Genomic DNA, 71,068 nt, shown 5'->3' with positions numbered 1-71,068 from the left:
CTGTAGCAGACACAACAAACAAGTGCAGTGTTTGATCACTGACTGGACCTTGGACGTAAAAGTAAGGCCCGAAGGACATGGCTGGGCAACTGCTGACAGCTGAGCAGGGACTGTTTATGAGAAATATTTTGGTGTTAACGTTAAGTTTCTTGAGTGTGTTACCAGAGTAGAGGTTTTGTAGGAGGACATCCTTGTTCCAAGGAGATGCCGAGGCATTTGGGGAGAGGTTATGATTCCGGTAACTGACTCCCCCATGGTTCAAAAGTGATGAGCACTGAGATACAGCACAGGCTGCAAGCTGTTTCCAACGGATGGAGTCAGGTGAAGCTGGATTCACCATTCTTTCTGGAGCTTTCCAAGTAAAAAGTCTGGGCACAGCTCCAGGTCCCCATCGATAACGGCAGGCACCTGGATCCAAACCTCTCCATTCAGATGATCCAGGAGAGCAACTGAACCACCCACATCCAGCCCAGAACGTGGCCAGGAGACAGGCTGCTGCCCGCCCGAAACTGACGTGAAGCAGACCCAGCCCGCAGAGCCCGCTCCAGAGCCTGCTGGTGCTGAGGGTCGGGCAGAGACCGGGTGGAAGGGAGGAGCAGGGAGCTGGGGCCAAGGACCTAGATGAAGTAACAGCAGAAGGAGGAAGTCCCACCCGCAGGGGAAAGTTCTGAGAGCAGGAGAGAGACCGGGTGGGTGGAGGCACGCGTACTGGGCAACTGAAAGGGGACAACGTGCGTGGGGCCAGAGGCGGCTGTCCTGGAAAGGCCCCGCTTCGGGGACGTGGCTCAGAAGTGGAGGTCCTTGGAGGCCTGGTGGTAAGTGGATAGGAGCAAGCAGCAAGGAAGGAAGTTCAAGGACCCACAGAAGCAAAGTGAGTGGTAAACACAGAAGATACATAATCGCTCCCAAGTCCTAAAGACACCAAGTAAGGCGACTGCACTTCTCTAAACCAGCAAAAGAGGGCACTCGTGAACTAAGAAACGTGATGTTACCCAAACCCCGACTCCCACCTACATTCACTTATTTTTCTTTCGAGGGGGAGGTAATTGGGTTTATTTATTTGCTTATTTTCTTACTGGAGGTACTGGGGACTGAACCAAAGACCTAGTGCATGCTAGGCATGCGCTCCACCACTGAGCTGTACCCTCCCCACTACATTCACTTATGACTACCAGTCCCAGCAAACCTAAAAAAGACATTTCTAAGTTCATAGAAGACAACAGACAATACTTATATGAAACCAATTTAAGGAACTGAGTCATTCTCTCCAAAAACTAATTTACATGGGAACAATGTAGCAACGCCCCCAACTTGAATTGCCCTCAGAAAACATTCAGATATTGAAAAAGAAAACAAACAAAACAAAAAACCTGAAGTACAAATCTGAAACCTCAGAGCAGAATGGACCAAAAATAGGCAAACACGAGACTAGAGTTTCCCAAACTCAGGAAAGCAAGTCAAAGACAAAATCAACTCAGAAATGAACACTAAATTAAAAGCTCTCTTAGGGAGAATAGATTTGACTGAAAATTTTGTAATGCTCATTGAGGAAATGAATGAAAACAACCTCAAAACAAAAGCAAAGTAAAGACAGTGGTAAAAAGAACCATAAAGTGACAGACACAAGACACAGGCAAAAGAAGATCTAGTATACAGACATACTATTGGAAGAAAAACAAAATAATTAACACTTAAAATTATTATCCAAGAAAAGCATCTAGCAATGAAAGAAGACTTGAACCTGCATATTCAAAGCACCCACCCATACCTGAGAAAATCGATCTCAAATGGTCAACTCCAAGACATTTCCCAGTAAAATGATTAGACTTTGAAGGTAAAGGGGAAAAAAAAAAAACCTTTGGAGTGCCAGGAAAAATGATCAGGTCACTTACAAAGGGAAGAAAACCATGTTTATTTCAGATTTCTTGTCAACAGCATGTAAGAAACACCACCCAGGGCAACATTTTAACAGATGCAAGGAGAGAAAGTGTAGGTCAGGATTTTATAACCAGCCAAGCTATCCTTGAAGTGTTGAGGGTACAGAAAACAAGTCCAACATGAAAGAAGTCAGGGAGCCCTTCCTGCAGAGCCCATCAGAAGCTAAGCTTTATCAAACCAAGAGATGCCTGGGGAAACTGGAAAAATATATATTAGCAAAAAGAACCCAGCACCATTGTGGTGGGCAGATTTTAGGGTGTCCAGGATCCCTCTGTCTCCTGGTGTTCATGCCCTTGAGTGTGGACGGAACCTTTGACTTTGCTCTAAACAACAGAATATAGCAAAGATCATGGGACACCACTCCGTGATTCCCTTGCATAACACTCCATCTCACACGTTTACTCTCGAGACTCTCTTTGCTGGCCTGATGGAGAAAGAGGCCATGCTGGGGAAGCCCATGTGGCAAAAACCACAGGTGGCCCTTAGGAACTGTACGTGGCCCAGAAGCCGAGGGCAGACTCCAGCCACCCGCCAACAAACACTTAAGCTCTCAGTCCTATAACCACAAAGAAATGAATCCTGCTAACAACCACGTGAGTGGAAAAGCGAATCCATTCCTAGCTGAGCCTCTAGATGAGGACCCAATCCTGCCCAACACCAGCAGGAACCCAGCTAAGCCATGCCTGGGCTTTAAATCCACAGAAATAGGCACTGTTTTAAGCCACTAAGTTTATGGTAACTTGTTACACAGCAACAGAGCAATAGGTAGCTAGTACAGTCATATCAAAATATATCATGCCCAAGCAGTTTCTATTTCAGGAATGCAAGGATGGCTTAATATTCATATTAAGAAATTTTATGTATTGTTGTTTGCCTCACCCTCATCTTGAACCTGATATTCAGACACCGATTAATACAATGCATCTTATTAACTGTGCTAAGGAGAAATATCATAATTACCTCCACAGATGCCTTCAATAAAAATCAACACCCATTCCTGATTTTAAAAAGCCACCCAATAAAACAGGAATTAATGAACACTTCCTTAAAAAATGTTATATGTGTATATACATACATATATATACATATATAATATACATCTCTCCTAAAGTCAGCATCTTTCTTAGTGTAAGAAGTTTTAGAGGCCTTTTAACTAAGGTCAGGAGCAAAATAAGGATGCCCATTATGTCCAGCGTTTAATACTGAGTTGGAGGTATTTAGCCAATTTAATTTGATAAGAGAAAGCAATTAGATGCATAAAAATCAGTAAAGAAGAAGTAAAACTATTTCAGTTTTCAGATGGCAGGATATCTGAATTATCTAAAAGAATTCATGATAAAACGAATAAAATAACTTTAGTGAGGTAGATAGATAGAAAACAGCATACACACAGATAATAACCAGTTACAAGATATAAAGGAAGAAAAAGCACTTACACTAGCAATAAACAAGGTAAAATACTCATGAATAAATCTGACAAGGAGTGTGAAGAAATCTTCGAAATGCTCCCCAAAAGTGGTCTTGACCAAATAAAAGATTAGTCTTGAACACAAAGAAGACACGCCTTGGTTTTGAATAAGATGACTCAACTTCATAAAAACATTCATTATCCTGAAGTTGTACAAATTTAATCTGATCCTAACAAAAGATACCAGGAACGTGCTGGAATGGCGAGGAAACCGCTGAAATCAAAAGCAGTGGAGGATCAGCCCTCCCAGACACCAAAACACAACAAAGGGGGTTGAGTTCAACCTCTCGCCTCTGTTGCAGCAGGTGTGGATACAGTCTTCCTTGCCATACATACACACACACACACACACACACACACACACACACACACACACACACACGATGCTGCCATGATTCCCACCATGTAAGACCAGCACGCGAAGAGACAGCCCAGAAGCAGGTCCAGCTGCATCTGGGTGTTCCATATGATACAGGTCATTTCAGGTCACTGGAGAGAAGATGGCCTTCTATTTTTTATTTTTAATGGAGGTCCTGGGGATGGAACCCAGGACCTTGGGCATGCCAAGCATGTGCTCTACCACTGAGCTACACCCTCCCCACCCAAGATGGCCTTTTAAATACACTGTTGGGGTAAAGAGACAGACATTTGGGAAAAGACTAAATTGGATCCATAAACTAAGTACAAAACCAAACAAGGATTAGAAGACATGGGTGAATTCCACCACAGCTGGGTGTGAGAAAAGCCTCAAGGATTCAAAGTCTAGAGGCAATAAATGAAAAGAGCAATTAAATTAACTGTCTAAAAATAGAAAGCTTTTAATGGCAAAACCCACCACAAACAAAGTAAAAAACCCTGATACACCTGGGAAACACATGTGCAATATGACAGAGATAAAGCACGAGTATCCTTAACATGTACTTTGAACAAACTTTCAAACTCAAGGGGAAAAAAATCCCCTCAAATCCAATAGGAAACGGACAAAATATATGGACAGGCAATTCGCAGAAGAGAATCAAATGACTCACAAACATATGAAAAGTCTAATTTCACTCAAAATAATAGAAATGTGAATTAAAATGCATTGAAATACTACTTCCTGGTTCTCAGATTCACAAGGCTGCAGGGGCCACAGACACTGTCATACGTTGCTGGTAGGGGAGCAGAATCTGGGGAGGGGAGTTTGGGAACAGTTAACAAAATAAATACTTATTTACTCGTCCTTCTTGGCATTAAAGATACGCCTTCACAAATGCAAGCAACCTATGCGCTAAGTTATCCATCACTCCATTATTTTTAATAATAGAGGCCTGGAAAATAACCAAACGTCCGTCCTTTAGACACAACTGAATAAGGACAGCAGAGCCGCAGACTGGAGTATTATGTGGCGGCACAAAAGGGTGAGGAAAATGTCTATGAACTGGTAAGGAGATTATTTTTAACTGAAAAAAGCAAAGGACAAAGGAGACGTACATGCTAACTTTTGCGATGATGCATAAATAGCTTGTTTTGCAAAAGAGACCCGGGGAGGATAAACCAGAGATGATTTCAAATGGTTACCCATGGGGCGGGAACACAGAGGAAGAGCCAGGGGTGGGACTGAGACTTCTGAGTATAGCTGTTTTTGTTTTTTCTTTTAGTTTTGACCTTTGAACCATGTGAAACCAATGTTTTACATGTTCAAAAAATAAAATTATATCATAAAGGCTAAAAAGAAAAAATCAAACTGTGTGCAAACAGAAATGGATGAAGCTAACAGTGCGTCGAGTAGACGACGTTCTCCCATACTGCTGAGGACCCAGCCAGAGAAACCCTGAGCACGACCTGGTGGGTTTCGGTTGGTAGTGATTTGGATGCAGTGATCCTGAAACTGTTTTGGGTGTATTCTAGGATTAAGCAAATTATTACATACATTGATGTTTTGGGAAACCAGGTTCTTACCGTGGGAGAAAGGAGACGGAAATCCTAACTTTTAGTTAAAAACAAAAAAAAGAGTTTTGGCTCAGTCCACTGAGGAGGCCTGGAGCCAATGATGTCCAGGTAGCAATGAGCGCATCTAATATACTCAGATACTGGTTTCTAAACCCCCCTCCCCTGCACCCCACTGAAAGTCACCGAGGCTTCCTGGAGAAGTGGTTGGCTCTAGGTCTGGGTCACAGTACAAGTGAGAGCTGGAATAATGCTCAGAGACTTACAGGAACATGTCAGAGATCACAGAGACCAACCTGAACACCAAGCGTCTCACCTCTGCAAACTCAGGGCATGTGCCCCTTCCCGAGCTGGACACAGGGATGTCTAAGAGCGGCAGTGCGGCACCCAGGAGGATGCAGGAGTGGGGCGGTGCTTGAGACCAAACCAGGCTCCCCTGTCCATCAAAGCTAACAAACCCCACACCTGCAGAAGACCCCGCCCTTCTCATGCCCCTGGCCCCACCAGGATGGCAGCCTCCACGTCTGACCATTGGCTCATCCTTGAAAGTCCCTGGTGGACTCCAGCAGCTTCCTCCCTGCTGCCTCTCCTGCCCTCTGCAGTCTCTCCACACCCCCCTCAGGGGCATCCCTTTCAATACTTAAACTCTAAACACTCCGGGGACTGTCAACTGCACCAAGAGGAAAACCCAAGCCCCCAGCTTCCCCTAACTGGCTCTGCTCCAGCCCCTCCCATCCACCACCTGTGGCTGCCTCAGGGGCCTTGCACCTGCTGCTCCCTCCTGATTTTTTTGTGGGCATCACACACACATCACACATCACAGCCAGTGGTCACTGCTCAGAGACACCCTCTCTGACTGGGCCAAGGCTCCCCTCAGTCCCGAGTCTCCAATCTAATCACCCTGTTTTGTTTTCTTCCTGGCACTTATCTTCTAGCCTGACCTTGGCTTTTCCTTTGATTACCTGTTCAGCTTCCCCCTCCCACACCTGCCTGTAAGCACTCACTGGGGCCAGGAGCAGACAGCAGCCATCAGTGGATGCTCCAGGTGAGTGAGCAGACAACCCCAGGCCGCCCCTGTTACCTGGCACAGTGGCTGGAATCTGGCTTTTGGAACCTGTCCTACCATGGCTGAAATCCTAGCTGTGCCACTTCGTAGTCCTGAGACCTTGAACAAGTCCTGTCACCCAAGCCTCAGCTTAAGATGGAGACACGGCACCTGCCACACAGGTGAGTCTTCCCAGGGCACTTCTCTGGCTCTTGAGTCAGAGCAGCACATCTGCCTCAGAGGCCCAGGAGGTAGGAGGGAGGGGGCTGGGACGAGACCCTCCACCACCCCAGGCTGCCTCCTCTGTCTTTTCCACACTGCTCCCCACGCTGAGCATGGGGCAGGGTGGGGGGCACCGCCTCGCCTCCTCCCCTCCTGGCCTCCCTTTCCCCACCTGAGCACAGAGAGGAGTGGACTACGGGTCCCCGGACCCTGCCCACCGTCACTGAGTGAGGGACACACGCAGAACCTGGAGCTGACCCCCACGGTCCCTGCAGGCGCTCTGATGGCAGCATCGCGCCTTTCCTCAATTCCATCGCAGCTTAAGAGATGACGACACCCTCTTTCCCCACGGACAAAGCCCTTTCCCTTCTTCACAAGCACTGGGAGGGCAGGCTCGCTGTTCCCATTTCACAGACCAGGAAACTGAGGTCTAGTGCGGAGGAGGCCTTGGGTCCGGGCTGGCTTCTCCTGCCCCCCCGAGCGGCTGAAGAAGCTTGCTCGTCGTGCGGAGTGGGGCGGCGGGGCGCGCGCGCCGGAGCCGGTCTCCCGCAACGGCGGCCGGGGGTGTGCCCTCCGCCGGTCCCCTCCCGGCCACCGCCCGGCGCCCGCCCCCGCGCGCCTCGCCGCACCCACCCCCGCCGCCCAGCCCCGCGCCCCGCGGGCCGGCCGGCCACGCGCGCTGTCATGCGCGCGCGCACCTGTGCCCCGGGTCAGGCCCGCGCGCCCCCGCGCCGCGGCCGGGACCTCCGCCGTCCCGCCGGTCTCGCCGCCCCGCACGTCTGCGTCGCGACCTCCGGCGCCCCGCCACCCCCGCAGCCCCTCCCCAGCACCCCTTACCCGCGGCGCCCCGAGTCCCGCCCGGCCGCGCCCCGACTCACCGGCTCCCGGCGCTCCCAGCCCCCGGGCCCGGCCCATGGGCAGCGCCCGCCGCGCCCGCTGCGAGCCGCGGCGCCGCCGACCCGGGCCGCCGCCCGCCGCCCGCCGCCCGCGCGGCTCCCGGGCGCAGCCCGCCGTGCGCTGGCGGCCGACCCCGGAGCTGCGCGGCGCGGCGCCCCCTTGCGCCCACACGGGGAAGCGCGGCGCGGGCGGGCGGGGCGCGGGTGGGGCTGCGGGAGCCCCTGCCTCACGGGCCCCCTACCCACGCCCTCGGCGGCCTCCGATACCCGCGACGTCTCTGCTCAGCGGGCCTCAGTGTCAAGGCCAGACGTCCAGCCCTGCGTTCAGGGCCTCCGCTGTGGCTCACTTCCCACCTCCGTGGAGGGGGACCCATTACAAGCGCCAGCTGATGCCAGCCCCTCAGAGCATGGCTACTGCCGGACTCTGCACGCAGAATGTCCCCCCGAATCCCTCACCTGAAAGCCCCTGGCACCCTAACACCTGGTTCACTCCCTTTCCTCAAGCCTGGGCCCTGGCCACTCCTCTGGGCCCCCTTGCTTCTGCGATGGCCACTGAACTGCAGTGGTTTGGCTGCGTGTGTCCCTGGCTGGTGGGCACAGGGTGGGTGTGACCGGGCGGGAAGACTGCTCTAAGCCGCCCCTGGAGGGGAGGGCGGCTGGGCGGATCACCGCTGTGAGGACACTGAGTGCTAGGGTGATGGTGCGCTGTGTCACTTTCAGCATGAGGCAGGGGTCTGGACACGATGGGCTGACCTTCCTCAGCCGGCTCCACCGGGACACTGGAAGTTTCATGGTTTGTCTCAGCGTAGAGGTCAGGACGTCTGTTCTCTGCTCCAGTCAGGGCCTGCCTGATGGGATGTGGCAGGTGACTCAACCCAACCAGTTTAAGCAAATAATACACTGGCTCATAAAGCTTTAAAGCCAAGGTCTCTGCTTGCAGGAATAGTCAGACCCAGGAGCTCAGACGTTACAAGTAGGAATCCGCCTCTCCGTCTGCCAGACCCTCCATGGCAGGATGGCCCCCAGCAGCCCTGGGCTGACACCCCCAGAAAGAGCATATCTTCCTGATGGTTCTGAGGGACCCCAGAGCTGCCGCACAGGCTCCAAGGAGCCCGGCTCCGGCCGCTTCCACAGACCAGGAGGATGAGGAATACAGGCTTAGGCGTCACCTCCCGGGAGCCGGGGTGACGTTGGCCGTGGTGCTAACCCTGCGGGTGGAGGAGGGCCCTGCGCCAGCACGCCCTGGTGCTGTTTCCAGATGACCGGTCAGATAAAAACAGCACAGTCCAGCATGTGTCTTGCACATTTGGGGAAACTGAGGCCTGGAGACAGCAGGCATATATCTACCTAGGGGGCGTAGATGTATTAGGGCCAGTGGGTTGAACAGGCTGGGCAGGGAGGCAGTAGAGCCCGGGGACAAGGCCAGGGCCAGAGGCTGGTCCCAGGGAGGGTGATGCCTGAGACCAAGGGCCAAGGGCCAGGTTGTGTTGAAGGGGAAGGGGAAACAGAGGCAGGAGGGGGGAGGCTTGCCCCCCACCTGCACACAGATCTGCCTCTGGCCTTAGGTGCTGTGGCCAGTCCTGAGGCCAGCACACCTTCTCCGATGCTCAGCCTGTGCTCCCAGCCCTCAGGTCAGGCCTGGTGCACCCCCCAGAGGCATGCTGGGGCTCTGGGGAGAGAGGGCTGCAGGAGAGGACTGGGGCGCTCTGGCCCACTCACTGTGACACGCCGGGACCCAGCAGCACTGCAGAGCCCGCTAGCTCTGTGTAGCTCAGAGGAGCAGGGCCAGCCTCTCTCCCACCACCGCCTCTGTGGGCAAGGGCCTGGGGACCGCTGAGGCACTACTGCCACGCTGGGTGCAGCAGGGGGCAGTGTTTGGCGGAGCAACTGAAACCCGAGGCTGGACTTGCTTGTGGCCACAGCACCTGTCCCAAGTGGTTGCGTGGGGCAGGGCTATGCCTGAGACAGGGAAGAAGGCTGTATCTCCTGAGGTCCCCTGTACCCTCTCCTGCTGCCCGGGAGGTCAGGTCTGTGTCGAGGGGACAGCACGTGCTGTAGTCAGCACCACCCGACAGCTTCTTGGGCCGAGCCTTGAGGCCAGCAGGGAGTTCTGCTCTGAACCGTCGCCAGCTTGGGTGACACTGGCTGCAGGTGCCATGGGTGGACCCTGGGAGAGGTCTGGCCCTATGAAGGCACCACATTTCCCCAGCCCTCTCCCCAGCCTAGCCGCGTCCATCAGGTCTCCTCAGCCTGCCCTGCCCCATCCCACCTCCCCACTCTAGGACACAGCCAGGGACACATCCCCAGAGTGTGCTGTGTTGGGACAGAGGGTGAGGTCTTGTTCCGCCTGCTCTGCCCCAGCCCTGCCCTGAGACACGCCTCTGGGGGATAGTTCCTGAGGGCCTAGGTGTGCCGTGCGCCATGCTGGGGGCTAGGATATCATGGTGAGCAGGGTGCGGGGTTCTTGCCACCTCAGAGCCCACAGCTGAGAGAGGGGAGACTGAAAACTAATTACACAAACAGAAGAGTAATAAAAAAAAAGTATCATTTCAGAGAATGCTACGTGCCATAAAGTCACCAAAACAGGGTGAGGTGGCTGAGTATGTTGGGGCTACTTTGGATGGGAGGACTCAGGAAAGGCCCTTCTGGACACATGGGGTTTGGGCTGAGACCCCAATGAGAAGCCAGCTCCACCAGGTCTGTGGGAAGACTGTCCTGGACAGAGAGGATAGCAGGAGCAAAGGCCCTGTGGCCAGCAAGGCACATCACATGTTGTGAGAAAGGAAACCGGTGTGCCTAGAGAGGAGGAGAGGGTGGGGAAAAGTGCAGAAGCCCAGGTGGAAGGGGCCAGGGCTGCGAGGGTGAGGTGCTGGGGCTCTGTCCTTTAGGGGTGGGCCAGGGCCAGGCTCTGCCTCAGCTCTGTCAGTGGCACCCCCGGCAGATAGACTGCTTGTGACACCCACGTGGCCTTTCCCAGCGCCTCCAGCCCCTGCCTTGGTTGCTCATGGCCCTGATGGCACCTCCCACCCACATGACTCTGGGAGCAACTGAGTTTGCTCCAACAGCCCAGCACTGGGATGGCAGGGCTGGAGTCCTCGTCCACTGAGGAGGCCACCCTGGAGCTGCTGCACGGAAGGTGCACATGAGGGAGGGCAGCAGGCAGGGGATGTCTGGAAAGCACAGAGCCTGGGCAGGGGCAGGGGCCAGGGGAGAAGATACAGCACTGGGGATGGGAGGACGAGGAGAACGTGTGAGGGGCGAGGGGCAGCACGGGCCCGGCCAGGATGGATGGGGGACTTTGCTGAGACTGTGGGGCAAAGGGGATATTTGGGGGCATTTGGAGATGGCTGGACTTGTGGGTACAGTCTGGTGTGGGCTCTCCTAGGTGAAGGAAGGAGCTCCTGGGGCCTAGCTGCTGTAGACACTCAGACAGTGGCCAGAGTGTGAGGCCCCTGCGGCATGTCTGCCCCGACTCTCAGCCCAGCTGGAGCAGGTGACCCAGGAGTGAGGCTGACACCACGTGCGCTGCCAAGCAGTGTCCCCAGTAAAATCAGAGAACAGTAAGGGAAGAACTTCGGCCTTTGGCCCGTGCATTTTGTGGGTGCAACCCATAACTCAGCCATTCTCGCGTCTGGTGAAAACTCTCCAAACTTACTGTCCCCAGGAGAGGGTGAGGCTCCAGGAGAGAGTCATCACGTGGCCAGTCACCGATGGGGTCACTGCTACGGATGGACAGAGCGTGTCCCACTGAAATGTGTGTGTTGACTGTGAGTCACTCTATTGCACACCTGTGACTTATACAATATTGTATATTAGTTATACTTCAGTAAAAAATCTACTGTGTATAAAATAAATAAGGAGATATTGTGTAGCACAGAGAACAAAGCCAACTCTTTATAATAATGGGTATAATCTATAAGAATTTTGAATCACTCTGCTGTATACATGAAACTAGTATTATAAATCAACTATACCTCAATTAAAAAAAATCATATGTTGAGCTCCCAAGCCCCAAGCTGATATTACCAGGAGGTGTGGGGCCTTCGGGATGGGGGGTGTGAACGGGCCATGAGGGTGGAGCCCTCATGACTGAGATTAGCGCCCTTATAAAAGGGACCCCAGAGAGCTCCCCTCCCCCTTCTGCAAGGCAAGGACACAGTGGAAGGCGGCCATCTGCGACCTGGAGGAGGGCTCTCCCCGGAGCCTGGTGCTGCTGGCGCCCGGACCCCGGACTCCCAGCCCCCAGAACTGTGGGAGAGAAGCTCCTGAGAATCAGCAGCCCCCTGCTCTGGGGTAACTGGACAGCAGCCTGAATGAACAGCCACATTCAATGGCTGTTTATAGACCAGGGCCCTGACTGCCCACTGAGTCTGGGCAGGGGTCGGGGAGGAGAGACAGTGAGTGCAGGCGTGTGCTTGTGCGTGTGTAACATGTGAGTTGGTGCGGCATGAGCGTGCACGGGATGTGCGGTGCATGTGTGTGGGAGGTGAGTGGGGGCCTGGTCCCACATCAGAAAGCTGCAGGCTGGGCTGGCCTGAGGACAAAGGCAGGCATTACAGACGGGGCCCCTGGGAGCAGAGCCTGAGATGAGGTGCAGGTGGTTTTTGCGGGATGGGGCCCCAGGGGGCCGAGGAGAAGCAGGGAGGGTGCAATAGGCAAGGGGGACTGCCCACCAAGGGCGCGCCATTCGGATGGTGACCGTCAAGGCTAACGAAAGCCTAGACGTTTACGGAGCTGCACAGGGCGCGTGTCAGTGCTCCCCTGCTGGCTGGAGATTTACCCACGTCCCCTGCACTTCCGGGCTGCGCCTATCTGCAGGCTGAGTGCGCTTCCACATCTCAGGCAGAAGCCCTGAGACAGAAAAGCCTGAGCTTGGGGTGGGCCACTCCGGCACGCGCCCAGAGCCGTCCACCCAGCTGTGCTGAACGCAGGGGGCTGAGATGGCGGCTCAGAGGGCAAAACGTGCCTGCCAGTCCCCCGCTTGGGACGCTCACACTCCCTCAGGTCACCCCTCCTTTGCCACCCCTCCTGGAGCCCCCTTGCTCGCAGGTGGCAAACCTGGGGGTGGCCACCCTGGCCAACTCCTTCCACTGCCTGCTGGTTCAGTGGCACGAGGAGCCCAGTGTGGCCCTAAGGAGAGGCAGGGGTTCAGAGGAGCCTGGGCCCGGGGGCAGCGTCCAGCAGAGCCTAAATCTGCAGGCTGGAAAAAGACCTCCTGAGGGTCCTCACAGCCCAGGCCCAGGGGACAGCTGTGGCATGATGGGCCCGCCAGGCTCCTGCGAGGTCTGGTGGCATCGACCTCCTCTCCCCCCCGAGTGCCCTCGGCCCCTGCCCCACTTATCCAGGCGGCCAGATCTCACCGTGCGTAGGAACCCCCTGGGGCGCCTGAGGAGAGGCAGCACCCCAGGACCCCACCAAGACTCAGGTTTGGGGGTCTGGGTGGCCCACACGCTGTGTTCGTAACAAGAGCCCCAGGTGATGCTAATGCAGGCAAAAGATGGGGCATACTTTGAGAAATGCTGATTAAAAGGGGTACAGGGTGATCCCTCCCATCTGCAGTGGGTGGAACCATGGCCCCCAGGATGCCCACATCCTCACCCCCAGACCCTGTGAATGTGCGACCTCACACGGGAAAAGGGACTGTGTGGGTATGACAGTTAGAACTCTGAGACAAGGCTACTACCTTGAATCTCCAGGGTGAGCCCCCTGGAATCAGTGTGGCTTAAAAGCAGAAGAGGGAGACAGAAGGAGTGTCAGGGAAAGCGACGTGAGGAGGGACGCAGGCCAGAGAGATGGCACTCTGCTGGTTTTGAAGACAGAGCAAGGGCCATGAGCCAAGGAATGTGATGGCCTCTGGAAGCTGGAAAAGGCAAGGAAACGAGTTCCCTGCCCGATCCTGTGGGAAGAACTGGTCCTGCCGACACTTGCGTTAAGCCCAGTGAGTCCCAGGTGGGACTCCTGAAGCACTGTAAGAAAATACACTTGCATTGCTTTGAGCCACTCAGTTGGTGGTAATTTGCAATGGCGGTTATGGGAAACTTGGATACCACTTCACAACAGGGGCTCAGAGAGGGCAAGTGGCCTGTGCACGTGGCACAGCAGAGCAGGGGCCCAAACCCCACGTACTTCCCATGGGCTGCCCTGCGTGGGGTGGAAGGCAGGGAGGTGGGGGTCAGGCTGCTGCCCTCTGCAGGGCCCACAGCTGAGCAGAGTGGACGCATATCGGGCCTTTCTTGGGAGCTCACGTGCAACACACATGCCCAAGACTCTGCCAGGACCTTGGACTCAGGGTCTGGGCAGGGCCTGGGAATTCGCATCTTCCAGCCGTGGTAACACCATCACAGTTTCAACATGGTTTACAGACCTTCAATTTTTTAGAATCCACCAGCCGAAAAGGCACAGGAGGTGGTTTTAGGACATCCAAATGTCCTACATGTGATGCTGGCAATGTTGATCACATAAAAGTAAAAGTGTGTGTGAGCAGTGTGGCAGTGGGAGCCCAGGTTTGAGAAACAGCCATGTCGTCCACTGGGACCCATGGAGGCTGCCGCAGAGACAGTGACATGTGGTCCCAGCTGCATCGCAGCAGGCTCGTTCCAGGTGGGAGGAAGGCCGGGTGGTGGCTGGACAAGGGCTGGAGCCCCTCTGGGCCATGACAGCCACGGCTGAACTACCTGCAGGATTGGAGCCTCCTTCACCCGGGCAACTTCTTGTCCTTAGTTGCCAACGCAGCTGGATTAAGTATTTGTGTCTTATTTATGGGACACAGGAGCTGCTCAGCCAGCCTTTGTTGAAAACAAAGGGACGGCATTTGGTTGCATGAGGGGAAGAGGGGACCACAGGAGGGGTCCTGGAAGTGGGAACCCTGGGGATACATCCCGGCCCAGCTGAGGAGTCAGACATAGTCCTGCAGAAGGATGCATTTCGACTTTGTGCAGAGGTGGAGGTGTGTCTGTGGGGAGTGGGGCTTTTGCCTCTGGCTAGGCTGCTAGACTGTTTCTAGACTTGAGGGGAGGGGGTTGATTGCAAGGAGCCTCGGTGGGCTTCCTGCCTGCACTCAGCAGGGCTCAGCCTCACTCCACCGCCCCGCAGCACTCAGGAGGCCCGCACCCTCACTGCCGCCACCGCCACCGCCACCGCCCTAGCTCCTCCTGGTCCCCTGGGTTGGCAGTGGCCCCAGCAGCTGTTGCACCTTGCGTTTCTCCGTTAGCTTGCCCACACCCGTTTGACATTTGCTGCATCCTGCTCTTCCCAGAATAAGCCCTGCCACCCCTCAAAGGAAGCTCTTTTCTGTTCAGTTTTCTGAGAGTTAAAACAAAACAAAAATAGGTTATTTTTGAAACAGTTGCATTGAGTCACCCTGGTATTCCGGAATAAACCATACAATCTTGGATTCAGTTGGCATCTATGAAAAGGGCATGGAATCTTGATCTGTTTTTATCCAATTTTGGAGTCAGGATTAATCCAGCCTCCCAAACTGAGTTGGGTGGCTTTGAAAATTTCAGGTAAGATAGCGTTTGTTTCTTGAAAATTAACTAAAACCTGACCAGTGAGATTCATGGTTCCTGGAGAGTATTTGGGGGTGTGGGGGATACCCCTTCATTACCATCTCACTTTCTCTGACGGTCACGGGTCCACTCAGGCTTCCCGGAGGCTGGCCAGAGTGCAGAACGGCTCACAGTGTGGGGCCCGGCCCTGGCGCCTCCAGCCTCAGACCCCGTCTCTGCAAACTCCAGCTCTGGGAACTTAGGTTTTCTCCTGGCCTCCGTTTCCCCCACTTCACAATGGAGACAACAGCGACCTCACAGAACTGCTGAGAAGGTTAAATAAGTTCCTATGTGTGATGTGCTCAGTATCCTCATTCTCCCTGACACAATTTCAAGTGTGTTTCTGCGGGAATTTACTCTTGTGGACGAATCGCTGGTCAGACTGCTGCAGATGATCTTTTGTGTCTACCACAACTTTCCTTTTTCACTTTGTATGTTACCTGCCTATTCTCTTTTTTTCCCCCTTGATCAGTATTGCCAGAGGTCGACCTTATTGATCTTTTGGTTCTCCCGATTTTTTCCTCATTTTTATTTTCTAGGTTCTCACCCCTGCCATCACGTTTACTATTCCTCCTTTTCTGTGTCCTCTGTTGCTCTTCTGTCCATCTCCTGAGTTGAATGTTGAACTCATTAAAAAAAAGAAAAAGAAAAGAAACAACTCTCTTGTTCTTGTTAAGCGCATTTAAGCCTTAGCTGGGTCCTGTATCTAACTTGGCTCGTGGTGTTCTCCTGAAGCCGTGCACTTTCAGGAATTTCTTAATTTTCCTTATGATTTCCTCTTTTACCCAGACTGCTTTCAGCATATTGTTTAGTTCCCAGATGTGTGAGATCTTTTCATACTTTGACTTGTATTGCATTATTATAGGAAAACAGTTGTGTGTTTTTGACTTTGGAATTTACTGAGGCGTCTTCTATGGCCTGGTAGCTGGTCAGTTTCAAGTGCTGTGTATGACCAGAAGGGGTCTGCCTGTCGGCCGTGACGTCCTCTGTGAGCCCACGCTGAGCAACTGTGGCATTCTAGTCTCCTAGATCTTTGCTCATTTTCCATCTGCTTGACCTGTCAGTTTCTGAGAGGACTGCATTCACATTTCCACTACATTTTTTGATTTATTCCTCCCCATGGTACTGTCAACCATTAAACACACATACACACACACACACACACACAGATTCTTTAGTAGGTTTCTCTGAAGTCATGTGGGCACATTTACCCACACGAATGCAACCTATTATAAACGCTACTAACACATTGGATGTTAAAAAAAATCTGGTTGCTGGCGAAAACAATCAATGGGGGGAAATCAGTGACTTTATGTCAGCATAAATGTGTGTATATAGGAACATATGCATCTATATATGCAGACGCACACACATGCATGGGTCCTGTGTGTGCGCAGATGGAGAAAGTTCAAGTCCATGTAGCAAAATGCTAACCTTTGGGGAGTTTGAGTGAGGAAAGGAATACAAGAAGCCTTTGGACTATTTTTGCAACTTTTCTGTCAGTCTGAGAAATATTTAAAAATAAAAAGTTAAAAACTTCAAGGAATCATCTTTAAGGAGATTTGCCCACAGTTATAGCAAGTTAAGTCTCAAAAAGAATGACTGGGAAGACTCAAAAGAAAAAGCCAGCCAGAGATATAAACCCTCCTGGGCTAGCATTTGAGGTAGGGGCTGCTGAAGGCAAGGAGCAGGTGTGGAGCCACCTGTGGCCGGAGCTCACCTCGGGGCCACCGAACAGCCCTGGCTGGTGCCAGGAAGCCCTCGGTGCCTGCAGGGTGCCAGTGAAGGACGGCAACTGATGGCTCAACTAATGAAATTAGTTCATGAAATTCCTGCTCCTGGCAAGGACTGTCACCTGGGGTCAACAGCACGGGACACGTGGTAGATGGGCTCCTCCCGCTCATGCGGATGACTTTCCAGTCATAAGAAAAAGGACTGTGGGGCAGAGGATTGGACTGGCATTACCAGAACCCAAAAGTCAATTTTAGCATTGTTGACAGTGGGTCAAAAAGATATGAAGTGTTTGTCCTCTGGTGTGAGTTCATATAAGGGACACAGTATCACTTAAATGTAGTATAACCAAAACATGGGGGTGAATCTGCCAACCTTTGGACGTGCCTTCCAGACCCAGGAAGGACCAGAGACAGGCAGCATGGTCAGCGCAGCCCCCTGGAAGCAGCTGCGCAGAGCCAGAGGATGCACATCCTGCAGGCAACCTGCCTGTCACCGTATGCTGGTGTCAGGGAAGATGAGAAGATGCTTCAGAACATGACAACCAGAAACCAGACACCAGGAATGCAAGGGCTTGGCTTCAACTGCATCCTGGCAGGACACACCAGTAAAGGGCTTTGGGGACACTGGGAAAATCCCAAGACCCTGGGTATTATATCAGGCGAAAACTTAAGGACATACACAGTTGGAGACCATTCACTGACAAATGTAGGTTATAAAAAGCATGTACAGTATGACCTCATTGGGGCAAAAAACCAAAACAAACAAACAAAAACCCCTAGATGTGTCTGTGCCTACAGAAAACTATCTGAAAGATGCCCAGGAAAGCTCCGACCTGGTCATCTCTGAGTGAGGAATACGACGTGTCTAGTTTCTCCTTCTCCGTTGTTCTCTAACTCATGTATATGTATGTTGCTTTTTTTAAAAGGGAGCAGATGGAGAAGAGGAGGTGGAGAGATGGAGGTGGTGGCTGTAGACTGCTCCTCATTTCTGCTGTGAAGGGGAGCGACTCAGGGGTGATGCTGGGTTAAGCAGCGTTTTCTTTTTAACAGGGGTGCCCTGAACGTAGGGAATGGCGGGACAGAGCGGGGAGAGTGACAACACAGGAGAGAGGGGACTGTAGGAGGGAAGTTCCTGAAAGGGGCAGAGGGTGACTCCCCAGTCGGATGGGAGCAGGGAGGCTGGGGGAGGGGGGAGGAGGCAGGTCAGCACTCGTTGCCTTCTATTCCTCTATGAAGTACAGTTATGAAGCCATCTCTGAAAATACCTGAGAATAAACACAGCTGAGTGCTGCTGCTCAAATAGGTATTTTTTTTTTGGAGGGAGGTAATTAGGTTTACCTATTTCTTTACTTATTTATTTTTAGAGGAGGTACTGGGGATTGAGCCCAGGACCTCGTGCATGCTAAGCATGCACTCTATCACTGAAATAGTCTTAACAGCATCCTTACTATGCTAACTTGTGGCTTAAAAACACTCAAGAGATCAACTTTGACCTGGGGAGCTGTGCAAACTTAACTATTAGTGAAATTCTGCATGGAACGTTAGCCCAGATTAAAATCAAATAAGAACAAAGTAGCATGACTGCTATTAGCTGAAAAAAGGCAAGCTATGCTCAGGACGCTAAACCTCTGACGTCACGCCCAGCTCGCGCCGGCTCGGCCAGATGGACACAATTCTGTAATTAGCAGGCCACCAGAGGGCAGCCTGGCGTTAGGTCCCACGGCCCCTGTGGAATCACAGTCACGTAGACTTCAAAACACATCATTTTATTCACGCAGAAACAAAATAAGGCGGTCACGTGTTCCTGCCCTGCTCCCTTGCCCTGTCACTGACCTGTGGACACTGGCACAGCACCTGGTCACATTGCTAAGTGGCCACAGGATGTCAAAAGTGTAGCCATGGGATGGGGAGCTGGGGCTCACCATCTGCTCCTCCCAAGAGAAGGTAAAAGAGTGAAATCTGAGAACACGGAGTGCACGGAGCCATACTCACTTCTCGTCCTGAAACGTGACTGGTAAGTAGACTGGACACTGCTGCTACGTGTCTTCATGATTTCTACGAGGTGTCCATCAAGACCCTCTGTTTCTGACCTCCTGGCCAGATAATACTCCACATGGGCTGAATGACGGAGCTGTGGAGCTGGGAGTCCCACTGAGGAGGCTGGGGCTGCCTTAAGGCTCCGTCCTGACACTCAGGGCTGTGACTCGCCTCGTGGGTGAATTTTCAGAAGGCACGCTCATGCTCATAAAACTGACGAACATCACGAGCTGGCAGAGAGAATGCTTGTGAAGGGCAACAGGATCGGGATTAATTGTGACATCACAAAGCCCAGGAACTCTGGTGGACCACATGCTCCAAGTGTGACATGGGTGTTACAGCTAAGGCCATCTGAGGCCGTGTTAATCAGCAGGGCCTGGTTTGGAGGGCGCACTGCTCAGGCTGGTTCTGGAACATGTTCACTTCTGGGCCCATATTTAGGGTGCACCGAGGTGGTGAGGCTCTGGGGGCTTTTCCATATGAAAGAGGGTTCGGCGAACTTTGAGTTTAAGCTAGAGAAGGGAAGACTTGGAGCTTACCTTCCCAACTAAATGTATTAAAGCCTGTCTCATGAAGATGGGTCAGACTCACCTTATTTCACCCAAAGGAAAGGCCTGGGGCCCATGGGTAGAACTTGTGGGAACTAGGTTTCGGTTAAGTTTAAGAAAGAACTTTCTAACAGTCAAAACTACAAAAAATTAGTGGGAAGAGCATTCCCTTCATTAAAGCCATCTGAGCAAATGCTAGGTGACCTCTTCAGGCTGGTTCCCACCCTGAAGGGTAGTGTGAGCTACAGAATCTCTCTGTCCATTCCCACCCTTTGGGAAATTGAAGTGCTTAGATGAAGTGAAGTTTAAAGCACCCTTATGAAAATTCTAAGAGAGTCACAGGGAACTTTTGGGAGAAGGCGAGAAAATATTATTGGAGAATCAACAACTTAAGGGGATTTAAGTGAAAGCCAAATTTATTTCAAACCTCAGCACAGAACTACTTCTTTACAATGAAGAGGTGTATTTAACTGTATGTTTCTGTGAAGTTTGTCTGATAAGCCTACAGTTCCTTTCACTCTCGCACCTAAGTTCCATGTGGGAGGAACGCTGGAAACGATCCATCTCACTGAATGGAGCCCCACACGCTTTTTGACATCAAATAAGAATGCCAACTAGTGCCGGGGCTCAGAGTAAGGCTGTCCCTGCGTGCCCCCAGGTCTGTGTGCGGAGGTGTCAGCGCTCCCAAGGGCAGAAAGGCCAGCAGAGCCCTCCTGCAGGCTCCGCTTCCCGAAAGGGGCTCTTAACCCTGCCTACCAGGCAGCAGGGTCCCCGGAAAGCCTGGCCCAATTCTGTGCTCGTGGCTCTTTTCTAGGGAGAGGGTCACAGTTTTCACTGGATTCTCAAAGCTATTCATGACTAAAAGGAGACGGAGGTCTGCATGAGCGTGACCACTCCCAGGGCAACCCTCCCAATGCGGGCCGGTGAGGACACTGCCGGGCAGGGGTTGGAGAAGTGACTCTGGAGTTCCCTTCCAACACTCAAGCCCCTCGGCACAGAACCGGCAGAGCGAACAGCCTTGTTCACAAGGACTCCTGGGCCTCAAAGCCTTGGCTCTTCAAACCGTGAAGGAGCCTGTGGCCCTGGGCCCTGAGGACACAGCAAATGGCAAGTTCCCCGTGGCCAGGACAGGCACAGACCTCTGAAATCATGGTCGTGTTTGGCTGCAAAGAGACATTACTGGCCACTGCATCACTGTTACTATCGATTTTGTTACCAAAATATCAGTAACCTTACACTTAAATTCACACGACTAGCCACCGAATCTTCAGGAAAGCACGTATTAAGCCATTTTGAAATATTACCCCTCTTCCCACCAAAAAACTCCCACCTACCGACCCGTACTACTTGCATCAATAAAGTAAGAGCATTTTAGCACTGTCTACGTTGAAAGCGGGAAGTGGGTAAGACGGAGAACTGGAACCCAGGTCAGTATCAGAAGAGATGCTTTCCTTCTCTAGAGACCTTTAAAGGTAAGACTGAAGCTCATCTATGTGGAACGATTCTAGTCCTTTTAAGAAGAGAAAAGAGAGTGAGCCATTGAGGGCCCTTCTCTTCCTGTGGCTTTACGTGGTAAATGCCCTAAAATGCCTCGAAACCAGGAGCGAGCTGAAAGAGGCTCACGCCACGCACAGGACCACAAGGACACAGCTGCCATGCGGGCTGTTACATGACACAAGGAGGGACGGACTGGCGGGTCCTCCTGGCCTCACCTGCTGAGGAAGCAACGACACCGCTGTGCCGAATGCTCGCTTTTGTACTGCGTGCTTTGGAAAACTTAGATGCAGGAATTTTCAGAATATTTTCAGTAAGAGATCTACAGAAATGTTTTGCTTTTCGATTTAAAAACGTTTGCTGATGTTGATTGAAATGACAACATTCCGTCTACCTGTGTTCGTGTGAAACCTGTAACCAGAGATGGTGGCGTAGAAATCCAGGCAACTGTCACTTAGAACACACACACACTGGACGTGCTGTGCACTTCTCTTTTAAAATGTATTTGTATTATTTTCACCAATCAAAACACACACAATATATTTTATTATAAAACATTAGGCAATGTTACTTCGGAGATATGCAATCTGAACGGTCACACCTGTGTTTACTACCAGCATGAAGCACCGGAGTTGTTACATTAGAAATTGACTGGACGAACCCGCACATCATTACCACGACTCACACAGCGTCAAATCCAGATTAAACCAGTATCCCATCCAGTGTTCCAACCACGGACTCTGGGTGGCAGTAAGGGGCCCGGCCGAGGGCTTTCCCCTTTCAGCACTGTGGCTCTGAGTCTCCCGTCCCAGAGGTAAGCGCAGAGCCCTGTTCCACCTCCTGCTGCCACAGCAGATCCACACTGAGCAGGCTGTGTTTCTAGAATGCTCTCCTACTCTCACAGACTGTCTGCTCTCTGGAACCCACGCTTGAAATCAAGACCCGACATAGGGGAGGCAGTCATTTCCTTCCTGACTGAAAACTAAGTCAACAAATAAAACAAACCTAGTCCAGATTCCAGGCTAATAATAAATTACCTGGTTTATAAAAATATGTGTCCAAAATAGTTACTTCCAGGGTTGTGTACAATATAAATTACAAAAATAAAATAGAAAAGATGAAAAATTGATCAGATTTTTCAGTTCTTTCTCCAACACCAGCGTTTATCCACGGAGAGCAGTTTGAAGCCACCGCACTGCACCAGGACTCCGGCACGTCTTGGCTCGGGGGGGGGGGGCTCTGACGTGGGGTGAGGTATTTCTATGGAGCTCTGCTGCCGGCAGCCCTGGGCCTGTCCTGGGTGCACTCACCGCGCTCTGATGGACGGTGGCCTTGGCAGGAAACCCATCCGCGCCATCACGAACTCCACCCGTGAACGCACAGAGGAATGGCTGAGCAGAAAGCCCCTCTGTGCGGCACCCAGCTCCATGTACACATGGCTCCTGGCTGCACGTGCCGGCACCCAGGCTAAGCAGGGCCTCACTGGGCCCTCAGCACCCCTGTGCTGCAGGCACAGAAGCCCAGGGCACAGAGCGCATTTTAGAACTCTCCCCCACCTCGTATTGTTTTTCTTCGTAAAGACAGATTTAGTAAAGTCTTTTTAAAGAGCGTGTATTAGAGAGGAGGACATTTGAAGACGTTTATGTATGTATAATGACAGCTTTCTTCACTAAACCACAGGCCTCCAAAGCCAAAATAATCCCAAGCCGTGTAGCAGGTGTTTCTGCCTCAATCCGAGTTAGTATTTCTACCTTACAGTTGAATGTGTCTAAACCTCACAATACAGAACTCTTTAGTATTTCAGTATTAATTTTGTTCATCAAGGGTTCCAGTTTCCAGTGATAAGACCAACCAGTAAGACACAGCTGGTACAGAGAGAATCCTGTATTTTAGGTAATATTTATAATGAACTTTCTCATCAAATTCCTCCTCAGAACACATTCTATAGAATGTGAACAATGCTGACCCAATGGCTTCCAAAATAATTAAACACAAGATATGAATTTGTGGCAGAATAAGCTAAAGGGAAAAGCGCCCCGAGCACAGGGAGCCAAAGTGTGACCCTCGTGACTCCACTTCTGCAGTGACACTTCAGCACTCAGCACTTCAGTGAGTTCTGAATAAGCTCCGTATCAGGAGGTCTGAAAGTATCAATTTCAGGTGAGCAGTTTTAAATCAGAAAACATTCCACAGTTAGTCATTACTCTTCAGGACATTGCCTCCACATCCCTTAGAAGACCTTTCCCAGAACATTCACGGACTTCCCTTAGGGAAAGGAAACGCCTCCACGAAGTGGAGGGCAACCACAAACAGGCATTCTGAATCAGCTTGCTTCCTGAAACAGGCCAGAGGGGGATGCATGTGTTTTCTTTCAGAAAAGAAACAAAACTGAGTAAGAATGCTGTGTTGGACGAGAGAAATGCTGCCTTGTGAAATCACGCCTCTTACCTCGAGGGACAGAAGGTAAGGAAGGACCCAGTCCGGCCTCGGGCGAAGCAAGCACTTAGTAACGACAGCAACCATCCTTAGCGATCACTGCAAAGTTCTGCTCTACCAGCAGGTGGCGGGTTCAGGAATCTACACGCCATCACATTATTGACACTGGGCACTAGGGGGCTGACAAAGTGGGTGAAGATCTAGACAGCATTCCCTATTAACCGTAAGTCCAGAAAACCAAGAAAAAGGAGAGGGCGTAGATAGGATTTTAAAGGTATATGTGTCTTAAGCAGCACAAAACAAAACTTAAAATCTTACCATGCAATAAAGCTGAACGTACAATCACCCAGACTAAGACAATCTAGAGAAAACAAAGTGTCCTGGTTTTAGCAGTGGTAATTCTCAGCCCCAAACATGACAAATTTAAGAAAAGTTACATTTTAATTTATTAAATAGATTTAATTATATTCCTTCTGAAATACAAAAGAAAATAATTCATACCCTAAAAGAAAGTAAGATGTGATAATATGATGGCCAATTAATACACATAAATCTGTTTCTTCTGGACAGACGCCAAATCAGTGAAGAGGATTAAGAGACAATTCTAGAAGCAGCACTACCTGGAAGATTATTTGGCTTTTAAATACTGATTTCCAAAGTGCTAGAGGGCAAGTCCAAGCGAGCACTTGCGGTCACATGCATGTAAGTCCCAACAGTTACTGCAGACGAGAAACTGTTACTATTACCACACAACTTAAAAAAAAAAATCACCTATTCTAATTGCTCACCTGAAATGATCTTGAACAAAATCTCTAAAAGTGTAATTTGCGCTTTTTTCTTCAGACATAATCTGCTTTACTTTATAATCTAAGCAAGGCAAGCCTAGTACAGCTGAGTAGGGGCAAGGCATCGTGTTTCTTACATGCAGAACATGGAGTTTTTCTATTTGGTTCCATCAACTCCCAAGCATTTCAGGCCCATGGAAGCGAGAGTTCCTTCACTGATGACAAGCTTGCTATTTCTAACTTATCATCGACAACCTTCAAGGGGTCCCGTCGAGGCGTCCAGACTGCTGTCTGTGTCTGAGGCCAGTGTCTGCTCAGTGGACATGGATGAAATGTCATTGATAGATGACGACTGAGAGGGAGTGGCGTTGCTACTTACTGCTGCATCTGTGCTAAGAAAACCAAATATAATAAAATCTGAGGCACGACATTGCTGCAAACCCAGGCAGTGAGACTTCCGGCCAGTTCTCAGCTCGGTCCTCCTGCAGTTCCCTACACTACCTGTCAGCATACGCAGGGAGTTAGCTGCCTGTATATTTTGATTTTTCCTGGAGTCTTTCTTTAGGCTCAGAATCCCAAATATTCCTCTGTCTTTCCCTGTAACATTCTCTTTTTCTTCTCAGTGGCTAAACATCATATATGTACTCCATGTATAATCATGTTAACTAAAAAAATACCTACTGGTTTTAAAAAGATATTAAAAGAAAATTGCTAAATTTATCCTAAAACTATTCAAGTGTCACCAGATATTTCATTATAATCATAAACACTTAGTCCAGGGAAAAAAGCATCAACCTTTGGAGAATTCTTTTGCAATAAAAATACCTTCTAAAATAAGAACTGCATACAAGCAAAAAGATAAAGAGAAAATTTAGTAGACTCTTGCTTGCTTTACTTTTGCTTTCTAAATCCCCCAAACTGACATTTTAATAGGATTTAATAGAATGAAACTCTCCTATTTCCTACTATCTAAATTTTAGTCTAGTTTGAGTAAAACTAAAACATCCAGGCTCTCAGAGATCAGTGATACCTCCATGCTTGGTTAATTCATGCTGACGTTACATCAGCTCTAGACCCTGGATACATATGCCTTGTTGAATATAAAATTCAAGAGTAAGAAGTAAGCAGTGCACTTTGTACTCACACGTGCGTGTGTGCGCGTGTGTGCGCGTGCTTTCCAGTGGGCGTGGAGGAGAGAAAATAAATACAACTAAAAGAGGTCTGTTTAAGGAGGAACCCTCCGGGACACGGGTTAACACCACATGTATTATGTGTCTAATAATCATAAAGTTACCTAATTGTTAGTCAGACTTCTACTACTAAGCAGATCAACTAGATAGATGGGAGAATTACAGGAGCAATTCTCTCAAAAGTGAACCAAACTCTACTTTATCTAGATCCACCTTCGTTTTCTTTTTCAGCTAGGTGGGGCCGGTACCAAGAGGGTCCTGCACACTGAAAAGCCTTTAAACTCAATTTCCTTATCTCTAAACGGAACTGACAGCAGCTGTTGCAAGGGTGAAACACAACGTGAAACAAGAGTGTTCATAACAGTTAGTTTGCTGCCCAGCTCATCAGAAAAATGTTAGCTGCCACCACCTGGACAAACCAAAAAGGGGACGACTACTGCACACGAGGAGTTTTCAAATCCAACACTGGCCAAGTGGGCCCGTGACACCCTGCTGCGACTTACAAAAACCGAACAGGGAAAGAAGAATGTTATATAATCAATCGATTAAAGCAATCACTAACCTGAAGGCTGATCCTTTACAACACCATTCTTGCTTCTTTCTTCCCAATCCATGACTTCTTTGTAAATTAGCTCTTCAAACAGAAATGCAAGTTAAAATGCTTTATCAGTTTCTTTGCAACTCTAAATCCTGCTTCTAAATCAACTGGAACCACTCCAAGGGCACTGTGATGTGTTATTTTAAATTGTGATAGACAGTTAATTCAGTTTACCTATACCAAACCAAAACATCCATGTTTGATGCATTTTATTTGTTCAACCTGACTATCCAGGCAGCCAAAAATGTAGGGTAGTTCTGGACCGAGAGAGAGAGGGGACTTGGGGAGAGGAGGTGAGAGGAGGGGAGGGAGAGAGGGAAGCACCAGCAAAGTGGCTCTCACAGAAGAGTTTAAAGCAGTGGATGTTCTCACACCTATTTGCAAGTGGTTTTCTCCATCATTACCTGTGGTTCTCCAAATGCAACCCTCCAGACTGGCCAGAATTAATCCCAGTATCTAAGGTTTTTCTTGGCTTCAACCTCAGTTTTCCTCAATTTTCATTCGTAAGAAAAACAAATCACCTATTAAGTAAGCTATTAGGGGGCTCCAAAAATTTTGCTATTCGTGAAATAAAATTAGCACATTGTAAGCACTCAGCGAGGCCTCTGGGCCACGTGTTGCCCGGGCGCGTGGCTGTGTGCACGCTCTGCTAAGTGTGTGCACATGCAGGGCGTCGGTATCCCGACGTCCCAGGGAAGGGGGCCTCAGGCAGGACACACCACCACGCTTGACTTGCGCCAATCACAGTTCCCAATTACTAGTGATTCTGCTTCTTAATGAAAAATTTTTGGTTCAGCCTGTTTATTACTGCTTTAGTTCGTTGTGGGTTGTTTGGTTAATCTTATAGTGGTAATAATAACTATTTGCATATTTTTGATCTGCAGTTTTCCCCAGACTCTCCTTTAAAAAAATGAACACGTATATAACTACATGGCTTACAAGAGCAGCGGGAGTTCGCGTGGCCCCAGCGGGGTCTCCCATGTCTGCTTTACGGGGGCCTGTGGGTGGGGGTAACCGAACATCGTGCAGCATGTCATCAAGGTGAGTGCTATACAGCTACTGAGCTTAGCCCACAGGCCAAGACTGCACAACGTGAGACTGTGTGAAAGCCTTTACTTGCTCTTTTGAGATAATATTCAATTCATACATGCTCCTCTCCAATTCTGTTATTTTCAAGTTTTTTTTCTGCTGGGAGGTGGGGAGAGAGAGGGGAAGCGGGCTGCAGGGTCTCTTGCCCCTCCCTTAGAGAGGCTATTGTCAAAGCGCGAAAAGCTGCTCCTGTTAAAGGAATGTCATAAGGAAAGGCTGAAATAAATTCTGTCTTTACCTTTCCATTCTTCGATTGCATGTTCTCTTTCTTCCAACTGGGCATCATAAATTTGAGGTGGTGGCTGAAAATTAAATTACAGGTAAAATCAACAGTTAAAAAAACAGTGAGGCATGAGGAAAAAGGTAGAATCACTTGTAAAACTTCTAAAGTATTTATAATAGGAATGTGGTTTCATTCAATATATAGTTTATTAAAGATTTCTTCATAAGTATGATATTTACATCAGTTTCAGAAACAAAATAATTAAGGAAGAATTAACCAAAAAAAAAATTGAGGTATTACGGTCCTCTTACTAATCAGACTCTGAGGACAACTGCCCAAACGTAATGGTAAAACTGGCAACCGCAGGCTGCTTCCCAGAGACCCCCCCACCGGACACCGCGCTGTGCTAGGAAATACAGGAGCCGCAGAACGCACTTCAGGTTTACATTTTTTCCTGTGAGGACTCCCAGACTCAATCCCCAATTCATGAATGGCTGTTCCAAAACTTTGCTTAGAATCACGTGTTTGTAAATTGGATTCTTTTCATACAAAACAATGGTTAAAATGGTGGTTGAACCCATAGGCCAAGACATAAAAATGTGTTCCACTGATGGCACAAAAGCAGCACGCCACTGTGCGGTGATGGCACTTGCCACTAAAGGTCATCCGCACCAGAGCTGCTGCAGAAGAACACACAGGAGCGTCCGACTCTGAAGTGGAGCGCCCCCCGCAGGTCCCTCTAGGGAGGGACGAAAACACTTGTGATTTTCAGCACGTTTCTCTGGCCTGGCTGGGTGCCTAGACAAGATGACGTAAGAAGGCCCAAGGCCCGGGTACACAAACGGATGCTTAGAAAAGGTGCTGCTATGATCACACGTCATCACCTGCATAAATGAAGACGACTTATATCAACACAGCAAAGCATGTCTGCGCCGAGGTGCTCTGAGGGGAGCCCCTGTAACAAGGGTCCCAAAGGGGCTGCGACCCCCGTCACACGGCCTTGTTGTAATCCGGATTTCCTTTACATCTAGGACTTGTTCGTCTTTTTTTTTTTTTTTTTTAACTGAAGTATCGTCAGTTACACAGTGCTAATTTCCGCTGTGCAGCACAACTTGCTGCTCTTATGTAGCCGTTCCAGATGGACAGGAAACCCCGGGAGAAGTGTGCCCTGCCTCTGCACAGAAGCGTTTTCAAAACAGCTGCTTACCGCTTCTGCTTCGGCAGGGTCATACCAAACAGTAATGTAGGGGTGACGCAGAGCTTCGTCCACAGAGATGCGCTTGTCGGGGTCGATCACTAACATTTTTGACAGTAAGTCTCTGGCTTGACTTGCTAGGGTGAAAACAAACAGTAGATTAATAAACTAATGCTAATCAGAAAAATCACACAACCAAGAACCAAATGCGACAGCACAGACAGAACCAGGCTCTCAGATGTGCTTTCAGCCTCTGAAGCCGGGAGGGAGGACAGGCCCAAGGCTGAGGAGCCGGGACCAGGCAGGTGCAGGAGCTGAGCCGAGGGTGGCGCTGCCGAGAGCGCGGGCGTGAAGCACAGGCCAGCGCTTTGCCTTGATGTCGTGTCAAAATGAAATTCGGACAGACCTTTTAGGCCACACAGTGATTTCATATTTGCACAGTACAGAGCACTCCACAGATGCCTCTGCTCTACCTACCTGTATACAAAGGTGGCAACATACATTTTGCAAAAACTAATTCTAGAGACTAGTAGTTAGAAACCCCCCCCAACAATTTCAGTGACTGCAGGCAAAGGAGGGCTGGGGCTTTTCTGACTGAGGCACAGCATACCTTGATGTGGAGAGAAACAAATCTCTTCTTTGTCCTTAAAAAACATTTTAGTGATGGGCACAGGGAAGGGGAGGAGGAGCCTTTTTAAACTGAACCATAATATGGTTTCTGACTCTTCAACTGGGCCAGATTCTTTATTCAAGTACTCTTTATACCTGAAGACTGAATTCCAATTGCTATAATTAACATGAGTCTTTCAGACTGCTGTAAATATTTTAATTTTGACCAAAGGCTTCAGTTAAGTCATCTTATTGAGGACAAAACTGCTGGGGCTTCAAGCTTTCTTTCCGAAACACCTTCATTCTAGCCTGCAAACGACTTTATTTGAGGATTTCAACTGTGTTGCCTCCCAGCGTTCACAGGTTTGAGAATGCAAACATGAAAAAGTGAAGGCTTCACCCAGATTACGAAAACAAGGACAAAAAAAGAGGGTATCTTACTTTTAATTTTGTCTCGCTCAGATTCTGATGGGAATATCCAATCTGGAAAGAGTTCTTCAAATTTGATTCCAGGATACTTTGGCCTGTTTTCCACGTAATTCCTCACAGTTGGCTGAAGTTTCTTCATGAAGTCTGCCGATGGTGTTCCCAGCTGCTCAATAACTTTATTCCACTGATCAATATCTAAGGAGTCTCTTGAGGAAAATACAACTGAAATGCCTTATATTCATGTTACGTAAAGCAGCACCAATCAGAGAGCAATTTAAATTACATTTGTACCTAGCAAAAGTTAACTAACCAGGCCACCCCGCTGGGTCAGCAGAAGCATTTTGTTGTGTATTTCTTCATTTAAAAAACATTTTAATGGAGGTACTGGGGATTGAATTCAGGGCCTCGTGCGTGCTAAGCACGCCCTCTACCACTGAGCCTACCACCCTCCCCCCAACATTTGTGTTGTTACTAAAGAAAATTTTTTTTTTAGCAGAAGTATTTTGAAATACCATTCAAATAAGTTTTGCGTTTCCAAGTTAAGACCATTTAAAAAAACTCTGCATCTTTATAAACTCTGATCACAGTTTACTAAATCAGTACAATGAAGTCTATATGCCTTCCCATTCTAGGTCAAAATAAAGTTATCTTGTAACTAAAGAATACCTATGACTGAATGTTTTAACCGTGAAATTAGATAATTACGTGGGCAAATTGAAGTCAGCTCTCATACTGAAGCTCCCTAATGTAGAGAGATCCCCCTGACTCCTCAGTTCACAGCTGGAAGCCAGCTCTGCCAGGCAGTCCTGGCGGCACGGGGCGCACAAGGCAGGGGCAGGAGCCAGGGCTCCGGGCTTCCTGAGCCCTCGCCACATCCGGTCCCACTACGGCGGGCTTGCACGGAGCAGCGGCAGCTGTGAGAGGTCGGTCGTCTGTTTTACTTGGCGCTGACCATCACTGCAGTCGAGAATGTGTTTTATTTCCTTTCAAAGTATGTCACCTGGGTTTCAGGCTCCATTGTGCCTTAGACACTCATCAGGTGTTGGGTGGGCAGTCAGCCTCCCTCAAGTCCCATCTTCCTATTTATAAACTGTAGCCAATACCAGCTTCGCCTCTTTCACTGGGGGTTGAGAGAACTGGCATGAAGCATGTGTCAAGTGATTCTGAAACCATAAAAACTATTCGAGAGAACGCAAGCCAGGGGAATCAAATGAACAGTGACTTAAAAAGTGACTGAGGTATGTCTCAGAAAATGAAATCACATCACTGTGAAAGAACCATGGGAACAGACACATGTTCCTAAAAGACCCAAGAAGGAGGTCCTCTCACCTCTCACAGTACCTCTCTTCTTGCTGGTGTACCGTCACCATTCTGCTCTCCCCTAGAGGTTTTCATCACCAATCAAGTATGATTTCTTTCCTTCCCATCTTAAAACAAAAGCCACTTTCTTTCGGCTGAACATCTGTGGCTTAGCTACCGTTTCCATTTGCAGCAAAAAAAGAGTGGTCTACACTCGTGGCTTGAATTCCCAGCCTCTCATTCTCTTATCAGCCTTTTCTCCCCTCACCTCATGAACTCTGTGTCCTTCAAGGTTGCCAGTAACCACCCCTCCATCGGTGGTCAGTTCTCAGGCCTCACCTTTTGACAGAGTCAGGGAGCCTGCTCAGAAACCTGCTTCCTGGCCTCCAGGCTCCCTCGCTTTCTAGGAGGGGCCAGGCCAAAGCTTTCTCTTCCTCACACACCACATTGGGACAGGAGGTCCTTTTCTACCCCAAGTGACGAATCAAAAGCAAATCTCTGAGAACCACAGTCTGGTTTCCAGAATCTTTTTCTATCCTAGTAGTTTTTAATCTATTGTTTGGAAAACTTGGCAAAATTGTCTTTGTAAAATGATGATAATCTCTGTGTGTGTTTTGAGAATGACACTGGGTGACCTTACATATAAAATTACTAATTACTCACATTGCAAGATGTTAATATGTAAATTAAGAATTTAAAATCACTTAATGCACCAACAATTTTCCATACTTTTCATTTCTGTACTTTGTGAAGGAAACAATAAAAAAAAAAAGGCAAGACACAAAATGAGTAAGAATTGAGTCAAACTGAATGTTAAGTAGATACTTCTTAATTATTTTTTTTTAGAATCCATCAACTTTTCCCTTTTTAAGTGAGTTTATTTGCAAGTTAAAGACCTCCTCATTTACAGTTTGAAACAACTGAATCTAAGGTAAGGCTGTGGGAAGTTGCTAGAAAATTTATTAGAACAAAATAAAATGTATTTAACTTCACACAGAATCTGTGATGTGAAAAATGTCAAGGCAGGTAAATAAAATGACAGGAATAAAATCTTTTCATTCCATGTTGGTGTTGTGAAGAACTTATATTACAAGAAAACCACCCTCACAAAATTACAAAAAACTAAAATTACTTTGATAAAACACATACAAAACATTAAATGCTCAGCTTCATTTCTTTGAAAGAGAACCATCAATCTGCCAACAGACAGAGACCACTTTAAGCTTTCATAACAAAACACAAAATCAAAGACCAACAAAAACAGCAGGTGGTTAGAACACAAATGAAAAAGGGGAAAAGTGAAGATCCATGTTAGGGTAAAAGATACTGAAGATGGAAGAGTACGAGGAATATGAGAAAAGAAAGCTGTTGCGATGATTATGTTATCCATTCTCCTTTATGCTGTGTCATTAACATGATTTGCTGACCATAGTATAAGTTAATTTTTTGCATTTTATGTTTATTTAGACTTCCCCAGTGTGTCACAAAATAACCTTGTAAGTGGATCTTCTGAAATTTTCTATAAGATGTCAGTGGAGTAACAAACAAAATTTAACATTATTGTTTCCCACAAACTTTTCACTTTAATCTTCTTCATTTAGGTCTTACGTAGTATGCTTCAGTTCTTACTTTGGGGGGAAATATTTTGCATCCCGATAACTAATAAAATAGTATTGGATCAAATTACACAAGGATACTGGACTATTAGATCTAGACAGCAACTTCCTAGATAGTTAAAGTAATTGAATGAACTAAATAAACAGTATTTTCATTTAAATATCAGAATACATTTGTCAGAGTAAATAAATGTCTTATAAGCTATTCTGATAAAATTAAGAACTAATATAAATTGGTTTAACTTAACTCCACGCTTCAATAAAATTGTTACAGGTAGTCAAGTAAAAAAGAAAACAGAAAATTGAACCATTTGGCTTGTGACACTAACTTAACAAACATAATCGAGACTTCCCTGGAACACAGCCTAGAACCGCGACACGTTCCTCTGGAGCGCCCGCCGCCCTTGCTGTCTGTGGGGAGCACGGCCGGGGAGCCCCGGGAAGGATACGGTCAGTGCCTTGGAATATGACACACCCTTTCACCAGCTCTCCCATGATGCAACCCACTGACCAGATATCAACTGAAAATAAAATGAAATGATAAAATTATGAAGTGCCATGAACAAAACAAAGGTGAGGAAAGGAATTCTAACAGGGAGCTAAACACACAAATATGGAAAATAAATTGCTAGCTAAGGGTGGACTTTCCACGCCATGTGAAAGATTGCTGACCTCTGTTTTAGCCTTCAGTTTGCAGCAATATGGGCTTTTAATGCCCAAATTCCAATACTTCATGGCTTTAAAAACAAACAAAGCCCCCCAGATAGGAAGTGCCTGCCCCCACAAAACTGTTCCCAGATACACGCCCGCCCCCGCCCCCGGCCTCCGTGGCCAGCGCGGGCCTCTCCCTGTGAAGGATACAGTCTCTTCCTGGGAACAGGACTTTATGGAGGACCATTTCTGCCATGATGCACCCGACAGACCAGATGTCCACTACCAAACACCAGGTGATTAAAGCCAGCCAGAGACCCCCACACGTCTTTTCTCAAACCCCCTCCCAAACAAAGGCAAACCCAGCCTGTCTGTGGAGCATTCGTAAAACAGGTACCCCACAACTCCAGAACGGTCCTCTTCTACTGGCAAGGCGGCGAGGCCTTGTGGGGCAGGCTTGTCTGGGCTCCAGGGGAGGTGGGGCCGGGGTGCCCCACCTTCAGGCCATTCACCCTCTCCTGTGGGGGCCTGGCTGCGCCCCAGGCCTCAGATGCCCAGGCAGAGGGCTAATGAGGGCCTCTGCTGGCGGGGGCGGGGTGGGAGAGGCTCCCGTGACACAGGGGACCAGAAGCCCACAGCTGCGGAGTCAGCATGGGGCACAGGTTATAGAACATCTGAGTAAGCCTGAAGCGCAGCTCACTTCAGATGACTTGGGCGAATTTTAGACGCCTTTTTTTTTTTAAACAAGTAAATGTAATTTAGTTCTTTTTGACAAAAGCTAAGTTTCAAAGAGCTGTGATATTGCTAAAATAAGTTTTACTGTTAAAAACAAAACTAACTTTACGCAAAAAAGCATGTTGTATTATTCCATTTACCTAAGTTTGAAAATAAGCAAAACCACCCCACGGCGCTACATGTCAGGGTCACGGCTTCCCCGGGGGGCTGAGGCCGGAGGGACCCGGGTGCTGCTGGCTGCGCGCGTGAGCTCCCACTCAGCTGCACGCTGGCAATTTGCACGCTTTTCTGTAGGTATGTATGTATGTCACACTCGTGATAAATGTTCAAAAATATGAATCCCAAAAGTGAATTTTTAAAAGTGAATAACGTTAACTAATGGAAATATTAAACAAGTGATGTCCTATCCAAGGGCTGTGACAGTCTGCCTATTACACAGGCCCCACGTACATCTCACACAGTTCACGGGAAAGAGGGAACGCTAGGGCTGACCAACAGCGCCATCTCTAAGCACCTCGGCCTCCTCCAGCTCTGTGTGCACTCACCGTTCTCCTTGTAGCCCATGCCCAGGATGACCTCCGGTGCCCGGTAGTACCGCGTCACCACGTAGGGGGTCATCATGAAGTTGGTGCACGCTGTGCGCGCCAGGCCGAAGTCAAGGATCTTAAGGGTGCAGTCTGATTTTACTACAATGTTGCTAGGTTTCAGATCCTAGGACGGAAATGGTTTAAATTAATAAAATGGACCAAACAGGCTAAGAAAACAATCTCACATTGCAGAGGGTTTGTGAGGTCAGTGACCACTGCAGTACGAGAGAGGGCTAGGAGGAGGAGGAAAGTTAGAACTGAGCCCTGGATTTTGGAATCATTTCGGAAAATCCTACTCTCAAACTGAAACTAACACAGATCAGCCTAGACAGGGAGGATGGTGGCCCTCACCCGTGTGGGAACCTCAACATCCCTTCTGAGAACTCCCACAACCCCTCCCCACCCCCCCACGCCTGCTCAGCCTTCAGTTCCCAACCGGCTGGCTCTCCCCTCCTGTCCGAATTAGACATAATTACTAATTTAAACATTTGCTAGTAGCCACCTTAAAAAGAGTGACTAGAAATAGGTAAAATTAATTTTAATAATATATTTTCTTTAATCCAATATATCTTCATAGTATTATCATTTTAAAATATAACCAACGTATAAAAATTATTAATGAGCTATTTTGCATTCTTTTGACGTTGTTGTTGTTGTTACGGTCTTTGAAATCCAGGGTTTATTTACAATCACAGCCACATTCTGCGTGCTCAGGAGCAAGTGGCCACACTAGCCTACCGAACAGCACAGGGTCAGGATCCTCTGACCCTGGAATCTTCCAAAGGCGTCTTCTTTTCTTGGAAGAAGAATCCCGTGACCCCCAGCCCCAGCTTCCCATCCCTCCGCTGGGACCACCACCACTCCCCACCACACATGCCACCCTCCACGCCCCTCCTCTTTCCCTCCCAGCACGGCTCTGTGCCGGGAGGCCCTGGAGGGCCCTGGCTGTGCTCTCCGCACCGAGCCTGACAGCGGACACTCGGAGAATGTCTGCCGAGTCAGCAGCACACTCCACCATACTCTCAACAACAGCTTAACACAACTTCTGCGGTTTTTCCCTCATTTCTTCACGGTGATCCTCCACGCCCCAGACTCATCCTCAGGCCACAGGAATCTGACTCTTGCTCCAGTCTGTAAACACCCTAGAAACTGTGACTTTAAATTTTTTTGGTGGGAGGGAGGTAATTAGATGCGATTATTTACTTATTTTCAGAGGAGGTACTGGGAATTGAACCCAGGACCTCACGCATGCCAGGCAAGTGCTCTGGCACTTGAGCTGTACCCTCCCCCCCGAAACTGTGACTTCTGAACAATCCACACCTATTCTTTTCACAAGCGCTTTCCAGTGTGTAGCTGCAACATCAAACGGCCGCACAGCAAGGCCTGGGAGATCTTCAAGCAGTGTTTCAGGCCCAGTGTCTGGCTGAAACTTTCCAGTTAATGTGTCACCAACAGGCATAGGTGTGCTCGAGACAGTGACATCTTCAAGTGTTACCAGGATAAGCAGAAAAACATTTAGAAGTTACGTCAGCTAGAATTACGTTTCATTGCTGCTGAGTGCGTTCTCTTTCCAAACTTCCTGGATTTAGTAAAATATAACTTATAAATATATATTGCTTTAAAACACTGAAAATCCCCAGCAAGCCCCAGGCAGATGCACCAGCCCCTGGCTGGTCCCAGAGCGCTTCCCGACGGGAGGGAGGCCTGAGCGGGGCGCGACCACCTTCACTGTAGCTGCTCTTCTGCACAGAGGAAAGCCAGGAGGCAGCCCCTTCCTGTGAGGAGCCAGGGGTGCAGTGAAGGGAAAGCAAACCAGTTTGTTCAGTTTGTTTCTAGCTTCCTTGTTTTTTTTTTTTTAAATCAAAGAATACGGTAAGAACAGGCATTTTAGAATACAAATTACTAACAGATAAAATAATGCTCCACTTCAAGAAAAATAAACAAACGAGAAACAAAAAATCCGAACAACGAGGCACTGCCACGAGTCTCTCTTCTGGCCCTCAGGAAAGGAACGGCAAACCCCGTGCTGGAGGGAGCAGCAGAAACAGAGTCCTGCTCACACGTTGGAGGGGATGGCAACAGGTGCTTTCTTTCTAGGAGACTGATTTTTTAAAATTTGAAATGTCTGTACTTTACCGCCCAGCAGCCCCGTGAACTACCGCGCAGCCACGTGGACAAGCTGCCAGGCAGCCTGATGAGCTGCTGAGGAAATTAGAAACCACGTCCATCCAGCCACCTGCACCGGTCAGAAAATCGTCCTCCTGCACTGGCTCTGTGGGAACAACGCACTTCACTGCCATCTGCTGGGAAATTACGATATAAAACGCGAACCCGGCTGGGAAAGGCATGGACAGTCGTCGCGGCAGGACGGGGGTGGAGGCTGCCTCCCAGCGCGTGCCAACAGCGAAGTGTCTGAAGAGGTCCCGAGGCTCCTGAGGGTCCCCACATACCCAGCCGCTCTCCCTCAGCCTCCACACGCTACGGCTTTCCAAAATGAGCTGCACTTGCAGTTTGAAGATGACGAAGTAAAGATGGTTCTGCCCCTTCAAATTCTGAAGACCATCCCAAACAAGGAAAACAAGAAACAAACACTAAAACAGAAACGACACCTAAATTGAGGGGCTTGACCCACAGTGTGGGCACGGCTCATAGCGTGTGGCAGCCTGGGGGCAGCCAGTAAGGGTGCATCTGGAACCAAGAAAGGACAAGGGGGGGGGTTGAGGGCCTCACCCCACAAACCGTCACCATTCCTGGTCAGTGCTCGGGTCCAGAACCTGCTGCCTGAAGAGATGTCCCTGCACACTGTGACAAGAGTCCACTCTGACCACTTACTCAGATGACTACACGTGGGGACAGGAGGCTGAGACATTTGGAGAAGTACTGGACACATGTTCTGAGTGGACAGTGAAAGTCGAAGACCCAGAGCGACATCACGCCTCCCCTAGCTGGTGGGGGGGGTTGTGGACGCCAGGCAATGAATGGAACTGCTCCAGCTCTTTCATCTGTATTATGACACAGGCCCAGGGCAGAACTGTGGACGGACTTCGCTGTCCGTCCCACAAGGCTGTGAAAGGGTTCCGATCCCCTTTCGCAGTCAGTGTGGAAGACAGCACCTGCCCCTGCAGGGCTGCAGCCCACCCGGGGCCACGTTACCCTGCTCTGGCAGCAGCACGTGCCCAGCACGGCAGTGTGATCAGGATGCCAGCTGGTCGGCTTCACTCTCTAGCATTCGCCGAGTTTCTTCAAAGGCTGGACTGGTGAGTTGAGCTGGGACATGAGAAGGACCTCCGTCCTGGCATTCTTCAGGTTTTAACGGCAGCACTGACCTCCTCCGTCTCCCCCACCTCCCAGAGTTCCATAATGCTTCTGAGTTACTGTCCTGAGGGGCAGTTTCAGGTTTCCACTCGGCCTTCTCCATCATGATAACTCTTACGTCACAGGCCAAAGAAACCAGTGTAGGGGTCACTTCAACTGTCAAGCGTATCAGTTCCAATCACACACGCAGGGACTGGGGAGATGACCGCTGGGTGGGCCCATGGACGCAGCGGCCACTGTGAGCCACCAGTCTTGGTCCCCTCAGGAATGAAGTCTGGGTCACCTCCAGGTAAGGCACAGAAACCCGCCAAGGTGACGGCTGAGGGCACGGATGACACAGAAGGGGGAGGACAAGTACCTGCCGTGGCCCCGAGGTCAACTGTACTGACAGGAGCTAGAGTTGGTCCCTTTGCCTCAGGGAGGAAGGCCCTCGAGGAGTCTGAGGGGCTGCTCCTGACCTGTGTGGGGAGTAGAGCTGAGGGGCGCCAGGGTGGATGGCAGTGCCATGAAAATGCTTCTTTGGCTCCCCACTGTGGGAAGGCAACTGTAGGCACCCCACCGTGGTGTGCTGAGCCCCCGCCCTGCTCATGACAAGGCCAGACACCCCATGGCTGCTCCTGGCCAGTGGCTACAGGACAGCAGACTCTGACAGGCAGCTCTAGAACTCAGGGGCCAGCAAGCTCTCTGAGAGCCATGCTGCCACCTGCTGCCGGCCCCCAGCCCTCCTTCACGCCCTGCCTGGCCCCCTGCCAGCCTGCCCACCTCCTCTGACTTGCTCCCGCTCTTCTCCCTCACAGGCCCTCTCCCAGTGCACCTCTTGCATGTCTAATGCCATTCCGGTCCACTAATGCCTTCCATGAAAAACTCTGCGTGCTCTATGGGGATGTAAAGTGGCCGGGAGGAATAAATGGCTTGACTGAATGAAGTAAAATCCAACCTCGGGGAGTGGCCTACAGAGAGATGATGTGGACCATGACACCTGGGAAGTGCTCAGGTACTCAGAAGGCAGGGAGAGGCAGGAAGCAGGACACAGAGGGGTTTTGTGGGGGAAGGTTCACATAAAAGCCAAGGCAGACTTCCTAGACCCCGAATCCACCCACCTTCTTCACTCCTATTGGCCTATTATCTAGAAAAAATGAAACCGAGTTTCCAGACTCAGGCCCCAGGCACAATGCCAACAGATGTGCTGGTACGAAGCCCGGGGGGAGACGGGTGAGGGGCCCAGCCTGAAGGCAGGGCACCGTGCTGGAGATCTGCATTCTGCCACGTGAGACCCCCAGCCCCACCCAACACAGCCTCTCACCCCAGCAGCCAGGCTGACCTCCCTCAGTCATGAGGCTGGAGGAGCCTCTCTAGAGGAACTAAGCGATGCCCACGGAAAAGACCCTCAAACAGAGATACCTGTGGGTGCCCACTGCCCTGGAGAAAAACCCCTCATTCAACTATTCCAAACCACGCACTTCCACTTGGGCTTCGAGTGCTTCAGTCTTTAAACACACACTAAAAAAAAGAACTCAGGGGAAAGATAAACAATGCAGGTAGCAATAAAAAGCTTCAAAGAAATTTTATCTTCATAGAGATGAAAGTGCCTCCCTGCAAGAACAAAATGCTGTTTACAACAGCCAAGACATGGAAGGAACCCAAGTGCCCGTCAACAGACAACGGGATTAAGATGTGGGGTATATATAGACACAAGGGAATATTATTCAGCCAGAAAAAAGAATGAAATACTGCCATCTGCAGCAACGTAGATGGACCTAGAGAATATTATGCTTAGTGAGATAAGTCAGAGAAAGACAAATACTATAGGATATCACTTGGAACCTAAAAAATAATACCCATGAAAGTATATACAAAACAGACTCACAGATACAGAAAACAAACGTGGTTAACAAAGAGGGGAGGGAAGAGGAGGGAAAATTAGGGGTATGGCATTAACAGATACAAACTATTATATATAAGACAGATAGGACACAGGGAGTTACCATACAGCTAAGGGAATTACACCCATTATTTTGCGACAACCTATAATGGAGCACAATCTGCAAAGATGCTTGCTCACTGTGCTGCACACCTGAAACTAACGCAGTATCACCCACTGTGCTGCACGCCCGAAACTAATGCAGTATTGCAAATCAATTACACTTCAATTGAAAAAAAAAATGCTACAAAAAGGAACTTTTAAAGATGAAAAAGAGTTCCAATTAACTGGTACTTCAGAAAAGGGCAGAATAAAGAACATGTAAAGAAGGCATTCTGAAAGAAATAACACAAATTTCCCAGAACTCTATGGCATACCCTTCCAGACCGGAGTACCCACCAAGTGCCTATCACATTAGTGAAAAAATTCCATCTCAAGGCATATCACCACATTTCAGAATATAAGAAATAAAGAAACTTTAAAAAATGTTTCTAGAGTTAAAGCAAAACCCAAACCAGGGCACTTGCAAAGGATTAGTAACAACAATGACATCATAAAGTCCAAAAGCCACACTACACTGCACTACAGCAGGGCACTGTATTTACACCTCCGAGGGCAACTGCTATGTAACTAAGAACTTTATATCCAACCAAAGCACTGCTCATGGGATAGAGCAAAACAGAGAGTTTCAGGTATCCGAGTTCTCGAAAAGTTTACCTCCCAGGCACCACTTCTGGGGAAGCTACTGGAGGATGTGTCCCACCGAAACAAAGCAGTAATCCGAGAGAAAGGGGTCAGGAAGCAAGGACCCCCAACGTCAGAGAAAGGTGGAGGAAATCCCCACGAGCATGCTGGGGCGAGGGCCAGGATGAGGCCCGTGCATCAGGTCTGGGCGCAGCCAACCCAGGTGTGAGCAGGACCGCAGCTCCAGGAGACGCTCAAACTGACGAAATAGCTACAGCACCTGGATGCAGTGAGAGACGACTTAGACGCCAGGCAGAAAGCGGAGGGTAAATTACCAATAAGGACCTGCAAAGCCACTCCCTCCTTAAAAAACCAAACCAAACCAAACAAACAGCAAAGGCCAAAACTCTAATAAATAAGAGACAAACGCTGTTAGCTCTCGGGACAAGAAGGTGAGAGGGGAAGAAATGCAATCATGGCATAAGCACAGGCTCAGCCGTGAAAGCCGCTGACAGGTCAGGACGGCGCAGAGCACAATACGGGGCCGACCCACGCCCGGCTGTGCTGTGCCTGTGCGGGGGGCAGGGAGACAGGAAAGGTGGGGGGGGAGGGCCGTGACTGGAGAGAAAGAGCCAGATCGGCACCGCATGCCCCCACTGAAGATTACCAAACAGGGCTCTGAGCATGCGCTGTCAAGACTGCGGAGAGCAGCACCTAAATCACAGCTAAAAGGACGTAAGTAGTTTGCTTCTGGGGAGAAAGAAATTAGAGGGAGGAGGTGGGGCCTCTTTCTAAGTAAGTTTTTGTGGAATTATTTGACCCTTGATAAAAATAAAAGACAAACCAACACGTCATTCAGCAAGTTGAAGAACAATTATGTACCAGATAATCCTATTTTGAAAAATCTAAGTTAAATAGGACATAGGTACAAACAGATATGCTGGTATTAGCATCAGTAAGAAGGCGTGTTAGGATCCACTTTGGAAGGAAACACACCCAGCTGCTACCCCTGGCCTCCTCCAGGGGACAAATGCAGGGCTGGGGGACTTCAATCCATTTAATGTTTCTGAATAATACAAGATAAAAGTGGTGGGATTACACGTTTTTATTTTCCAAGTAATTAAATGTTATGTTTAGTGTGAAACCATCTTAGTCATAAGCATCACTGAACGTGTGTCTCTATGCCTGCGGTACAGCACGTGGGAGAAAGGAAGGAAAAGTTCACAGAACACCATTAACATGCTGAAGGCTAGCTGCAGCTCGTCACCTCTTGGGGCCTGGAGGGGTGGTGGGTGGGCAAACAGGGGTCTTACCTACCTTTCCCACAATAAGCTATGTGGTACTGTCACAGCAAACACAAACCTGGAAGGCCCACAAATGTGTGAACAGGAAGGCACAAGACAAGCGGAGGGAGACCCAGTAGGGAGGTAAACGGCATGGAGAGGTGCTTGGCGGAACCATGCCGGGCAAGCCACAAACTTCTCTGGACCCTATGTGACCTTCTGGTCCGCAGGTGTGGGCCCAAGCTGCAGGGACCTGACGTCCCCTAACACAGGCACAGGTGAGCTGCAGCTCTTACAAGGCCCCCTGGAACGGGTGGACACTGCTTCCCCTCGTGTCTGTGGGCCCAAGAGAGGAGAAACAAGCAAGACAAACCATTTCCTTTTACAAAATTAATAAGGCCCGCCATAATGAAGCCTAGTAATCTGGGAACTTACTCTAAAGCACGGCTGGTAACACAAAATACGTTTAAGAGATACTGAGTGCCTTAGTGCACATAAAGGTCTGCGAATATTTTAGGAAGAGAAACAGAATGTTATGCTGGGAAATCTTTATTTTTAATTGAAAAGACCAGTGTTACTGTTTTTCAAGCATATTCATCAAACAGAATGTATTATTTAAACTGAACACTTGGCGGCAGCAAAGGCTGTATTTTAAGTGGCCAAGGTCAGGGAAACTGTGCCAGGCCCCCAGCAGGCACCGGGAGGGCCAGGGCTGGCCTCAGGCCACAGACCTCACTCAGGCCTCAGGCTCACAACGAGGAGCAAGGGTTCAGCGTCTCTGGGTTGCTGGGCTCTGTAGCCATGTTCGGCCTCTGTTCAGTGGCTGTGGTGGAATCAACCTTTCCTGGCACCCACCAGATCCAAAAGAACTCCTACTACTGTGAGAGCAGGCAGAGAGCCAGATATGAGCAGAGAAAGGGGGACACAGACCAAATGGCGGGAACTGGGCAGGAAGGAGGGCCACAGGCCAAATGCAGGAAGCCACACATCATGTGAGCACCAGGGGTCCCTGGGCAGAGAAAGAAAAGCAGGAACCTTTGGGCTGATAAGTGGTCACACCTGGAGGCCAACAAAGAAAGGTGGGAAAAGGCAGGAATCTCCAGTGTCCAAATGTAACCGTTTGCTCATTATGCCTCATTTCAAAAAAATTAGCCTTGTAGATCAGAAGTACCCACCATGCACCGACGCCATGACACTTCCTATCCAGACTAAATAAAGACAAAATCCCTCCTCCCTTTGGGAAGATGGAGGTGGGCTGAAAATCAGGGCAGATGACCCCAGACCCTTCCCTCCCTAGTGAATATTCTGCCATTCATTTTTACACCCTGTGTAACCAACTTGCCAGAGAAACTTGGGGCAGCGGCTCCACTAAGCCTGCCCGCTCTCCCCTTGACAGTGTACTGTCCACCCTTTAATAAATTCTCACTTCAGTTTTCCACTATGTCTTGTCTCTGAATTCTTTCTGGGATGGGACAAGAACCTGGAACGCCGGTTACGTCCACCGGCAACACTACTTCACCGTCAATAATCTCTCTGTTCTTTTTTGTATGAACAGGCTTCACTGTTCTTGTCCCACTATCTTCTTCCCCACACAGACTTTAGTTCAGGGAAAACACGACTTCTTGCTGTTGAAACATAATAATATCAAAAGATGATCTGTCAACAAAATTAGTATAGTAATAGTTTAAAGAATGCTAAGAAGGTTTCCAAAAAAACTGTATTATCTCTGCCTCTAGCCTCATTTAACATTCTACTTGTTAAAAAAAAAATATGATCGTGATGTTCTGCTCCCACAGCAGCACAAGTCAAAAAATAACAAAAACCCATAAAACCAGCTTAGAGAATTTCTCTCTCTGGTTTTTAAATATACTCTCCGACAGCACAGGCAACACCATCATTCAAATTCCAGCCCTGGCCTAGCCAAGAAGGAGGTTTGCCTGGACCCTCTCCGAAAGCTCCCAGCAGTATGGCTAGGCTGCTGGACTATAAGGAATGGATATTTGGGCCTTATGGTAATTCATGTAAGATTTCTCAAGCAACTGTATCATGTACTACTTGGTCTCTAACTTTTCCCCATTGCAAATTCAAATTCCTTGCTGATTAAAAATGGGTTTCAAATATGGCAGAACTATTAACAGCATGTGAATCTGGATAAACAGTATTTGGAAGTTCTTTGCCCTATTCTTGAAATTTTTTCTCTAAGTTTTACGTTACTTCAAAAGAAAACCTTAAAAAAAAAACAAACCCAAGAAGTACTTTTCTGCAGTCCTAGGCTGAGCAGCTGGCTCACGCCTGCATCCAGGGCTGCTCACAGCAGCCCGGGCAAACCAAGTGTTCCACAAATGTCTTCTCACCTCAACAGCATTTGGAAAGGTAACAAGATATCCCTATTTTATTTGGATTTTCAACACTGACACATTTTAAAAAAATATTAAGTTATTTTGTATCTGGAGATTATGAAAACAGAATGACTGTGATTAAAAAATATGGGATCATTACTTACTCTGTGAATTATGCCAGCTGAATGCAGATGTTTAATGCCACAGAGCATCTGGTAAAGAAGGTAGGACATTCTTTCATGATCCAGCTCCATATGAATAACCTGACACAAGTTAGCATCCATTAATTCCATAACCAAATACCTGAGGAAATAAATGATCAGCCATGTACACATGAAAATTATTCAAAATTCCTTTATGGTTATTAAACCAGAATTTTTATGAAACAGTAATAACTTACCACCAAGTCACTGCACTGGCTAAAGGTAAAAAAAAAACAAACCAAAAAATTTCTCTAAACATTTATAATATATCTTGAAAAGAAGCAAATGTATAATGAAACTTCGTAAAAGTTTTCAAAAAATAAAAATAAAGACAACTAACCACAAAATGCCTTTCAAGTTAAACACTAAACAATTTTGATATCAGAGTAAACAGAATCTCAGACATTCAAATTCTCCTACATCTTAACATTTTTGCTATAGGATCATTCTTATCAATATAGAAATCATGCTGTTACTTCTCTCATCTTAAGAAAAATTTTAACCTTACTTCACCCAACCATCCCATATTTTTGCTCTTTGCAAGCAAAACTCCCCAAAGAGGTGTCTATACCTCCCAGCTCCAATCCCCCCCCCCATTTTTCCTTAACACGACTTGAATCAGGCTTCTGCCCCGACCACTTGGCTGAAACTGTCCTCAGCGCTCCTGATGGCTCACATGTCGCTAAATCCAGCGGCCAGCCCCACAGCCCCTGCCGACAGCGTCCTTCTCCTCCCTACACCTTCTCACTGTTGAAGTGCCAGCACTCGGCCCCTGGCCTTCTGTTCTCTAACTGCGCTCGCAGGCTTGTTGCCCTCCTCTGGTCTCTGGTCTCTGGTCTCAGGCTTTAAATACCATCTATAAACCGGCAACTCCCAAACGAATACCTTCAACTCAGACCTCCCTCCTGAACTCCAGGCTCACGTATCTAACTGCTTACTTCACAGTTCCACTTGGGTGTCTGGGAGACATCCTGAAGTCCAAGTCCAAAACTGAGCTCTTGGTTCTACCTAACCCCGCTATCTGTTCTTCCTGCAGCCTTCCTCATCTCAGTCGAGAGCACTTTTATCTTTCCGGTGCTCAAGCCGAAACTCCAGGTGGTGTTCCCAACTTCTCTTTGGTGCACACCACACATCCTCTCTAAGAGCAAACATTATGAATCTACCTTCAAAACAGCTTCAGCATCCAGTCTCTGACCTTTACCGTCACCACTGCCCTTCTGGTCTAAAAGCAGCCGCCATCTATCTCACCAGAACTGCCACAGGAGCGTCCTGACTGGTCCTCTGTGCCCTACTGCTTACAGTGGGTTCTCAGCCCAGAAACCCTTCAAACGTCACCGATCCAGTGAGGTCCTTCCCCAGCCACCCTACTTAAAGCTGCAGCCTGGCTCCCAATGCCCAGCACTTCTGACCCCTCACCCGGCTCCGCGGCTCCCACAGCGCAGCCACATCCTGAGGACTGACACCATCTCCGTATTTGTTGTGCTGACTGTCTATCTTCCCTGGCTTTCCTGCAAGCTCTGGGAAGGAGAATGACCACCTGCAATTCTTCAGTAATAAAAGGGGCTTTGCCTGTTTTGGTCACTAAGGTACGACAAGTCCAAGGGAGTGCCCAGCACGTGGCTGGCCATCAAAGACTTGCTGCATGAAGGAACACATCAATAAATTTAGGATGAAGTTGGGCGTTATATCTCAATAACAAATTAATACTTCGTTGTTAGTAAGACAATTCTATTTCAGATTTTGGAAACACAATATTTAATGACTTACCCATTTCAAATAATAATTGCAAACATCTGGACCCTGTAGGGGATTGTACTCCTGGCTTTCGGGGGATTGGAGAAAAACATTGCACATTTCAGTAAAGCATCAGCAGGACTAATGGCGCTACCTGCGCTGAAGAATTATTTTCATCAGCCTTTATCTGTTATTGAAATGATAACCATCCAGGCATAAATAGTTGAATATTACTACCCATTTTCCTTAATATTTCTCTTCCACAGAGAAAAGTGGCTAAAATATTAAAAATGTTACTGCCGCCTACATCTCCTAAGTAAAAAAAGCAGTCATTTTCTTTTCTAAATTTTTGGTCTTTGATTCACAGTGTATTTACTGAATAAAAATGATACTTACACATCTTGAAATTCTTCTAGAGTTTTTTGTGGTGTAAACACATTTAACAAACTAATTATCTGAAAAGAGAAAATTATACCTCAGCATGTCAAATGCCTCTGCTTGATTATAAAAGTCAAGTTTAACATTAAAATGTATTCAAACTGGAAAAAAACCACAGTAGAGCTCAGTATTTATCACTGTTGTTACTTTTATCAAAACGTTCTGTCACATGGAATCTGAAAAAGGTTAAATGATTAGGATTCTCACCTTGGAAATAAGATGTACTTTTAATCAAATCACTTTTATGTGTCCCCAGTAACTTAGTATTACAGAATTTTAACATATAATGTCTTTCTGGCTCTGAACATAAAAAAACAGCAATTACTGGTAGAAAACCACTAAATAAAGCAGTATGTTAACTCTAAACTTAAACACAATGTCCAAATTTCTAATATGTTTTGAAATATGAAAGCTAAGCTTATGTTTTTGGTGTGGTAAAGATGAAATGCCTCATAACATTATGTATTTACTTAAGGAGGGTTCTAGAACTGATCCCCTGCAGGCCTTTGTCCTGGCGCCCCAATGGTTCAACAATGAACCCTGCTGCTGGAGCACCAAACACGAATTCCTGATCATTTAAATGGCTGAGGAAAAGATGAATTCTTCAGTAAACAGGATTGGAGTGGCTGGCTAGGCAAGGGAAAAAATAAAACTGGATCCATACTTCAATCTTTACACCAAGATAAACACAAAATGAAACAAAAATTTAAATCTAAAACATGAAACATTAAAATATGGATAAACATTTACATAATTCTGGTGTAGAAAAGCCTCTTCTAAGCATGACAGGAAAACTAGGAGATTTGATCACATTAAAAAAAATCAATATGGCAAAAATAACCTAAATTAGGTCAGATGGAAAAGAAGTGACGGTTGATTATACAAAGATCTTCTATAAATGCGTAAGAAAGAAACCAATAGTCCTAGAGAAAAATGGACAAAGGCCATGGAAAACAAGTTCTCAAGAAATAAAAATAAATGGCTAATAGAGATAAGGAAAGAAATTCAACCTCACAAGCAAAAATAAGGTGTCATTTGTCATCTATCAGTTTGGTCAGGTAAAACGAAAAAATCAACCATATGTAGTACTGGGGTGTTTTGACACAAAAGACACTGTCAGACACTCATTGATAGTATAAAACTGACAGTATTCCTTGAGGTCAGTTTGGCAGCGTACATTAAATCCAGAAGTGTGCATACTCTTTGACCCAGCAATCTTGGCCAAATAATTCACCTGGATAAGTGTGCAAAGAGGCACGTGTAAGGATGTTCATTGCAACACTGCTTATAGTAGCAAAAACTGGAAACAATCTAAATACCCGATAAGAGTTGATTGGTTAAATAAACTATTATGCACCTGTACTATGCAGCCACTTAAAAAATGTCTTATATCTATGTTCACTAACGTATATGAGCTGCAGCAACATTCTACTAGGGAAACAGCAGGATATATAATAACATAACTGACCTTGTTTATATATAAAGGATGCTCACCAAAATGTTGATGGCAGTGATCTGTGAGTGGTGGGATTCAAGGATTTTTGCTTTCTCATTTATACTGTTTGAATTTTTAAAAATAATAACCATATATTTTTTTGTAACCTGAAAAAATTTTTTTACTTTTAAAAATTTATTGTAAAATAAAGCATTGGAGAAATTAAAAACAAACTCAAACCACAGACTCAAAGACTGAACCTATCTTAATTTCATGTTTAATGTCTCTACACTAGAAAAATCCAGCATAAACGTTACAACAAAGGGAGCCACAAAGATGAGCGTAATCAAAGACTTATCGCCTTGCAACAGAAGGAGGTCACGAGGGAGGGGATCTCCAAAGCCCCTTCCAAACTTAACATTTTACAATTTTATAACGTGACAAGGTTATCAAAATCATGCTCAAAACAATGCTCAAGGACCAGCAGTAGAACATAAATGTGCCTGAGAACCTCATTTCCTAGACACACTGTTTTCCTTACATTTCCAATGCTCTGATTTCTGTGGAGATGCCAAGTAGAACTATCTTGAATATAACGTTATCTAATAAATTTACTTAACTAAAAGTGAATATGTAAAAGCTACTTACAGAACAATGTTTTTCTAAAAATTACTTAGATGTCTCCCAATTTGTCAGGCCAATACTGTTGGCACTTTATAGACAAAGAAATAGTAAAAACCAAACGGTTACAAGGTTAATTGACATTCCTATTCCTGTGGAGAGACCAAAATTCCTGTGGGGCATGATGCCTCTTGCTCACTTCAATATCCCCAATTGATTGAGAATTTTATCAATAAAATGTAACCATTTAAATAGTATTTTTATCCCTAGTTTATCCTAGGTCTAAACTCAGTGTATTTCCAAAGACCCAGGTCGATTGTCACATCATTTGACATTAAAGTATACAGAGGAAACAGACATAACTTACATTTTTATGATTGACACATTTTAAGAGGACAAGTTCACGATAAGCTCTCTTTGCATGAGTTTGATTCTGAAAGGGACGGCTTAGTTTCTTGACTGCAACATTTATCCCAAGAACTGTATCAAAAGCAGCACTATAATTAAGAAATACAAGCGATCCATTAGAATGGTATTGGAAAATACAGCAACGAGGAATGTACATTCAACGTATTATCTTTTTAATGAATAATAAATAGGGGGAAATACTTCTGCTTGCTCCCACCAGGGTACTCCTAGCTATGAAGAGCAAGGTGGGCTGGCTAAGAGTGCAGGATGGACGGACTCCTTTGCGGGGCGCCTGGCACGGCGGCTGCAACTAGGATTTGACTCAGCACTCCAGTGCACGTTGATTTTTCATTACATTAGTGGAGATTATTATGGTCAGAACCAAGTAACTTTATACAGAGCATGTAAGACCAGTCAAGAAACAAAATCTTCAGTTTAAATATGCCAATAAGTTGGGAAAAAAAAGTCGCTGGTATTATAGAATAAAACAGAAGTATATTTTGGAGTGTCCCAGTAGGGGAAATGGTTGAGCTCATGGGAAGAATATACTCAATCTAAGTTTTGATTGATTGTGTTTTTCCCAGATGAAAGAATCTATAAAGAAAACAGAAGCCAAAATCTCAGCTCATGGTAAATCCCCAAGATACAAAAATCTCTAATGTAAGCAATTGCTACATATAAAATTCTACTAAAAATACCTCCAAACTACTATGCAAGAATAAAATCTTCTAGAGGCTGTGTTTCCGGCATCTCAAGTTTCCAGTTGAAAGTTATGATTCATTTTCCTCCAGAAAATAGACAGGAAAAACTGAGGGCCTTTTGTACCAGTTTCAAACTAGCACTAACAGCACCACTGCTGTTACTACTGCCTTTTGACCACGCACTAGGGGTTAAAAGCTGCTAAAGGCCATCTGAGAACCTAAGCACCATTTAAAATATTGTTTCTATTTATTTATTCTATTCAATTTATAACACTGTTTACATTTATTCACTTCTATTAATTATTTTTGTGTGCAAAACTCTAACTTAATTCAATTTTAACTTTTTTTTTTAATTGAAGGCTGTTGGCTGTAGCATTTGCTTAAGAATTATTACAAACTTCATATGTTACTTTGGACTTATTTTTTCTTTAATTCAGTTCACATTATGTGTACCCGTGTACACAGATGGCAAATCACATGCCTATATGCAAATATAATATTTACATGAACTATAAAACGTTAAAAATAAATCTGTTTGTGAAACACATCATTAATATATACATGTGTGATTTGTACTTATATATAGATTTCTCAGTCTCAGGAATTTAAAAAGACACACATTTTTTTGGTCTCAAAATTTCATCCAGTGAGCCAAATGGACCAATTCTGAGTGTCTAGTTGACACACGCTTCCCCACTCTAGTTCCAGCTCCAAAGAGTAAACCTTTATCACTATTTCCTCATTTATCAACTTTAGAAATTATCTATGTGCTTATGAAAACTGAGGATTTAGTCACCTAGTTGAAACCCCCAACTCTTCCTAGTTCTTTTGTTCTCATGTTATTTTTAACTTTTCCCTTGGTCTCCCGTGTAACTTTAAATAAGGTGCCTTGTTACATCAACTTTCAAAGGAACTTCAGTTTGTAAAATGAGAATCTTATAGGCCATCTCCTTTTCCTCCAAATTTCTGTCTTAAACGGTCAAACTTGATAACACATCTATTTAATCTATATAATTAAGTCTTCTGTGTTTCTTCTTTAGGATGTGTCTACATGTTGAAATTGCTAAGACACAGCGTACGCGTATGTGCGCATGTATTACCAGTTGCAGAGCTGGGATCACATTTTATTTTCAGAAGCTCACCTGACCCCTGCTGCCACTCATAAGAGAAGGAGATTGTTTCCAGCATCAAGATCAAATGTATCCTCTTCTTACATTCTTACGTTCCATCAGCTGCTCAAACACCATGTCTTTTTAAATTTGTTTTATTCTTCGACCATAACTTTTTCTAGCTTTTCCACAAGTTTCTAATAACCTATTTTCTTCTTATTGGGAAAAATAAACCCTTTCAAAGCCTATCAGTAGGACTTCCTACCTTCTTAACTCACATCATGTATTGTTTGGAATCTATTCCATTTTTTTGGAAGACATTTTTTCTTGGAGTTTAAAGACCTGCTGTGCAGCTGTGGCCCTGGGACTCCTTTTCACTGGCCTCCACGGTTTCTTGAGTTACACGTTCTTGTGTGCTCTTTCTTGTTGGAGTAGATTCTCTAGGAATTTCTTCAGGAAGAAAAAAAACGCATAGAAGATAAACTGTCCTACCCTGCCCTCATCCTGATAGCTTGTCTTCTAAGTTCAAAATCAACTTCCTCTTTGGAACTCCACTGATTTCCAAAGCTGAGTGTTGTTGGTGAGAAGGTATAAGCTTCTAATATTCATCCTTTTGCGTCCTTTTTTGTTTCCTCAGCTCAATGAAAAGAACCATTTTTGTAACCATCTCCGCACCCCTCCCATACCTCCTACTAATCCCTAGCCCTCGGGTCCCCAGAGGTGACAATCACTTCTGACTTCTGTGATCATCACTTCCTTGCCTTTACCAGCTAAACGTGTATCTTCAAGCCCCCGCATGGTTTATTTTTGCCTGGTTTTTGAAATCGTGTGTCTGACTTCTTTCACTCAGCATTATATTTGTCATCTGTTGCGTGAAGCTGTAACTCATTCTGCCGTTGCTATAATGTTCCTTTGTGTGACTATATGACATAAAGTTGACAATTTGGTTGTTTTCAGTTTCCAAGCAAAAAACACGGTCATCAACATTCTCGTACGTGGCTCTTGGTCCCCTATATATGCATTTCTATGAGTAGATAGCTGAAGTTGGAATCGCATACACTTTATTTTAGTAGATAATGCCAAACTGTTTTCCAAAGTGGTTTGTCCTACCAATTTCTAGGCATTTGATTTTTTTTGTAGTATACTGACCCTATGTCCTGCAAGAGGGCTAAGCATACCCATTAATTTAACAAAAGGGATGGGAGAACGGGGTGGGGGACACTAATCCAATCACAAGAGCCCTTTAGGAGCAGAGTTCGCTCTGGCTGGTGGGAAGAGGGGCAAGTCAGAGAAATCTGAATCCTGAGAAGGACTAGATGTGCCACTGTTGCCTTAAAGATGGAGGGGGTCGCGTGAGAAGGACTGTGGGAGCCTCTGGGAGCACAATGGCCCCTGGCCAACGGAGAGGAAGGGAATGGAGACCTTGGACCTGCAGCTGCAAGGAACTGGGTTCTGCCAACAACCTGAACACACTTGGAAGCAGACTCTTCCTCAGGGCCTCCAGGTAAGAGCCCAGTCCAGTGACATCTTCATTTCAGCTTTGTGAGATGCAGGGCAGAGGATCCAGGCAAGCCCAACCGGATTTATGACCTACAGAACTATGAAATTATAAATGAGTGTTGTTTTGTTTTAAACCACTAAGTTTACTGTAATTTGTTATGTGGCAACAGAAGACGTACACACCCTCTCTCTGTATTTTCTTTCCTTTTGTTGCCTCAGGCTTCATTCTGGATTTTCTTCCCCTCACCTACCTTTCAGATTACAATTTGCTCTTCAGTTATGTTCAATAGGCTGTTAAACTCACCCACTAACTTCATAATTCAATCACTATGTATCTTATAGTTCTATTATTTCTCTTTATAGTTTTTTTTAAGTTTTCATTTTCCACCAAAATGTTTTCATCCTCTCTTTTAGCATCCTGAATATATAACATCATAACTATTTAGAAGTTTGGCTCCACTAATGCCAATAAACCCTGTGTATCTATTTCCTTTCTCTGCTGTTTGTGCTGGATTTGTGAATGTTGTCTAATCTTGTGTGACTAGCTATTTTTAATTATGTGCTGGACCTTGAACTTGCAAAACTGCTTGCTGTCTAGAAATAATCTGATACCCAGTATGATGTTATCTTCCTCCAGGCTGAATTTACACTAATTTCTGCTGGGCACCTGAGGGCACCAGCAATTTCAGTTTCCCTCACTTCAAGTTTGGCAAATGAGATGATGTGAAGCTAAGTGGCAGTGTCTGCAAGGACCTGTTTCTTTCTGGCTCATTCTTACTTCCAGAACGCAGCCCTTCACTGTAGCCAGTTCAAACCCAGGGGGGCTCACAAGGCCCCTTTAGAGACTCCTGGACCCGAATCCCTGTCTCCAGGAGCCCACAAGCCAGTCCAAAGGACTCTCAGTCTCTTGAGCTGCCCACTCCAGGATTTTCAATGCCCTCAGGAGAATGACCGCCCTCAATCCTGGGCTCCTCTTGTCAGGCTTCTCCTTCCCCGGACCCTGGCCTAGTAATTCTTTATTTACCTCCTTGCTCTCTAGGGGCAGATGCTGAGCACGGGGGTGGGGGTGGGAATGTGAGGAGCCAACAGGAAAAGCTGTTCCACAGTCACACTTGTAATTAACACCCCTATTTCTAGCCACCTGTTTCGTCTTTGTTTTCTGTATCTGTCATCTCTACCCACAACCTCTTTGGAATTCTACTAATGACAGATTGTCTTCTTTGTTGTAAACGTCTCGTCTGCTTATTCTCACTGCCTCTGCTCTGCTTCATCTGCATCAAGTTTCCAGTTGCTTTTTACATTTCAGAAACTTGTTAAGTGTCCTCATAGCCACTGATTACTGTCCTCCTGGTCTCTCCGTTTAGGTGTTTAAGATCTACCACCTTAAATTAGAAGTTCCAAACCATTCATTTTAGAGGCAACACTACTAAGGTCCACAAAGACACAAGCATTTGTCCAAGGTCACAAAGAACTGCTGTGAGGATCCGAGCTGCACCCCGGACTCAGTTCTCCTGAACCACAAACTTCCTCCACCTCGTGCCATGTATCTTCTTTATCACAACACAGGTTTGTTGTGGACGTGATTTATCTGCATTCGTAGAAGATGAAGCAGTGTAAGAACAGACCAACGCTCACACCTGCGCAGACTGCAGGGAGCACGGGAGTAGAAGCCTCGCCAGCCGTTCCTGTCAAGGCTGTAAGTCGTCGCTTCTGAGAACCGTCAGATAGAATATTCAATATTTTTTTTAAAGTTAAACATTTCATAGAACTATTTCATAAAACAAATAGTCTTTACCAATTTTGGTTAAACAGCTTGAGATTTTAGAAGGAGAAAGAAAAACTGTGTATGAAAGAAATGTACACACATTTTCCCCACAGAGCTTCAATATCTTGCATTTAACTCTACTGTATAACTTAGTTAATATTTATAAATACTTCAAATGATAAGCATTTTAAAGCTTACTTCCCAATTATTTTTACTAACAGTTTCAATGAACAACAAAAACATACAAACAAACAGATCAAAGACAACTCAAAATCAGGGGTCAGAATATTTTGTTTGGACCCTAGCCCTTCCTTTCAACCCTGCACCTGTATCAGTGCCTGCTCTGCGGTCTACCTGCACACCTGTCCCTGTGTCTTTACAAAGCTCCAGTTTAAACAGATGTTTAACAAGTTTTATACACCATGCAGTATTGCTACAATGATATTTTATTTCTCAAAAATGTAAAAGCCCACATGCCCTCTATATTAGTTTCCTATTGTTGCTGCAACAAATTACCACAGATTTACTGGTTTAAAACACAAATTTATTCTCTTACAGTAATGGAGAGTGTGTGTGTGTGCACGCATACGCAGGGGCTTCAATCAAGCATTTGGTTCAATCAGAGAGGAGACTCTATTCCAAGCATGAGCTGAGATTATCTGGGGATGTTCCACAGATGAGATAAGTCTTGAAAGACCAGAGGTGGTGTCTGGACAGACTGGGGTGGGGGTCAGAGGAGACTCCAACCAGGAGATGTGCGTGGGATGGGCATGGAAAGAACCTGCCGCATCTGCAGGGAAGGGACCACGGAGAAATGAGGCAACTAAAAGTTAAAGCTTGACGGGGGGGACACTCAGGCCCTCCTGTCACTGATGAGGAAGGAAGGAGTCTAACTGGAACCATGCTTAGTTTCCTGCTCTATCCAAACAGCAGAACAAGGTAAAAGACCCTCTTCTTGCATCATGTACAAAAAAACAAAACAAAATCCACCACTTTTATTTTGACGACCTTAAAGCAAAATGCCAGTGTCCAAGATGCTGTTCAAAATAGAGCAGGAAAAAAAATCCCCTCAAGACATGTGGGGGAGGCATCGAAGGGAAAGTTCCTCTCCTGTACCGTCAGTTCAGGACGGCCACCACTGCTGGCACCACCGCTGCTGCAGTTGACAGCACCACGTCTCAAGCCCAGAAGGAGCACGAGGAGCATGTCCCCAGCGGAGGGGAGCCGGCGCAGGCCCCGGCAGAAAGCAGCAGTAAAGCACTAAGGGAAACCACGTCTCCTCTCATGTAGGCCTGACTCTCAGGATGGCACCTCCTCTAAAAGCTGGACGAAAACATCCCAGAAGCCTAAGAATAATTTTCATAACTGCACAAACATTTCTAAAAGACAATACCAATAATCTGAATCATGTTAACTAACCTCTTTTTCATGCATCAGGAAAGTTAACCCAAATAAAAGGTTTTGATTTGGTCATGAGTAGCGGACTTGGGTTACAAAGTGAAGTGAATAATTACATCAAAGATCATAAACCGTCAGCTGTGCAGAGGCTCGTTAAAAGCTACCTTAATCAGTTCAAAGTAATGACTTCTTTCTTGAGCAGGAAAGAGCAAAACCCAGTTTTTGATCTGTCCTTAGAATCAAAATTCAGGCTATGGCAACAGGGATTTGTGAGATGCGAAATTAGGATGTTAAAACTTCAGCACCTACATGTATGTGAGGTGAAAATCGCTTCTAGAAACATTAGTAAAATTTTCGTAAAATTATTTAAATAAAAATATTAAGAGTTAGGTAAGGACTGTTAAGATTCTGTCAATATACAGGTCAAGTTACTGCAAGAAAAGGACAACATATGTTAATGCATGATGTAACATGAAAACACTATATCCGATACTACAGCGTCAGAGTTTAACTGCCATTAAAATGACAAACATCCTTAGCTTAAGGTAACCTTCAGTTTACTTTTTTCAAAAAATTTTATTTAGGTGAAATTCACATAAATATAAAATGAACCATTTTAAAGTGAACGATTCAGTGGCATTTAGCACATGCACGGTATTGTGCAATTACCAACTCTATTTAATTCCAAAAGATTTCCCATCACCCCAAAATGCAGTTGAAAACTTTGCAGTTGTGCCCCGTTCCTCTCTCCCCCTCACCCCCCTGAACCACCAAGCTGCATCTCTCTCTATGGATTCACCTACTCTGGATACTTCCCATAAACGGACTCATGTAGTAATACCACCTTCTACGTCTGGCTTCTTTCACTTAGTATAGTATTTCCGAGAGTCACTCACCTTGCAGCGTACATCAGAGCTTTATTCCTTTCTGTGACTGATACTCCACGTATGTATGTGACACAGTCTGCGCGTCCAGCCACCTACTTATGGACATTGGGGTTGTCCCTGCCTCTCAGCTACTGCGAATAGTGCTGCTAGAACACATGCACATGTACACAAGCCTCACTTGAGCTTCTGTCTTTAGCTCTCCTGTGTGTGGATCTAGGAGTACTTACTGGGCCATGTAATAATTCTCAGCTTAACTCACTGAGGAACCATCAAATTGTTTTCCATATGTGGCTGCCCCGTTTCACGTTCTCACCAGCAATGTATGAGGACTCTAATTTCTTCACATTCTTGAGAATATTTGTAGTTTTCCATTTTGATGATTATGGCCCCCTAGTGGGTGTGAGGTAGTACTGCACTGAGGCTTTGACTTGCATCTCCCAAATGCCCAACACCGGGCACCTTGCCCTGTGCTCGCCGGCCGTAAGTCTTCTCAGGGGAGACGTCCATTCAAGTCCTTTGCCTGGTTTTTGTTTGTTTGTTTATTTTTTAATTAGGTTTTTCTTTTTGTGCTTGAGTTGTAGTAATTATTTATATTCTGGATACTGGACTCTTATCAGATATATGATCTGCAAACATTCTCCCATTTTCTAGGTTGTTTTTCACTCTCTCGATAGTGTTCTTTGAGGCACAAAAGTTTCAGTTTTGATGAAGTCCAATTTTTTTGTTGTTGTTGCTCATGCCTTCGGTGTCATTTCTGAGAGTCCAAAGTCATAAAGCTCTCCCCAGTTGTTTTCTTCTAAGAACTTTATGGCTCAGCCCTTATATTTAGGTTACTGATCCATTCTGAGCTGACTTTCTATGTGATGTGAGGTAGGAGTGCAGCTTCGTTCTTTTACATGTGGAGATCCAGGTGTCCTAGCACCACTTGTTGAAGAGATTGTTTTTCTCCATTGAACAATCTTGGCATCTTTTTTTTTTGAAAGTCAACTGGCCACAGATGTATGGATTTATTTCTGGACACTCAGTTTTTAAATTTTTTGAAAAAATTCATAACTTTCCATCCTATAATTCTACCACTGCTTTTACCAGAGTAGGTTCAGCTTATAATAGTGTATTTGGAGCTTTCATTTCAAAATTAGAATTTTTTAATGAAAAATACACACCCATAGTGAATAATTTCCTTATTAAACATTTCTTTAAAATACAAAGTTGAGAAGTCGTATATGCAAACTGGAATCAAAACTAATCTCTGAAAACAGCATTTTATAAAGAAAGTAGCATGTGACTTTATTGTTATTTACCATATTGTAATGAAGTCATTAATTTCAACTGCCTACCCCTTATAAAGCCTTCCATTTCATAATTAATTATGAACTTATAGTCAGCCTCTTAATGTGGTTATTACATTAAGAGTCCTTGATATCAGTCTTACTTAACTACCTGTGTCAAATTACTACCCACTTTCAAATAAGAGATGAATTATGTATCAAAAGAATGTTTTATTGTCTAGAACTTTTATTAACATCAAAGCACCCTAATTTGAACTATACATTGACTTTAAAACTTCTGGCACACTGGGTTTAAGTACCAACACAGCATGCTATCAGCTGAAAGTTAAGGTCACCACTCTCTTAGAAGCAAGCTGGGCATTCCTTCCAAACAGCTCCTCCTCCCTCGTTAGTTTTTCTGGGACTCTCTCTGAACTGCCATCTCCTCGTAGCTCCAGGGCCTCCAACTGCCCGGGCCAAAGAAAACAGCTAGCTCCCCTGATCACAAGTCTCTTCAACAGGCAGATCAGTGACTGAGCACTGATGCAGTCTCTAAACTCAGCGTCTCTAATGGAGACAGAAACTCACTGCCTGCCGGCATATCCAGGTTCTCTTTTATCTTGAAGCCCCTCTGCCTACAGGCTGTAATCATTGCATGTTTAGCTTCATCACAGTTTCTTTTAGATGCAAAGACAGTCTTGTTTTTATTGACCAAAAAGAGAAGACAAAGTTTTGCCCAGAAAACTGAGAGAGAAAACGTTTGGGAAGCGCTGATAACTGTAGTCTAGAAAACACGTGAAAACTTTACCTTTAGCTGGCCGGTGACGTCGCGGCAGCTGACTGTCTTACCATGCAAGAGACTAAGGTTCAGGGTCAGACCAACGGTTCTGACGTCCTGGGCTGGACACATAGTTGCAGTGAGACACCAAGGAAGAGACGGCCAGCCCAACCCCTCATACAGCATCCCTTCCTGGTTAATCCATGGGGTGATAATGACACTGACTGGCCTCATCCTGCCAATGAAGGGCAAGGCACTGCCAAGACGGCGCCTAGAAATGAACAGGAGTGATCGGGAGTAAAAGGGGGGGAGGGGAAAGGTGGCCGGGATGAAGAAATGAATAAAGCTCCAAATTTCCCGTACAACTCACTGTCATACCTATTGCTCTAATATCACAATGATGGGGGGAATGGAAAAGAAAAACAAAAACAAAAACAAAAACAAAAAAAAAAGAAAGAAAGAAAAACTGCTACCTATTTAAATTTATGCAGCATTCTAAGAATCTGAGTTTGTATCCTAAAACCTGACTACATACACCTAGAGCAAGAGGTTGACTCAATTTAGCTTATAAACCTATAGCAAAGAAAAGGGTCTTTTTATCATCCGTGTTTCTAAAGCCTGACGATTCAGTTCTACGTAGTTTTTATTACAACAAAAGCTCAATCCGCGCTACTGAAACAGACCACACTTACCAAACAATCCCTTGGGCTCCAGACCCAATCGGTTTCAACTGCTGGTAGCGCTTGAGCACAGAGAAAGTCGAGTCTGCCACCTGCACACTGTAAAACTGACCATCGCATTTACTGTCACTCATGATGCAGTGTCATGTGATATTCCCCAGAGCTGGTGCTGCCGTCAGGTTCCTTGAAAGAAAAACAGGATGAACACGCATTCTTACTGAAATTACACATGCACGGCTCACTTAACGGCGTTTCAAATTGATCAGGATGTAAGACAACGTGGCTGTAAGTGGATATACTCAGACCAAGTTCTGAACTTCAGCGACACACACAAAAAATGCAAAGACATTTTAATGGTACGAGACTACCACGAAAGGAAGGCACCTGGAGGCCCTGCATGATCACATTTTAAGGAACTGGATGAGGAAGTAACCTCTGGAGAGAAGACTGTGCACACTTTGACCAGCTGTGGCAAGGCCATGCCAACACGTGATTCTCATTAGCTTGCTTCCTGTGAGACCAGACTATGCCGAGCTGTCTCAACCCGAGACGTAGGCACTCTGGGCATGCTGCAAAAGGAACATGCCTACAGTTCCCGCAGAAGCACAAATGGGCCAGTCTTCTGCTAAGTCCACAGATTCAGGTTAAAGTGATGAACCAGGAAGCAAGTCTGAGGCTAAAGCGACTGTAAAAGTGGGAAGTTAAAGAACAGGCTGTTGGAGGCCAGGTGACACCCGTGTGTGCAGTGCACGCCCACGAGAGTGTTCCTGCCGTGCGAGGTGGTCCTGCCCGGGAGGAGCCAGCCCACGCCGCCCACTCCTCACATCACTAGTGGGCTTCAGCACGGACAGCCATAGACAGAGAACTGTCACAACCGACAGTCAATGACACGGGCACTACGATGTCAGTCACGAGGCCTGAGTATTAACTGGCAGCCCCAGAGCAGCCTTTCTGTGCTTCAGACAGAGGCTGAGATTCCCACACAGGCAGCTACCTCTCCTTGGCTCCCTGGCTCTTGTATGACAATGCTTATTGCAAAGTTAGCAAGCTCTTTATTTTGGTCATCTTTTTTTTAATGAAAAAGCCAAGAATAAAATCAGATAGGTAAAGATTCTATATGGTTTAAAAACACAGAATTTGAATTTTATTCTGCAGCTCCAGAAAACTCCTGCCTGCTTGCTCTACCACCTAAAACCTACTGCCCACCCGATGAGTTTTCTGGAGTGATGATATGTATTTCAACATGATGATGTCCAGGACTTCCATAAAACACAGAAACAAACTGAATAATAAGAACCTGAGCGAAGAATTTAAATCAAATGAATACTTTCTCCAACTGACCTTTGCTTCATGCTTTTGTACCATTCTCAGGACAGTGGCTAAGGCACCGCTTTTAGGATCATTGCGACTGGAAGCCATTACGCACTGGCCAGGGATTTAACACGTGACTCACGACGACCCACGGTGGGAGCATCAGCCCCGAGCTACACTGGAGTGACCCCAGGCTTAGTGTGCTGGCCAAGCCATGCTGCTGTGCGAAGTGGACCCTAAGCTTTAGGGGGGTGAGGGCAGGTCTGTCTTGCTCACTGTGGCATCTCGTACTCCTAGGACAGGAGGACGGGGGGGCCTGGCCCCTGGGACAGAGTGAACGTTCAGTAAACCTCTGCTGATTTGACCCATAATATGGTATCTAATATTTCCTCACGATGCCACTCCATTTTACTGACATCTGAATGAATATTCTTTTCTAAAGATTAATTTATAGTTTTTAAGAGGCTGAGACAATTCAACTCAACATTTATGGGGCACCTTTGTACAAGGAAGTGATTAATTTAGCAGGCATAGCAAGACCAGCCAGGAAGTTGTCTTGAAGTAGCACCTCATTCACTATTTGGGAGGAAACTGTGAGGAATGAGTCTGTTACCTACGCTGTAAGTCACAAAGAGGTGAGGCCATAAGCAAGACGTAAACAAAGGCAAAAGGCAGAGGAGGTTCCACCCACCAGCAGGGGTGCAGAAGACAAGGAGAGCTTCATGGAGGAGGGGGACTTTGCCCAGGACGGTTTTGCCAGAGACGGAGAACAGAGGCACAGAGCTCAGGCTGACTGTGCTCAGGCATGGTGAACTGCTCCGCTCGACCAGTGGAGCTCAAGTGCAAAGGATCAGAGACAGACTCGGTGTGAGGCAGGGAGCCACCACAACCGGCACCTTCTTTGCCATGTTGTGATGTACCAGCAGTGCTGGCCATTCATAAGGCATTTCTTGAGCACCACTGTGGACGAGTTCCCTTGCCAGAACAGACAGCAGTTGCCTGCTCTCTAGGTTCTGAGCTTACAGAGAGCACACACTGGGGGTACACTCAAGGAGAGACCCTGATGTAAGCACAGCCCCCCCCACCCCCCCCAGAAGGATGGAGGCTGGGACACGGGGAAGAGAAGCAGCGTGTGCAGAGAGTTGGAGGGGCCTTCTGAGGGTGACAGGTCATTTGAGATTCAGCGTTGTTGGGGAGTGGGCTAAAAAACTGGACAGAGAAAACATGACCAGATCAGCACTGGCCCTGGAAGCCACTTGGAGCCATCGGGGCCTGGGCCTGAGGGCTGTGGAGGCGTCAAGGCACGAGAGGCTCGGGCTTGCTTTTCGCAGGGGTCACTCGGGAAGCTGAGGACAGGATGGATTTGAGCGGGTTGGACTCAAGACAAGGAGACCTGACCGAAGTGGCAGGTGGGGAAAAGAAGGAAATGCATGGCTTGGAGGAAGCATGGATGGGACTTGCCTGCAGAAGACGAGGAGAAATGTGGGGGAAAGCCAGAGGCGAACAGGAGTTAGCTGCAGAGCTGGGGAGCTCGGCTGCAGGCAGGTGAAGCCTGAAGTGGCCAAGGACAGCATGACGGGCCCAGGCTGCAGGGCTGCTCCAGGATCCGCTCCTCCCTTCCTTTCAGGAGCAGCAGCCATCCTGTTCCAGCTGGACATGAGGCTGCCCAACAAGAGACGACGTCTGGCCACTTTCCTGACATTCAGGTGTGGCCAGGTGACCGACTGCTGGCTGATGGGATGTGAGCAGAAGTGATGGATGCTACTTCCAGATATTTTTTTAACAGGAAGCTGCTTGCTTTCCCATCTGTCTTTCTCCCTGCTGCTGGCTCGGGGATCAGTGGTCATAAACCCAGAGATGCAAGTCACATGCTGAAGATGGCAGAGTCACTCACCAGCCAGAGTTGTGAATGACCTTGTGGCACAGAGCTGCCCCCCAGTCTGGCCTGCCTGCCCACACTGAGATTGGCACAAATTAATCTCAACCTTGTGGAGCAACTCTGGAGCCCTCTCTGCTATGGCTGCTGTAACCAACACCCTGACCAGTACAGGGCTAGGTTAGCTTTTGTGCATTTGAGGCATAGATGATAGCATTAGGTCAAGAATTAATATAATTTCACTTCAAGATTTAAAATAATTTTAAAATTAAAATAAGTTGCCCTTGCTAGGCAGAAAAACATCACCTAAGAGAGAACCTGTCCAAGCCACCTCCTCTGTCGAGCTTGGGGTCAAAGCCACCTCCTCTGTCGAGCGTGGGGTCAAAGCCACCTCCTCTGTCGAGCCTGGGGTCAAAGCCACCTCCTCTGTCGAGCCTGGGGTCAAAGCCACCTCCTCTGTCGGGCTTTGGGTCAAAGCCACCTCCTCTGTCGGGCTTGGGGTCAAAACCACCTCCTCTGTCAAGCTTGGGGTCAAAGCCACCTCCTCTGTCGGGCTTGGGGTCAAAGCCACCTCCTCTGTCGAGCTTGGGGCTTCATGAGATCAAGAGAAAGAACCTCAAGGCCACCCAAGAAAGCATGTAATTTCGCTCTTAATGAAATCTACTCTCTTGAGATTGTATTTCAACAAGATGGACCTCAACTGAGTTTCAGAAGACGGTTTACGAATCGAGAAGTGTAAGATTTCTTCATGCAGTCACACTACCAACATACTGAAGGGCAGTCGCTGCTGTAACCCTCCTCCCCAGCCAGTGCTGGCTCCTCACCCTGGCTCCCAGCGTGGGACCAGCACCCCCCCAACGCTGCCTCTGCGCTGCGCAGGGCCCACCAGGCTGCACTGTCACTCGGCTTCTGCAGGGCTGCCTCTGCCTCCCTCCCTCGGGCTGGAGGCTCCTCTAAAGTAGGGCGGGCCTGTCTTCCCTCTCATACGACACTGTTCAATAAACTGAAGGGAATGTCGACGTTCACCAATGATTCACTGAGAAAGCCTCTAAGAGGACACACTCTGCTCCTGCAGACCTGAGGGTGGTGAGTGGACACCTCGAGGTTAGGCACTGGCCGAGCCTTTGCTGAAGGCATCTGGCTCATGTCCACACACACCGCCCCCACAACTTACCGTGCTGCTTTGATGAACACTTGTTAAATGAAATGCTCTAATCAAAAATCTCTGTTTCGTCAAGACTAGGGACTCCTGCAGAATCCTCTCTAGGATACTGGAGTAACATCTACCCACTCTCTAAATAAACACTGGGCAGGAGGAACATTCTTACCTGCTTAGAGCACAGAGTAAGAAATGCTTTAAAAATTGTTTCTCTTACAGTTACCAGGGGGGAGGAGGGTGGGAAGGGATAAACTGGGAGTTAGAGATTTGCAGATACTGACTAATACATATAAAATAGATAAACAAGTTTATATTTTATAGCACAGGGAATTATATTCAATATCTTGTAGTAGCTTATGGTGAAAAAGAGTATGAAAATGAATATATGTATGTTCATGTATGACTGAAGAATTGTGCTGCACAGCAGAAACTGACACGTTGTAAACAGACTATACCTCAGTAAAAAACAAAAAGATTTAGTCATCTGTCTGCTCAAACATTTAAGGACAGTAGTGCTTCAGAATACTCCAGGCATGCAATCTTTAAATTAACTGATTGCTATGTTTAAAAGCAGATTTTCACAATCACCCTCTTTGTTTCAATGCCTGCTACTGAAAGCTTTAATCAAATTCTTCTTCTTTTTTCCTACTTTAATTTCTATTGAAAATAGCCTAGCACAACAATTTAGTCTTTCTTGGATAACCAAGAATCTCACAGCATCTCAGGGTCATCCTTCACAACATGGGTTCTTAAGCTTCAGTACGTACCATGATACAGAATAACTAGTATTTGGTTATCGCATGGCCCGCAGCTGGCTCCTGAAGATCCAGCAAGGATTCCTCCCATCGGCCCCTTGCAGTCGCCTGGGGCTGTCAGGTCTCCCCGTGTCCAGCCCCAATGCCCAGTGTTCTGAGTAAAGGCCTTCTCACGGCTCCTTGGACACACCAGCAGCTGAGTGTTCTCCTAGCCTCCATTCCTGATACCTCCAAACCACTGCACACGCGCCAAATGAGAAAGAGAGACACATGCACGTGCAAACCCGCACATGAATGCTCAGAGAAGCTACATCTGTCAGCTCAAAGCTGGAGACACTCCAGGTGTTCTCCAGTGGTGAAAGGTTAGACAAACTGCTGCACGTTCATACCACCCAGCGATAAAAGTGATGGAACTGCTGATACACACAGTCACTTAGGAAGGTCTTGAGGGTATTGTGAAATTTTAGTGATAAAAGCCAATTTCCGAAGGTCAAAGTGGTTGCCAGGGGTGATGAATGGTGCGGAGGGGCAAGGCAGGTGGTGTGGCTACAGGGGGTGGTACAAGGAGGTCTTTGGGATGATGAAACCGGTCTGCATCTTGGTGGCGATGGTGGTGGTTATATGGACCTCCACGTGTGATAAAATGACACAGAACTGCACAAAGATCGCAGCAGGGCTAACTGCCTGGTTCTGATCCTGCACTACAGTCATGCAAATATACAGCCACTGGGGGAGGCGGGGTGAAGGGTGTGTGGGACCTCTTTGTGCTATTTCTGTACTTTCTTGTGAATCCATAATTATTTCAAAATAAGGAATTGAAAGAGTTGTTGAAAATACGCAGCGATCACACTGTTCTGTGTTGAAATTCCTTCAGCAGTGACTGACTGCCTTGAGAGTAAAATTCAAATCCTCAGAACAGCAGAGGAGCGCTGCTAGTCACTCCAGGGTAGTACCAGACCGCCTGGGAGCAGCAGATGCTGGCCCCTGCACACCTTCAGGTCTCTGCCTGAGCTGTTCCATCTGCCTGAAATGACTTCCCCCTCCCTTCTGCTCTCCTGGCCAAACTTCACCCTCCAAAATCTAACCCAAGTGCCTGCTTCTCCTCCCAGTTCTCCTCCACGGGCCTTCCCTTCAAACGGTGCCCAATACGCCCCATCTTTTTGGCACCACAATGTATGTTCATCTGCATTGCAAGTCAGTCTCTACTTCTACTGTAAGAGCCCCTTACGGGCAGAAGATGGGTCTGATCCATTTCTTAACTCTCTATAATTACACAGGGGTGCCCAGTAAACACCTGTGAAGGCAAAACTAAGTGGGAGATACATGGGGTAAGGCAGCTTGGTGCAGCGCGTAAGATCAGGCCTCTGGAGTCAGAGGGCAGTGGGGCTGCCGCTGTCTGGGTGAGTGACCTTGGCGAGCGGCTACACTTATCTGCAGAACGGGGAGGAGCTCAGAAACAACCTCACAGGATGACAGCCGGACAGTGCCCAGTGCAGGGCAAGGTCTCGGTGTCAGCTGATCTTAGGACAGATATGACCACACCCATCCTACTTATCCAAAACAAATGTTTGCATTCTGAAAATGTGAACTGAAATCTGGCAAGGGCACAAGCCGACAGCATGTTTGATGGAGGTGAGCACCCCAGTGAAAAACACAACAGCCAGAAGGCAATGTACAGAATTTACTCTTCATTTTAGGGTGTGGCAGGCAGATGATGTTTCAGGAAAGTTTTTGAAGAGATCTGCTTCACAACATTTAACAGTAGCTATGTTTCTGAGAGTTATGAGTTGGTGAAACACATCTGATTCCAGAATCAGACATGGGGGATTTATAATCTGGTGTGGCACCCTCATGCCTACATGTGCTAAAATCAAACCAGTAGCAGCATGAGTTCCAATATCCAATATTTAGTCTAACAAATTAAATCATTTACAGTTCTGCAGAAATATATGTGTATACATACTTTTTAAAGGAAAAGGCGTTATTTTAAAAGCAATCATCACCGATTATTCTTTCTCTAGCTTCACTGAAGGGCAGTGGAGATGTGTTCTTTAAACAAATTGGTCTAAAAAAATTAAATATTTTTTAAACAAACCCCCAAGTTCTTGCTACCCTGGCCCATGGAAAGACAAACTAACAGGTGGTTTTCATACTGTTCATTCTCCTAATAGCCAAATAATTCAGTTACAGAAATACTTCAAATTACAGCTTCAAAACAGGCAAGAACCTATTTAACACAAAGACAGTTAATATTGATGTCTTGCTTTCAAGGGGGAAAAAAAGAATTACCTCATTAGTAATTCATACATCCTTAGAATCTATTTTTACTATCCCTGAAATGTTTTAGATTATGTAGTTTTTGGTTAAGAAAGATACTAAGGTAAAATTAGCTAGGGGGAAAAGGAGTAGAATGTTTTATAGGGCCCCAAAACAAAAAAGTCAAATGGAATAAAATAAAATGTGTTGAATTTCCCCTTCAAATATTGAGTGAACACTTGGCTGTAAGGAAGTCCTATGTTAAAACGGGACTGCTCTTCCTCGTTACTTTTATAGCTATTAATTTACATCCCAACGTTTTCCAAAGAGGATTTGAGGAGCTAGTTAAAAAAGTTTTAACTGGTAATCCAAAGGCTGATATAAAATCTAAAAAGATCCATAGTTCTTTAAAAAAAAATAAAAGTTCTTACTGGGCAAAAGACATACAAAATCACCTCCCCACCCCGCCCAGTAACACGCCCTCCTAATGAATCAGTGCCAGCAGCCCCTCACATCACAGTGTGAGCCAACCAGCCCACCTGCCACTAGAGGAAGAGGGCACCCCACCCGGAAGGCATCCTGAATCCGATCAAGCCTTGTCTAGGTCCAACGACAAATTTTCAGGAAATACAGAAAAACACAAGACATTACACTGCAAAGAGGCAATCAGTAAATCTCAGTAATGGAAATGCTCTTGCTTCAACAAATAAAACAGGGAAAACAAAAAACAGAAAGAGAGGGGGTAATTCTTTTTTCCCCCCTTAAAAGAAATAGAAGGGGGAAACTTAAAAGACACAGCAACCGATGACAAGGTATGGACCTTATCTGGATCCTGGTTCCAATAAAGAAACTATTAAAGAAACCATAAAAGTCATGAGATAATTGGAGATTTGACTACGGGCTGGCTATCTGATGATACTAAGGAATTGCGGCTTTCCAAGTTTAAAGCAATTCTTATTTTTTAGAGATACACAGAAAAACTTACGGATGAAACGACATGACAGGATTTGCTTGAAAATAATATGGGGGTGAGGGTGTGTGGATGACGCTGGCCAGGAGTTGATAACTGTTGAAGCTGGATACTATTCTGTTCACTTCTGTATACGTTTGAAAGTCCTCATAATAAACAGTGATAATAAAGACTGACAGTGAAACTAGCTCATACAATCACAAAAGGCCAAGTACAAATGCAATTATTCTTAAGAAAATTATGTAAAAATGTCACCTTCTTAACCAGGAGTGAAGTGTAACTACACACTGAGATTAAAAATAGCTGCCCCACTGCCAAATCAATAATGTTAAGAAAAAATGTGATTTTGTTTTATCTTATGCATCATGAAAACAATTGGTTTACTCACTATTAATTGCTTCATCTGACACTTTTCTTTATCCAGAAAATTAAGGTTTTATTTTAAATAGACAAATGGAGGTGTAGCCTCTAACATTTATTTCGGGGGCGGGGGGCAAATAAACACATTTTAATCTGTCAACAAATTATTTAAAGTCCTGACACACTGAAAATTAAAATTCTCAGGAGAATCAAAGCTCTTCAGAGAAAACTATGCCAAAATAGGATTCTTTTCTAACCCTGCAGGATCCTTTTGAAGGGAGGGAAAAAAGGAGGGTTAAATGAAGACGAAGGAAAACATTATCTAGACTGGATGTTGTTCTTCCAGAACAAAGTAAGAACCAGAAGAGAAGACTCAGAGCTGAGGGACCCAGGAAAGAATGCTTATCTGGGGAGACCTAGGTTCAAATTTCACTTTCCAGCTGCTTGCTCTGAAACAGAGTGCTGAAACTCTGGGAGCCTCTGTTTCCTCATCTGCAGAGATAGGTTCCAAAGTTCCTTTCCCAGAGCTCAGTGACAATTAAATGAGAGTACCTGGCAGAAAAGGGCCTACCTCTCCTGGCCTTGGGTTACCTTTCCAGCTCATTCCAACTCTTTCCTCCCACACAACCTGCCCTGGAGGTCAACAATTCTGCAACCAAGCTGAATAAGGTCTGTATTTTACCTAGCTCACAGCATTTAAAACATTTTTAAATTAGCTGCTGCCAACATTTAAAAATCAAAACAGTATAAATGTAAACGTCGAGTTCTGACTTTCAAAACATTCCTGGGTGAGCTGGGTCTGATTCTCCAGGGTCCCCACTGAGTTACCTTACACCTTACCCTGCATGCTGACCCCTCACCCTACATCGGGCAAAAGTCGTTCCTTTGCCCTGCCCCTGCCCTTTCCCACTGCTTGCTCCCCTCCAACAAATTTCTCATCACCACTCAAGGCCCCTCATTTCCTCCACAATGCCATGGCACAGCCCCTCCTCTACCTCAACAACAAGCTGTCCCGCCACTGTCTATACATCTGCCTGCTCCACTTGGGCTCTTGGGCTCTCTGGAGGAAGGGACCCTGTTGCTACTGCCTTTGTGTCCCCAGGGCCAAGTAGAAAGCCTGACCTAGATAATGCAGAATTCAGTAAATGTCTCCCAAATGTGTGGAAGGAACTTAGAGCTAAAACATTATAAAAATATAACATTTTATATCACAGCTTGTGCTGACAGTTACCAAATAAAGGGGTCAAGGATATTAAAATGTTTCACAAAATGAGAGCAAGCTTCCATCTGCATACAACTTTCACAAGTTAGTCGGAAGTCACTAAATGAACAGAGAAAGCAGGGGCAACAGGCGGGCAAGGTCATTCATTCATTCATTGAACTGACATTACTGAGTACTTACTGTGTGCTTTCTAAGCACTGGGGATAAAGCAGTCGACAAATCAGACAACTACCTGTTTTCATAAAGCTACATCCTGGTGGGAAAGACTGAAAATAAACAGACAAATCAACAGAATAGTTTCAAACCAGATACTAGGAAAAAGATTCAACAACATGAGATAGAATGACTAAGGGAGGAAAGGATGGTCAAGGAAGGCCTCGTGTAAACTGAGATATCTGACCAGAATAAGGACCAGAAGGAGCCAGCTGCACAAAGATCCCAGAGACAATGCCAATCATTGGAAACAGCAAGTGCAAAGGTCCTGAGGTATGTAGGGCAGCACATTCAAGGCAGGTAAGATGGGCAGGATACGAGAGCAGTGCTCTGGGTTGGAGGGAGCGGTGGTGGTGGGCAGGGCCCGCTCTGGCGTTGCTGGGGACTGAGTGTGCAATGACGAGGCACTGGAAGAGCGCGAGGATGGGGGATTCTGGGCGGATGGGGAGGGGGCTCCTCGCACACTCACACCAGCCAGGGGCAGTATCCCGCTCAATTTTCCACAAATGTGCACTGGGCTCCTGACCAGGCGCTTTCACAGAGATTCATACAGCTGGACAACAACCCTGCCCAAAAGGGGAGACATTTCCCCCACTTTCCCGAGGGAAACACCGAGGAACAGCGAAAGTCAGTGCCTCAGCCAAGGTCGCGGGAACCAGACCCCAGGCTTCTGGAGCATCCGGGAGCGGGTGTGCAGCTGCGTGCCAAACAATCGGGAGGGGTGGCGCCTGCAGACCCCAAGGCAGGTCTGCCGGGGCCAGACCGGGGAGCCGGCCCGCAGCTCCGGGCCAATGACAGCCGGGCGGGAGCGGGTGACTGCGGCAGTCCGGAGGGCAAGGGGCGGCGGCCGGGGTCGCCAGCACCGCGCAGCCCCCGGTCGGCCCCGCAGAACCCGGCCCGCGCCCCCGCCCCCGCAGACCCCGGTGGCGCGGCCCTCCCGCCGCCCTTCCCCGACGGGGCTCGGCCTGAGCAGTCCCCGCCCGGCCTAGCCCGCCCGCGGGGCTCACCTCGCCTCCCCGCCGCCGCGCCAGGGGGAGAGGGCCGGCGGGCGGACTGGCGGCGCTGCGCGCTGGCCTCGCGGCTCCGCTGCCCGCGGCTCGGCCGGCCGCGCCGCCCCGCCCCGCTCCGCTCCGCCCCGCCGCCGCCGCCGCCGCCGCCGCCGCCGCAGTGGGTGTGAGGGGCGCCGGGGCGCTCGGACCCTTCCGGTCTGGCTCCCTTCTCCTCCGCCGCCGCCGCCGCGGCGCCCGGCCTGACCGACCCTCGCGCCGACCAATCAGCGCGCGACAAGCCGGGCGGGAGCGGCCAATCGCGCCCGGGGGCGGGCGGCGCGGCCGGGGCTGCGGGCGGAGCCAGGGCGTTCGGTGCCGGGTTCCGCGGGGATCCGCGCTCCGCGGCCGCGCAGTCGTCCGGGGCTGCGCCGTGTGGACGCGGGCGCGGCTGGGCGCGCCGGCTGAGTTCGCTGCTGCCCTTAGGGGCCCGCGGCGCGGCGGCCGAACAGCGAGCCGGGAGGCGATGCAGAGGGCAGGCCGGCGGGACCGAGAGCCGGGCCGCTGTGCAGACTGGCGGCAGCGAGGCAGCCAGGAGGAGGACGGAGCTGGCGCGTGATGGGGAGAGCCCGGGGCGAGGGGAAGCTGGGGAGCCCGCGTGCGATGGCTCCGGGAGGCGGAGGCGGCGAGGGAGCGGGGAGACGGGGGCTTGGAGTCTGCGGCTCGCTGTGAACGGGTTTGTAGGGGTGCGGCCAGAAGTTGGGGAGGAGATGGCCGCGTGCAGGCTAGTGTCCCTGGCAGGTCAGTGACAGAGGGGAGAGAAGGACAGGCTGGTGCGTGTGGGACAGAGGTCAAGCGTCTGCTTCAGAGGAGAATGGCAGGGTTGTAAGTGCTGAGGGCGCCCTGAGGCATGGGGTTTGTTCACACTGGCCACCTTTTGGGGCGTCTCCTGCAGTTCTCTGTCATCTGAGTTGGGCTCCTGCAGGTCTCGAGTCGTGTGAGATGAAGGGAGAGGCCAGAGTAGTGGTTGTTGCTGGATCCGTGTTTGGATAAGCAAAACTGGAAGTGAGGCACGGAGGCTGTATACACTGGGGAAAAGCTCAGAGGTCCGAGAAGGAGGTGAGGGAAACTGGACTTCGGGGATGGGGAGAGTGGGAGACTGTGGAGGAGGGGCAGCCCTCAGAGGGTGACCAG

At 47.3% G+C, this 71,068-nt stretch overlaps 2 protein-coding genes and 1 long non-coding RNA gene across 12 annotated transcripts in view; 1 reads left to right on the top strand and 2 right to left on the bottom strand.

Annotated features, from left to right (window-relative positions):
• Positions 1 to 8,093, bottom strand: part of RASGEF1C (RasGEF domain family member 1C) — a 64,473-nt gene extending 56,380 nt beyond the window's left edge. For 2 of the 3 annotated variants that reach the window (XM_072947078.1, XM_006198914.4), the window contains exon 1: positions 7,955 to 8,093. The gene's annotated coding sequence lies outside the window, so the exon portion shown is untranslated. Of the gene's footprint in view, positions 1 to 7,480; positions 7,586 to 7,954 lie in introns of those variants that run through there. The other variant, XM_072947086.1, reaches the window with a different exon arrangement.
• The window catches only part of LOC140688395 (uncharacterized), a 14,576-nt gene extending 3,312 nt beyond the window's left edge, over positions 1 to 11,264 (top strand). For 2 of the 5 annotated variants that reach the window (XR_012063039.1, XR_012063038.1), the window contains 2 exons: positions 6,306 to 6,562; positions 10,884 to 11,264. This is a non-coding gene — a long non-coding RNA (uncharacterized lncRNA). Of the gene's footprint in view, positions 1 to 6,305; positions 6,563 to 8,218; positions 8,382 to 10,883 lie in introns of those variants that run through there. The other 3 variants (XR_012063042.1, XR_012063040.1, XR_012063041.1) reach the window with 3 other exon arrangements.
• A 12,457-nt stretch (positions 11,265 to 23,721) lies between these two features.
• MAPK9 (mitogen-activated protein kinase 9) lies at positions 23,722 to 70,117 on the bottom strand. 4 transcript variants are annotated; one of them, XM_072947066.1, is made up of 12 exons: positions 69,896 to 70,117; positions 58,779 to 58,949; positions 48,640 to 48,769; positions 46,175 to 46,233; positions 44,006 to 44,144; positions 34,258 to 34,423; positions 32,776 to 32,847; positions 29,424 to 29,606; positions 28,386 to 28,510; positions 27,194 to 27,257; positions 25,831 to 25,902; positions 23,722 to 24,470 (listed from the first exon to the last, which is right to left on the bottom strand). In XM_072947066.1, exons 2-12 carry the CDS (start codon positions 58,898 to 58,900, stop codon positions 24,454 to 24,456), a joined length of 1,149 nt encoding a protein of 382 aa, XP_072803167.1. In that variant the 5' UTR covers positions 58,901 to 58,949; positions 69,896 to 70,117; the 3' UTR covers positions 23,722 to 24,453. The 4 variants fall into 4 exon arrangements, with proteins under 4 accessions (XP_072803167.1, XP_072803166.1, XP_072803168.1 ...); XM_072947065.1 differs by having other exon boundaries at positions 23,722 to 24,465; positions 69,896 to 70,115; XM_072947067.1 differs by lacking the exons at positions 46,175 to 46,233; positions 48,640 to 48,769 and having other exon boundaries at positions 23,722 to 24,465; positions 69,896 to 70,115.
• Between the last annotated feature and the right edge of the window lie 951 nt (positions 70,118 to 71,068).

The sequence above is a fragment of the Vicugna pacos genome, chromosome 22 (assembly GCF_048564905.1).
Source record: "Vicugna pacos chromosome 22, VicPac4, whole genome shotgun sequence".
Classification (NCBI taxonomy): domain Eukaryota; kingdom Metazoa; phylum Chordata; class Mammalia; order Artiodactyla; family Camelidae; genus Vicugna; species Vicugna pacos.
Note: the sequence above shows the minus strand (reverse complement) of the source record. Positions and strands in the feature narration are given on the sequence as shown.

Bases quoted from the DNA above. Each gene is read 5' to 3' on its own strand.
- MAPK9 (XM_072947065.1), bottom strand. From the start codon at position 58,900: ATGAGTGACAGTAAATGCGATGGTCAGTTTTACAGTGTGCAGGTGGCA. The intron at 46,234-48,639 runs GTAAGTTATGTC...TTCTCTTTTCAG, and splicing joins AATGTGTCAATCATAAAAAT to ATAATTAGTTTGTTAAATGT. The intron at 24,466-25,830 runs GTTAGTGATTGC...TTCTTAGCACAG, and splicing joins TGTAAAGGATCAGCCTTCAG to ATGCAGCAGTAAGTAGCAAC.